This window comes from Bidens hawaiensis, unplaced genomic scaffold (genome assembly GCF_021521415.1).
Source record: "Bidens hawaiensis isolate Kalapana, Puna unplaced genomic scaffold, B.hawaiensis_p1.1 tig00001575_1, whole genome shotgun sequence".
NCBI lineage: Eukaryota > Viridiplantae > Streptophyta > Magnoliopsida > Asterales > Asteraceae > Bidens > Bidens hawaiensis.
In genome coordinates, this window is record NW_027491088.1 from 399811 (window position 1) to 470769 (window position 70959).

Here is a 70959-nt window from a genome sequence, read left to right on the forward strand (position 1 = left end):
AAAAAAACATCACCACCGAAATGGGTAGAAAGGCAAAGTGGATTTACTATTGGTAGAATTCATGTCGTTCCTGCATCATTTAACGAGGCCTACTACTTAAGAATACTTTTAAACAAGGTTGAAGGACCGAAATGTTTTGAAGATATTCGAACAGTAGATGGTTTTGTTTGTGATTCTTTTAGAGATGCATGTTATAGAAGAGAGCTTTTAGATGATGATAAGGAGTACATAGAAGCAATTGAGGAAGCAAGCCATCCCGCAAACGGATATTATCTAAGAAATTTGTTTGCAACAATGCTTATAACATCCTCCTTATCAAGACCTGATTACGTCTGGGATAATACATGGCATTTCTTAGTCGACGGGATTCTTTATCATCAACAAAAGAAACTCAAGAAACCAGGTTAGTTTTGTTATATGTGTGAACTTTCGTTTTTGTAGTTTACTTTAATGTAGATTTATTATTTATTTTTCAGGTTTGTCTCTTAGTGACGAGCAACTGAAGAACTTGGCATTACTTGAAATTGAAGAGTTTTTGGTATCAAACAATTCATCTCTACGTAGGTTTTCACACATGCCGTTTCCAGATCAAGAATCTGTGTCTACGTCAATGAATCCTCTTATGATGGAAGAATTATCTTATGATAAGGATTCTTTATCAAATGATTTTAAGCTTTTGTACACATCTTTAACCGATGAACAAAAAAGCGTTTACAACGAAATATTCAACTCCTTTAAATGTAAAAAAGGTGGTGTTTTTTTCGTGTATGGTTACAGAGGTACAAGCAAGACATACTTATGGAAAACTTTATCTGCCTCAATTCGGTCTAAGGGAGAAATTGTTCTTAATGTTGCTTCAAGTGGAATAGCATCTTTATTATAAGAAGGCGGTAGAACGGCTCATTCAAGATTCCTTATTCCAATCAATCTGACCGAGGACTCCCAATGTCAGATAGGTATTATAAATTTCATTCATTAGTGATAATTTCACATTTAAATTAATGTGTTTTTTTATTATATTATTGAATATAATGTTTACGTATTCATCGTTTTCAGGTTAAGGGAAATACTGATGTTTCCGACTTATTGAAGAAAACATCATTAATAATTTGGGATGAAGCTCCCATGATTCATAAACATGCATTTGAAGCGTTGGACAGAACCCTAAAAGATTTTATGTACGTTGATTTGGCCAACAATTCTGAGTCATTGTTTGGAGGTAAGGTAGTTGTTCTTGGTGGTGATTTCAGACAGATTTTACCTGTTGTACAGAATAGAACAAGAAACGATTGTGTGAACGCTACAATTAGTTCTTCTTACATATGGTCAAAGTGTAAGGTTTTGAAACTAACTAAGAACATGAGGTTAACTGTTGGTTCTCAAATGTCAAATACTTTAGAGATTAAACAATTCGCTGATTGGTTGTTGGATATTGGTCAAGGTAATCTTGGTGGTCCTAATAACGGTGAAGCAACTATATCAATTCCAGATGATCTTCTAATAAAAGATTCCCTTGATCCTATGTCTGATTTAATAGACTTTGTTTATCCTTCTATGTTAGAAAGGTTTAATCATCTTACTTACTTTCAAAAACGGGCGTTGCTTGCTCCCTTAAATGATGTGGTTCAAGAGATTAATGATCGTATTTTAGCGTATTTTCCGGGTCAAGAAATGGAGTACTTAAGTTCAGATAGCATCGACGAGGTTGAAAGTGTATCTGAGGATTTTGATCCCACGTTGTACTCTCCTGATTTTCTTAATGGTATAAAGATGTCTGGAATGCCAAACCATCGTTTGTTACTTAAGGTTGGAGTTCCTGTTATGTTACTACGAAATATTAATCAGAAAAAAGGGTTGTGCAATGGAACTCGACTACAAGTTGTTAGTTTGGGTAAACGCGTCATTGAAGCTAAGGTTGTTTCTGGTACTAATATTGGATTTCGTACTTTAATTAGCAGAATAAGTCTTACACCGTCTGATAAGAAGCTTCCATTCAAGTTAAAGAGGAGACAGTTTCCTATATCGGTTTGTTTTGCAATGACTATAAATAAAAGTCAATGACAATCTTTAACGCGTGTCGGATTATATTTAAAAGACCCGGTTTTTACACATGGCCAGCTTTATGTTGCTTTGTCTAGAGTGAAGACTAGTGAAGGTATTAAGATTGTTTTATTAGATAATGAATCCAAATTGATTAGTGAAACCAAAAATGTTGTGTATAAGGAAATATTTGGAAACCTTGTATGAATTTTTTTACAATACTTTTTTCTTTAAGTTTGTATGTTTTTAATTATGTTTAAGGTTTTTTAATAAAATGATTGTATAATTTTATTTTGTCTAACTATAATTAGTTGTTTGTATGTTGAATTTCCGTTCATTAGTTTAGTTTAGTTTTTTATGTTTCTTGTAGTATATCTTTTATGTTTTTGAAAATTAATTTTATAGACTTTTAATTTTAGCCAAATATTATATCTATATCTGAAATATATTTTATTTACATTTATATCTTATCAATTTAATATATTAAAAAATAGAATAATAGGTTAAATGTTCATAAATAGTTTAATATAGGGTTAATCATGAGTTTTATTGAATCAATAAACCGTCATTTTTAATAATAATAAAAAAAACTCTTTGGAAGATGAACACAATCATCATAACTTCTACAAAATCAATCTCTTCCATCATCTTCAACAATGACAACAATTATTTCCTGAAAATTTTCATCCGAATCAAATAACTATCAGTTTATACTTAGCGATCTTTCTACAATCCTTAAGCCTTCTATCGAATCGGTTATGTCGTTTAATATTCTGTTTAAGTACCAAATAATAGGATTCGGAAATCGCAAACAAGTTATAACCGAGGAAGAGAGAGCACTGTTGAATGTTATAAATGAAGATATTATACAACATGAACAACAACTACTTCCTTTGGTCAATGTCAGGGAGTGGTTTTTTTATCCGTTGCAAAATAATGTTGTTATTAAATATGTCAATGGTCAACAAAAGAGTGTTAATCCTAAGTCCATATTGCAATCCAATGATCTTGACCTTTTAAGAGATTTGAATTTCTTGAAGCTTTCGAACGGTTTTAAAGCAAAAGCGCATTTAGATTTGGAGCATGAGGTGGCTGAGAAGGTTAAATGGCTGTTGGATTGTCAAAATTATGAATCCGATTTTGATGGTATTCAAAGCTATTTTGGTTCTGATTCTGAAGTTTAAGGTAAATCATATGAAATATGTTAGTTATATTTTTGATAAATATAAATATTGACTAAATTGTTGACTTTGTTTTCTTCCTTTATGTTAGTAGTTTACTTCATATACACAGGCTTCTAAAAAAGTAGGATACACATTTATAATTGTTTGTTTTTGTTTTGTCAGGTTGTTATGACACTTTGCTTTTTTTGGTAGATTGTGCTTGAAGGTCATTGTTGGTAAATTTTTAGTCAATATGTTTATATCTTCTTTTAGAATATATCTTTGATGTTTATATTTCGTTTTTGTTAGTATTAAGATTGTATTAACCGGATTAGAAATTTAATTTTTTGGTATTAGTGGTTTCATACTTTAAATATGCTTTGATTTGTGATTAATAATTTGATTCATTTCTTTTGTTTATGGTTATAAAGTTATGTTGTGTTTTTTTATTTTTGATATGCTTGTTTGTAAAAGGTTATGATTGGAAAACAATTTCTAATTGTTACATTTACTCATCTTCTTTTTACTTTAACATAAGTAGCTAAATATATAACTATCACACATTCATTATGATATACATTAAATTTTTGGTTTAATATTTAATTGTGTTCCATGTTTTGCTTATATTTTTCAGATGGTTAAGGCGGATGCTTTTCTTTTAGGACAGAAATTTTCAACCTCATCCCGGTGAAGTCATTTTACTATCTAATGGTTTAATGTTTTTTGATAAGACAATGAAGCATTTCTATCTATTAGTTTATTATGTAGACAATGTTATTTCCGGGTTTTTTTTTGTTCGGATGTTTTTGGATGTTTATATATGGTTATATATTATGATATTGTATGGTAGTTTATATACATTTTGTTACATAATGTCAACCCATGTGTAACACGGGTACTAACCTAGTATACTAATATATAAAACTAAAACAAAATGTTGTACGGGTTCGACCGAACCCTTTCCCCTAAAGCTACCCACGCCCCTTGTTCACAAGATGAGTTCTTTGAACGATCCATCCTCATTGGCCCTTTACATCAAAAGGTGCATAATAACTTAGGATTGTAAATAGCAAAACCCATTTCATATGTCATATACATATAATCATTTTTTCAGGTTAAATCATGGACTAAATAGTAAATACCAAAAAAAAATCCCACAACTCTTTGAAAATAGATCTATCAAATCATAAAGTGTTCCATTATAACTTTATAAAAACAATAAAAGAGAAAATAAAAAGTGGCGTGAATCATGTTAGTATTGATAGCAATATATTACATAAGACTAACAAAATTGTAATTTCTAATTTCAAATTAATCATACCATTACTTTATCCTATCCAAGTATATTTAATGATATTTATATATTATGACTATCGTCTAATGTTTATTTACAAAATTGAAGCTCCATATTGGTCAATACTAACCAATATGCTCAACACCAAACCAACAAAATATGCTCCATATTAACCAATATGAAGCATATTAAGGGTGTGTAAATAGATAAAGGGTGTACCAATAGACATATGCTCCATATTAACCAATATGGAGCATATTAAGGGTTGGTAAATAGATAAAGGATGTACTAATTGACATAGCTTTAAAAAAAATAGATGTATGAGTACACTGTACACAACATTATTCTTATAGAAAACTAACTTTATGAGCTCGGAAATTGATAATTTAAAGACAGAATTACAAATTTTGTCCTTTAAAATAAGACGAATTACGGTTCGTATCCTTTTCTAAGTTTCCTTGCAGGCGGTGTACTTTAAACTTTTTTTTCCTACAAGTTTTGTCCTTTACGCTAACTGGGTTAGAAAAAGTCAGTTAAATGCCCTCACGTGAGACGCATGTGAGGGCATTTTTGTCTTTTCGTCTACCTGCAACTTCTTCTTCTTCTTCTTCTTCTTCTTCTTTTTCTTCTTCTTCTTCTTGCAGACCACCATCACCATCACCATTCTTGCAGACCTCAAACACCATCACCACCGCCACCACAGGTCCGCCACCAACCACCGCTCCATCTCCGACGCCGACTCCCATCTCCGACGTCGACTCCCACTCCGGTCGAATCCCTTCTTTCCAAAACCCTAAACCCCTCTCACACCCAGAAACCCACAAAACGACGGTCAATTCCCCTCGTTCTGACGCCCAGAAACCCAGAAACCCACAAATCCCCTCTCACAAATCAAATCAATAAAATCAATATTCTAATATATTGAAGCATCACACCACACCCAGATCGTGTTCATCTTCTTCATTTCTTCATATGTGAACCACCCGCCGGAGCACGACACAGCTGACCCTTCATCCAGTGGCCCCACCTCTCCACTTTCGACGAGTCTCCGGCGAAGTCCGCCGCCGGGTCATTCGGATCCGGACCTTCCCGGAGCGGCGACAGGGCTTCCAATGGCCTTAAGCTGCCGGATCTTGACATAACGGGTTCGGGTTGACCCGCATGGTGGCTGCTGCCTTTTCTTCTCCGGAGCAGGCCCGAGTTGGGTGAGCCGCTTTGACTCCGACCGGGTTTGGGAGCCCGGTTTCTTGACCTGCCTGGAGATAAAGAAGACGGGAGGTGTAGTGAGAGGGAGGGAGAGAGTAGAGAGAGAGGAAGAAGACGGGAAGAGAGAGAGTATATATTTAATATCTATTATTTATTTTTGTTATAATATATTAATTTATTTTTTAATTATAAATAACTACCAGTAGACGAAAAGACAAAAATGCCTATCACATGTCTGGCACATGTCATACTTAACTGAGTTTTTCTAACCCAGTTAGCGTAAAGGACATAACGTGTAGAAAAAAAAAGTTTAAAGTACACCGCCGGCAAGGAAACTTAGAAAAGGACACGAACCGTAATTTGGCTTTTTTTAAAGGACAAAATTTGTAATTCTGTCTAATTTAAAACAGAAAACAAATAAAGTGGTAGTGTTGGGATTTGATGATAGAAAAGGGGCAGTCTATCCAATATTTTTATTATAAAAAATAAAAAAATAAAAAAATAAAAAAAATAACGTGAGTGTTGGGCAGGACATACCCACGTGGCAGTCATGTCACAAAAGGGCCCACGGCCCATGGCCACTACATTCGATGGGCTTTGGTTTGTTTCTCTCTCATCTATCTATCAATCTTGTTAATTAATTTTTATTTATTTATGTATTCCGGCCACTTGTGTCAGAGTCCGGCAACTTCTATATATACTTATACCAACCCACCCCCACTCCCCCTACTTATCCTTAGTAAGCAAAAAGAGTTAAAAGATATCACTTTGACGTACCAAAAGGTCTTTTTACATCAAATTAGAGAAGCAATCCCATTTTGGGTTGGGTTTTTATAGGACCTTCACTTTGGCATGTGTTTGTACAATCCTACTACTACCTAACAATAACATCCCTTAATATTATTATTATTAACATCACCATGAGTTCCCAGTTACCAAACACCCTACAACAACAACAACAACAACAACAACAATGTTTTTTCAACCAAAATGTTATTAGTGATCATTTGTTCTCAACCCATGTAGTGAAACCCGACCCCGGTATGGACGCGTATTGGGCCGGGCTAGACTCGGGTGCATTTGGTGATCAATTGGGTAATTTTGGTTACATGAATATTCCAAACACGGGTAATTTTGGGAATTCAAATTCTGCTTCGGTTTCGGTTTCGCCTAAGAAGAGAAAGGGTCAAAGTCCACAGGTTTATTTTTTTATTTTATTTTATGCTGTTTTAATGTTAAGTTTCCTAAAAAGGACATAACTATAAGTTTTATTAATGTTTATTAATATTCATGATTGATGTGTGACACTTTCAGGTTGTTACTGATAAGGAAAAGAAAGTAAAAGGGTGTTGTGATGGAGATTCTAAAATCACACATCAAAATAGTAGCAGCAAAGAAGCTTCTAACAACACTTCTTCTAAGGACAAGTCTAAGGTCTCCGAGGTTCAAAAACCGGATTATATTCATGTTCGGGCACGTCGCGGTCAAGCCACTGATAGTCATAGCTTAGCTGAAAGAGTACGTGACACAAATAACTACGGTTAAAATTTAATTATTTGTTTTGCTAAATGATTAATGATTGTGATATTAAACAGGTGAGGAGGGAGAAAATTAGTGAGAGAATGAAGTACCTGCAGGATTTGGTACCTGGCTGTAATAAGATTACAGGGAAAGCTGGAATGCTTGATGAAATAATTAACTATGTTCAATCTCTCCAAAAACAAGTAGAGGTAATTAATACTTCAAGTAATATGTTAATATATTAATATATATTTTTATTGGAAAAAATTACCAAACTAGTCATTTTAAGTTTTTAACCATTCACTTTGACAAAATGTCTATTTTTTTATTAAGAAAACGACTTCAAATGAAAATATGTGCGCCGTGTTGAATATACCGCGCAAAGTGATCCAATTTGCTACGTCAAATGGCACATGCCGCATCGTTTTTAATTGGTAATTTTAAAAAGTCACGGTTATTTTGCTAATTATGTTCGTCAAAATGGTTATTTTGGTGATTTCCGCTTTTTTATGAGTTACCACTTACCACCATGTATAGAACTAATAATTAATATACTGAACATTTGTAAAATTTGGACTCTTCTACAGTTTCTGTCCATGAAGCTTGCTACAATTAATCCAGAACAAGATTTCAACTTCGATAATGTACTCGCGAAAGAGGTGAGAAGATCGATAATTATAGCTGAACAACGAGTTTTATAGGAAATTTTAAGTCATTAGTAATATTAATAATAACGGAATTTATGGTGTTACTGTCATCAGATATTTCAATCCTCAAGTGACTTTCCAGCACTCGGATGTTCGTCGGCTAATTCCGCATATTATCAGTTAAATTCATTGGATCAAATGGTTTCATATTGCGGACTAGACATGGGAATTAACTCAGCAGAAATGGCAATAAGAAGAAGCATTAGTGCTCCAATTTCAGTCCCGGAAACATATATCGATTCATCTAGTTTCAATGTAATTAATTTCTTCCCATTCTTTCAATTTGACTGTAAAAATTAAGTCAAATACATGTACTTTTGCATATGTCAATCAACTGTAACTTTATTTATTTTTTTGTTACAGCAACTTCAGTCAACTGTTAATTGGGATGCTGATTTACAGAATCTGTACAAAATGGGATATGAACAAGAAACATTGATACCATTTCAACCACATCAATTTACAGGTAAAGTGAACTGAACTAAAAATCTTAAAAGTCATGAAAAAATGATACCAATACTAGTCTACTGCTAACAAGATAGTGACCATAGAGAGAGACCCACAAAAGTTGTAATGATTTTATAAAAGAATAAATGGGTCCAAGCTCAATAGCCAATAAAGTTGCACAGTAGGTATCTTTCTTTATCCCTGTCTTCCACCAAGAATGATCAAAACATTTGGTACTTTAAATAACCATAATAAGTTACCCATTTTCATTATTAAAAAAAAAAAAAAAAAAAAAAAAAACACTAACACTATATATTGAGGGTTTTCTTCTGTTGTAATTACGAGATTCGGTTAAAATGTAGTTTGTTACTTTTACATGATAAAGCTATATATAACCTAAAGGAGTATCACTTTTGTATGTTTTTCAGGTTCAAATGAAGGAATCAATATGAAGACAGAGACATGATTATAGGAAGGAAGTTGATTTATGTATCAAGTTAAAATGTTACCGATCCTTATTCTTTATGAATTGTGCAAGTATATATATCGTATATGCAAGTACGGATACTGGCATTGTAGGAGCAATAACTAGAATATAGAATGTATATTACAAAACAAGATTTCCACCTTATGTTGCAGAATATATTATGATATAGATAAGGTTTTTCCATATTGAATACATCAAGATCAAAGTCCAAAGATGGAAACATAGGCAGGGACCAAGAAAATGACACACAATATGAATTAACTTCAACCATGATAATAACTGTGGTCCAATATCACAATTGGCCTACAAATATCAACTTGCAAAAACATAGAAGCAAATCAGCAATTGACCAGTCTCATTATGATAAAAAAAAGCAGCCTATATAATTGAATAAAGGTAGACTTGGTTAGTGAAATTATAAGATAAAACACATTCAATGAATTCAAAATGGGCTTCAAGTGCATTTGCCTAAGACCATGTATAGTCAAAACGCCTCACCCTTGGGCATTTTACGCCATGTGGCATCCATGTCATCAACGGAGAGTTTTGCAAAAAGTGGCGTAGTAGACAAAACGCCATAACTCTCATAAAATAATCACATATATTCCCCTCTTTCTCCCCTCCCTACACACAATTTTATCAAAATTCATCAAAATGTGTGCCATTTAAGCGTTTTGTAGAAAACGCTTTAAGAAAACGCCGGCCAAAAACGGCAGGAGGGGCAGTGTACACCCAGCGTTTTCATCCAAAACGTTGTCATACCGCCATGACTACGGATGGCCTAAGTGGTTATTTTCAACTTATTTAATAACCGGGAATCTAGGATCATAACCCTTAACCGGTCACCTATAAGCTAAAACAACTCATCCAGATGCCACAATTTCAGCCCATGTCCTCATGAATGAAATTCTTCGGGCTGTGTTGCATCTCCAACTTGCCAAGTGAACCGAATCGGCTAAGGGGGTGTTTGGGTGAGCTTATAATTTAGCTTATTTTGTTATTTGTTTTTTGAAAAGCAAAAGCAACTTTTAAAAAGCTCTAATTTGAAGCTTTTGGAGTTGTTTTACTAAACACCTTTTGCATTTCAACAAACAAATAGCAAATAAGCAAGTTTTAGAAGCTCCCAAACACCCCCTAAAGCACAGATGTTGTGAATGGTTTTATTCTGTTAATTACAATTATTACTAGTTAATTATTACGGTTTAGTAGTCTTTAGCCCATGGGGTTTCTTGTTTCTTTCTTATATATTGAGAGTTTCCCCTTCACTGTAATCACAACTTACAAGTATATTATTAGTTTCAGTTTCTTTTACATATTCAAAGACTAAGATGAAAATTTTCATAATATAGTTTTTGTAACATAACTACTAGCCCATTTGACCACTAACGAAAACGATTCGTCTACTATAGTTTTTGCAACTAGCGGACATCTATTATTTAAATATAATAATGAACAAAACAGTGATAGGAGGTAAACTTACCCCACCTAGCCCATTTGACCACTAACGAAAACGATTCGTCTCATCCTGAGCTTGTTTGCCCCACTACTTAATCCGCACATCCTACCTCTACTCTCATCCATAGGGCCAGAGACTACAGGGCACCTAAATGCCTCTAGCCAACAACATGTTGTTAGGTTCGGAGTCACACACAAACACGAATACAATAGTAAAACCGAAAGAATAAACGAAAGAGACACAAGGATTTAAGTGGTTCGGTCACGGTGAATGACCTACGTCCACTGTCGATAACTAGGGTTTTCTTATTATTGAGTAATACCAACTTACAAGTACAGGAGAGAATATATAGACTAGACAATTAGGGTTTAACCCTTTAACTAAACTGGGCCTGATTAGAGCTTTTGGGCTTGGCCAAAACTCAAACAGCTTAATCTCCTAATTCTGTCTATTCGTCTAACCGGACCCGACCCATGATGGATCGGAGACCACAACATAACAATCTCACACTTGGGCTTCGAGACATCTTCTCTAAACCACCACTTGGATGCGTCAAACATTTCAACCTGCTCCCATTTGGAGACGTAAAATGTCTTCACCTGCATTGCCTTGTACATGTAAAATAAAACCCATCTGGTTTTGCACATCCTAGTTACCCTTCGCCTTCTCAACATTATTCCTGAAGGCCTGCTGAAGCTCTGCACAGCTTCAGCTTATCCAGCATCACCGGCTTGGTGAACATATCTGCTGGATTCTTAGCACCTGAGATATTTTTCAAACTGAAAACACCATCACTGATCAAATCTCTGACAAAGTGATATCTCCTCCCGATGTGCTTAGTCTTCGAATGATAGACTGATTCTTCGCAAGTTTCACTGCACTCTCATTGTCATAATATAATAAGAACTCTGCCTGTTTCTTTCCCAACTCTTCAAGAAAAGTTCTCAACCATACTAATTCTTTACTTGCTTCGGCTGCTGCCATATATTCTGCCTCAGTGGTTGATAAAGCAACACTTTTCTGAAGTCTGGACATCCAACATACTGCTGTTCCCCCAACTGTGAAAACATAACCAGTAGTGCTTTTAAACGTCTTCTTACATCCACCCAGATCAGCATCTGAATAACCCCTGAGAATTGTATCATTCCCCTTAAAACATAACCCCAAACTGGAAGTACCCTTTAAGTATCTGAGTAACCATTTCACCGCTTCCCAATGTTCCTTTCCCGGATCCGACATAAAACGACTAACTACCCCGACAGCATGAGCAATGTCTGGCCGTGTACAAACCATGACGTACATGAGACTGCCAACAACAGATGCATACGGAACTTTAGCCATCTCTGTTCTTTCTTCCTCTGTTCTGGGAGACTGTTCTTTGGTAAGTTTGAAATGACTTCCCAGAGGTGTGTTTCTCGGTTTAGTCTTCTCATCATTCATCCTGAATCTTTCTAACACTTTCCCTATGTATTTCTCTTGGGATAGTGTTATGAAGCCATCTTTCTTTCTGGATATACTCATCCCCAAAATCTGTTTGACTGGACCAAGATCTTTCATCTCAAATTCATCAGACAACTGTTTCTTCAACTTGCGAATATCCTTCATATCAGATCCTGCAATTAACATATCATCTACATAAAGAAGTAGAATGATATATGAGCCTTTAAACTTCTTTAAGTAGCAGCAATGGTCGGCCTCGCATTTCTTGTACCCAGTTCTCACCATAAAATCATCAAACTTTAGGTACCATTGCCTAGGTGCCTGCTTCAGACCATACAAGCTTTTCTTCAATTTGCAGACCCATTTTTCTTTCCCGGCAACCTGAAATCCCTCAGGTTGTGCCATATAGATCTCCTCGTCAAGATCACCATGTAAAAATGCTGTCTTAACATCTAATTGCTCTAGATGTAAATTTTCTGCAGCAACAATACTTAAGATCAATCTGATGGTGGTCATCTTCACAACTGAAGAGAATATTTCATTATAATCAATTCCCTTCTTTTGCTGGAAACCCTTGACCACTAAACGAGCTTTGTATCGTTTAGACCCATCATGTTCTTCCTTGACTCTATAGACCCATTTATTCTGTAGAACTCTTTTATCTGGTGGAAACTAGGTTAAAACCCATGTCTGGTTTTTACTCAAAGAGTTCATCTCCTCCTTCATAGCATGCTCCCACTAGAGCGAATCTTTCAACTTAAGTGCTTCATAATAACTCTCTGGCTCACCATTTTCAGTTAAAAGGAGATAATTAACTGAAGGTTTGTAACGTACCGGCTGTTTAGAAACTCTGGTGGACCTCCTAACCCAGTGCTGAGGCGGGTCAGGTTCTTGTGGAGACTGTTCATCCTCAGACTCTGAACTCCCACCAATATCATCATCTTCAAATTCAGGAACTGTGGTTTCTTCAGTTTCTGTCTCGGGTTCGGTAGCTGACTCAACTGTCTTTTTCTGAGCATCAATTTCATATTCAACCTGCTCTTTCTGAATCCTTGATTTTGAAGTGTTTCTATCTTTGTATAACTCAGCCTCATTAAAAGTTGCATGCTTGCTTCTGACTACTTTTCTGCTTTCTAAATCCCAAAGCCTGTAGCCCATTTCGTTTGACCCATATCCAATGAAAACATATTTTTTAGCTTTAGCATCAAGCTTGTCATTTTTCACTAGATCATAAGCGTTACACCCAAAGACTTTCAAATGCTTATAATCTGCAGCTTTACCTTTCCACTCTTCTTCTGGTGTCTTGAAACCCAGCGGTACTGACAATCCCCGGTTAATTAAATAAGCTGCAGTGTTAACTGCATCTGCCCAGAACGTCTTTGGAAGCCCGGCATTAAGTCTCATACTTCTTGCCCTTTCATTTAACGTCCTGTTCATTCGTTCTGCCACTCCATTTTGTTGAGGAGTGCCAGGGACTGTAAAGATCATCCGAATACCGTACTCTTCACAATAATCACGGAATTCTTTGCTAACGTATTCACCACCGTTATCCGACTTCAAGCATTTCACCTTCAAATCAGTTTCCAATTCAACAGCAGTTTTCCATTTCTTAAAAGTATCAAAAACATCAGATTTATTTTTAAGAAAGTAAACCCATACCTTGCGTGTCGAATCATCAATGAAGGTGACATAATAGTGCGATCCTCCCAAAGAATAGACTGAAGTTGGTCCATAGACATCAGAGTGAATAAGCTCCAATTTCTGAGCTTTCGGTTGTTTTCCGGTCTTCACAAAAGATACTTTCTTCTTTTTACCGAAAACACATGGTTCACAAAATTCAGATTCAACCTTCTTCAGTTCTAGAATTTTTCCTCTAGCAACGAGCATTTTCATCCCTTCTTCACTCATGTGGCCGAGTCGTTGGTGCCACAAACTAGACTGACTCGGTCCACTGGTCACTGCATTTACCCCATCAGCTGGAATTTCAACCATGTATAAAGTGCCATTCTTTTTACCTCTGGCGATCACAAGATTCCCTTTCACAACTTTCCATTGACCCCCACCAAACATAACATCATATCCTTGGTCATCTAACTGCCCAACAGAAATTAGCTTTCTTCTAAGGCTAGGAACGACCCGAACATCCTTTAGAGTCCATGAGGTGCCCAATGAAGTTTTTAGTTCAATATCCCCCATCCCCGTGATATCAACAGCATGATTATTAGCCAAACGAACTTTACCAAAATTACCTGTTCGGAGATTCTTCATCTTCTTCGTGCTATAAGTGGCATGAAAAGATGCACCAGAATCCATAATCCATGAATCTGTTGATTCTTCAACACAGCAGATAAGAGTCTCTTCTGAACCTTCTGAATCATCTGAACCGGTGGCCAGATTAACTTCCTTCTTAGATTCTTTCTTTTCTTTTGAAATTGAGGGGTTAGGGCATTGGTTTATTAAATGCCCCATTTCTTTGCAATTCCAACACTCAATGTCTTTTCTGGGCTTTGACTGACTTCTTCTTCTAGACTTTGACCTACCCCTGCCATTACCTTTCTCTCTTCTCCTACCTCTCCCTTCGGTGCTCAATATAGAACTAGATGTCTCACCAGAATTCCTTCTTCTTATGTCCTCCCCTAAAATCAAATCCCGGACTCCTTCAAAAGTAAGCTTAGTATTCCCAGAAGAACTACTAACTGCAGTAACAGTCCCTGACCAACTTTCGGGTAACGAGGATAACAAGAGTAACGCTTGAACTTCATCATCAAACTTGATATCAACAGAAGACAAACGAGAAATAATAGTGTTGAAGTCATTAACATGAGAGGTAACAGATGCCCCTTCCTTCATTCTGGTGTTAACTAGCTGTCTAATCAGAAATACCTTGTTTGATGCAGAAGGCTTTTCATACATATTTGACAAGGCTTTCATAAGACCATACGTGGTAGTTTCATTTACAATATTGAATGCCACATTCTTAGCTAGTGAGAGTCTAATAACAGCTATGGCTTTTCTGTCAAGTACCTTCCACTCATCATCTTTCATACTTTCCGGTTTCCTCTCTTCTAGTGCTTCCATTAAGTCTTTCTGACATAGCAAATCCTCAATTTGCATTTTCCACCATCCAAAATCCTGACCATCAAACTTCTCAATCTTGATATTTCCGTCCTCAGCCATTATCCAAACTGAGTTTTGATTACAGCAAACAACCAAACTACCCAAGGAATAAAAGGACTGGAAACTGATCAGAAAAAACGAACCAGCAGCTGCGGAACCCTAATCAGCGGCGGCGGAACTGTAGCAGCGCGGCGGTACTGTAGCGGCGGCGCGGTACTGTAGCGGCGGCGGTACTGTAGCAGCGGCGGCGGTACTGTAGCAGCGGCGGTGGAACTGTAGCAGCGGAGCAGCGGCGGCGGAACTGTGTGTATAATCGAGAACCAGGCTCTGATACCAATTGTTAGGTTCGGAGTCACACACAAACACGAATACAATAGTAAAACCGAAAGAATAAACGAAAGAGACACAAGGATTTAAGTGGTTCGGTCACGGTGAATGACCTACGTCCACTGTCGATAACTAGGGTTTTCTTATTATTGAGTAATACCAACTTACAAGTACAGGAGAGAATATATAGACTAGACAATTAGGGTTTAACCCTTTAACTAAACTAGGCCTGATTAGAGCTTTTGGGCTTGGCCAAAACTCAAACAGCTTAATCTCCTAATTCTGTCTATTCGTCTAACCGGACCCGACCCATGATGGATCGGAGACCACAACATAACACATGTCAAAACTAAGAGACAGAAACCAGCCAATAAACCACATATGGGTAGGTCTTTTGGGACCGAAAGAGACGTACCGTGCAATAAATAACAAGAAATCTCATTCTCATAGGGGCCACAAGTGTAACCACTCATTCTCCACTCTTACCAATCAACAACTTTCCAAATTAGTTATCCCATAATTATCAGATCATTCTTATGTCAAACCGAGTTACCCTATGTAAAAAACGCAGTTAGCAGCCGTGAGTATAACATTAAAGATGAATATCCTTCTTGTTTATTGTTAATTCCATTACTTTTAAATCAATATAAAGACAAAGGGGACCATGAAAACTGCCTATGAGTTTCGCTACATATTTTGGTTTTAAGGCGTCTAAGAGCCGCAGCTTTCTTTCATTTTCAAGCCATATGTAACAATGACGGGTGAATCCGGCCTCATCTACAACAAGATCTTGTTGATTTTGTTTGCCTCACCCCGATGGCGATATAAAATGCTACCTTTTTTGCATTAGGCCCACTTCAAACAGGCACTGATTTATTCTTTCTTAAAGCCCTTCAGTTTTCCACTTACAGCAAAATACATAAGAAGATTCTCTTGCCAAAATGTGGATATCAGTCAACCTCTTCAGAAAAAAAGATATTTTAGGACCATTTGTCACAAACTATGTCACATTCTCTAGTGCAGACAACCTAATCAGTTATCACTTCCTAATGTTACCCAGTAATAATATAATACAGACATAGAGCAATAACTTATATACAGATTCTTAAATAATAATAATAATAATAATAATAATAATAATAATAATAATAATAATAGCATACATAATACATATAATTAATAATTTAAATACTACACATATAATGTACAAATGGAGTAAAACAATCAATTTCAGCAAGCAATCACCGTCTACTTCTAATCCATACAGACATATATTGCAGAGAAGCAACTCTCTTCATGACTCTTCCCCAGATTCTACTGTTCTCGTATAATACATAAATTTAGAACACATTTATCTATGATTAATTTATAACAGAAAAAAAATAAACAAATAAATAAAGAAGATGCAGATTTCATACCTATTCCAGGAACAATTATGACAGGCGCTGCTTTGCAGTTGTGGAAGCAATACTCACTCACACTTCCTTGCAATACACTAAATACATGAAGCAAAAAAGAAAAAGATATAAGTAGAGTAAGAGAGGGAAAAAGAATGTGTTACGGGTCAACCCGATCCAACATTGACCCGAACCCCTTACAAAACCACCCATTTAGCCACCTCTAAAAATACCTTTTCATTAGGCTTCGGCCTCTTGTACCCATGACAACTGCTATAGGCTTCACTTTTTCTGCTTCCTTGCAGATTGACTTGCCCGCATCTCCTTCCACTATCCGTGTCACTATTTTTACCTGTTTTCAAGTAAAAGTATAAAATATTTATTAACAAAGTCAGAAAATTGCCAACTTAGAATCAAGTACTTTGACGGTGGAACTAATTACTTGGTTAGAGAAATTAAATAACGTACTAACTCAGTTCATATACAACTCAAATAGATACATAGTCTTCATGTAGCAAATTGTCTTATTCCAAAAATCTAAGTAAATTATACATTAGTTAACAACTTCTATTTCTTAGTTACCACTAAACCTTATATCAGGACATGAGACTCTAATGAGTACAAAACACTCTTTGTTAACAAAATAAATAATTAGAACCTGGAAATCAAGAACATATAACGTGACATGGGAGAAATTCCTTATATAGCTACAACAAATTTGTAAACCAAAGTCATCAAGAACATATAACCAGAGGCATGGCATATGTAGAATGGTCATTAGAACTTAGAAGTAGGGATGTCAAAGATGTTCTGGGCAAAATTTGTTAACCAACAACCGGAGATAGAAGCAACGGTGGTGATGATGGCGGTGAGTAGTAGTGAGGTGGAAACGGCAGTGCGCATGTTGGTGGTGATGGTGGAGTGACGACAGCAATGGTCATGTGTGTTTTAACCCATTTGGACCCTTTTTAAAGTTTTATAAAATCACCCGTTTGACAGTTTGCCCCCATCACACCCTCTTCAGACCCTACCAATAGCTTATGCTATGAGTGAAACTATACAGGGTATGTTTGTTTGTTACCCGTTTTAACAGTTGACTAATTTGAGGTGACCCAAATGCTATGAAGAATGGGTCATGATTGCCACCTATAGTGAAAAGTCTTAATCAGAAGCCTTGTGTTCAAAAGAATCTACAGTGAAACAATGTTGCTCTTTAAACCACTAAACCATAGTATATGGTGATTGAGGAAGCAAGCAAAGTGCTGATTTCATTGAAAAGTTTCCTACCGGAGTTGGGCAAACAAAGTAACCGTTTTCTATTATGACAAGTTGACAACTAAAGTGCCACATACTTCAGAACTCCAAGGTTTGCAACATGATGGTTTTCAAGTCCCGAATCGATAAACACCACCAAAGGAAAACACGAACAAGAATTTACTGGATAATTTTCCAATACTATTATAAAAAAATTAAAACTCAAAAACCTTGATTACAACTCTCCTATGAATAGCCCTAGCTTACCAAACATATATTTATAGACTCATCCAAACCTGTTGCACAAAGAAAACTAAAAAAACACTAATTACCCCATAAACTCCGAATCCCACTTATTAGAGTTACACCAACTTGAGAAGCATTAAGTATTCAAGTAACTATACGGCCAACAGCAGCCTCAATGGTCACTAGGCCTTGGCAATACAGCTAGATGAAATCCTAGTGATTATAAATTCTTAATTTGTTATAACATATATCAAGTACTTCTGGTTCACCACAAAAAATCAAATTAAATAGAGAAAAAGCAGAATCATCTTGAGCATAAATAAATAAATAACTGACCTTAGAAAGCTTCAAAGCCTCAGCAGAAAGTTTATCCATGAGCGTCTGTGATGCATCGCAAACAATATTGTTTTTTAAACCTAATTACAACGGAACACGTATAAAAGATATTATTATTATTAATATTATTATCTGAAAAATTATAATAATAATAATAAGAAGGATCAATTGGTGCAGTATATTATTCAGCTTGAAGGGAAGTTACTGGAAACAGAGTGCAGAAGATGAACGGTGTCACCGGGACGGCAGAAGTGGGTGAGGGCCCAGTCGAAGGCGTGTTTGGATTTGGGGCCGTGATCGACGGCGATCAGGATTTCACGGCCGTCCGTGGAGTCCTTCTGAGTCCAGCTGTATTCCTCTTCTTCGTTCAAAGTTTGCATTCGGAAACTCATTCTGTTGGTTTGGTTGGATCTGAAGAGAAAGCGTGTTGGGTGGGTTTAGTTATATTATATGACAACACAACACCCACATTGACTAACAGTAACTAGTTTATTCATTAAGTTTGACCCATGGTGACACCCCTAATCTTTATTTAAGATTGATAGTTTGATATAGAATATTAGTTTTTATTCCCGTATTACGGGGGTTGTTTTATATTATTTGTTTCTAATATTATTTATTTTTTGAATTTTTGTTTTTTTATTGTATGAAAGTTAATAATATACTTATGGATTGATGATAAATTGTTTCACAAATAAATGAGATGTAATAAACCAGTTTAAAAGCTATATGGGTTTGATGAGACCCAAGACCCGTTTATTTTTTTACTATAAAATTGGTTTTTTAATTATAAATAATATATATCTTTTATTAAATAAATAATATATTAATTTTTAGTATATCCCTACTTTATAAGATTTTTATATCAAATATTTGGTAAGATTAGTTTTTAATTTAATGAGATGTTATAACCCGTTTAAGAAATATATGGGTTTGATTAAACCCATACCCGTGAATTCGGATCAAATGCATGAGAAGCCGCCATTTAAAAATCCAGGAAATCTGGTGACTCTAAAAAAAGGGGGAGCGACCACATCGCGACACGTAGGATTTTTATGTTTTCGTTTATATATATTACTAGTTTTTATCCACCGTATTATGGAGGTTGTTTTATATTACTTGTTCTAATATTTATTTATTTTTAGAATTTATATTTTTTTTATTGTATGAAAGTTAATAATATACTTATGGTTTGATGATAAATTGTTTCACAAATAAATGAGATGTTATAACCCGGTTTAAAAGATATATGGTTTTGATGAGACCCTAGACCTGTTTATTTTTTTTTTGCTATAAAATTGGTTTTTTAATTAGAAATAATATTTATGAAAGTTAATAATATACTTATGGTTTGATGAGACACAAGACCCGTTTATTTTTTTTTATAATCAAATTGGTTTTTCAATTTAAATAATATATATCTTTTTTAAAATAAATAAGATATTAATTTTTATTATATCCTATTTTATATGATTTTTACATCAATAATTTGTTAAGAATAATTTTTAATTTAATGAGATGTTATAACCCGTTTAAGGAAAATCTGGGTTTTGTAAGACCCATACCCATGAATTCGGGTCAAATGCATGAGAAGCCTCCATTTAAAAATCAAGCAAATCTGGTAACTCCAAAAAAAGGGGGAGCGACCACATCGCGACACGTAGGATTTTTATGTCTTCGCTTATATATCTTATAGATAGATAATTTAAGGATCATGGATTCTCTAACACTAGACCACGTCGAGTCAATTTCGTTCTTATCTGTTTGTAGTTGTCTAAAAGGAAGGTTAATGTCAAGGGAACGTTTTTGACTTTTGTGTCATTTATCTTTGACATACAAAGACTACATCTTTTTAGAATTGAGTTTATAGATAACTCTTTAAAAAAGGTGTTCGGTAATAACAAAAGTTATTTTTATTTTAACAAGATTAAAAAGTTGTTTTCTAAAACACATAAATCAAGGTTTTTAAAATCCAGCATCGTCGGATTTTTTGTATGTTTAGAAAGCAATTGAGAATATTTGAGGGTCAAGATTTCAAGTATATGTAGTTATATTTTAAAAAAATTAAAACGTTAATTATATTAAAATCAAAAATAAATTCACGTTAGCACTCCACATGAACATCAATATATATATATATTTAATTGAAATAAAAACAAACACAATAAAAAGAAAAACAAGTTAAAACATATAACTTAAAAGTCGAATTACTTATTTGGAACACTTATTAAACGTAATAAACTAATTAAAACATTTTTAAAACTTAGTTATTATTATATAAAAGATAATATCTTTTTTTAATGACCAACAAAAATTATATTAATGTAATATATAAAATTATATAAATCATTCGGTGTCTTTGGAAGACCCGGAATGACGTGCTTTTTAATGGGAATCGGCTCATTTAGGTATTATGGTGGGAAATATAAAAGCTTTGGGCTTTTTATGGGTGTAGAATAGATCAAAAATAGCGTGGGAGAATTGGAGGTCTTTTAACTTGTAAGGAGGTGTTTTTGTGGTGTTTTTTCTTCATTTGGGAGGTAGACTGTAGCTAGCCCAGTTAGTTTCCTGCTATAAAGTTTGTTAGTTTAATAAAAAAATTTTGTTGGTCGCTAAGAAAAAAAAACAAGAAAACAATTTAGGGGGTGTTTGGCCTAGCTTTTTTAACAAAGCTTATAGCTTTTTAGCTTTTTTTTTTACAAAATAAGCTTAGTTTAGTGTTTGGTTTAGCTTTTTAAGCTTTTGCTTATGAGCTTATATAAGCTCATTTAGAGAAGCTTATGTGAAGATGGTTTTTTAGCTTATTTGAAGAAACTTATTTGTTTAAGGTTGTATGTTACTCATTTGCACTCAAATGGTGATGGATTAGTAATTATTGAAGCAACAAATTAAAGAATGGTAAATTTAACAACTTATTAAGACAAATTATCAACTTGTAGAATATAAGCTAATCCAAACACTTAAAAATAGCTTATCAAATCATAAAAAATAAGCTATAAGCTAGTTTAAAGTATAAGTATAAGCCAAAATAAAAAAGCTAGGCCAAACACCCCCTTAGCTTTATGTTAGTTTTTAATAGTATTTAGACGTACCGAGATATTTTTATCCGGATTACTTTATCAATCTCTAACACTGTGTTCCCGAGTTTCATTTAAGGAGGGAAAAGAAAGGGTGGAGAATTGACAGAGAAAAGAAAAAGAGGGGGAGGAAAATAATCACTTCATTTCATGATCCCAAGTTTAATGAAAAATAGAAGAAAAATAAAGAAAATGTAGGAGTTAATAGGTAGTTAATGTTATACGTAAACATTTTCTCACCTAATCTCTCCAATTTAAAAGAATGTGTATTAACTTAAGTTTTCTAGCCTTTTTGTCTCCCCCTCTCTGAAAAATAAACATGATTCATTTCCATTTTCAGCTCATTTCCTTCCACTCCCCTCGTTAAATGACACTCGGAACACAGCTTAAGCAACTATAATTACACACCACCTCAGCTCGCCGCCGAAGACGTCCGTCAGAAATGGCAGACTCACCAAAGCCAAATAACACAAAATCCAGCATATTAATAATCGGCGTAACCGGCAGGTTAGGTTTCGAACTCGCCAAAGCTAGTCTCGAAGCATCTCATCCTACATTTTGCCTCGTCAGATCCTCCACCTTCTCCGACGCCGCCAAGTCCCGGAAGCTTCAAATTCTGACCGATTCCGGTGCAATTGTTGTCCACCATCACCGTCAGTCATTGCTGTTTGGTGTTTGAATGTGAAATTGTGATAATAATTTGATTTGTAGGGTTCGTTGCATGATGAAGGGAGTCTTGTTGAGGCGTTGAAGCAGGTGAAGGTTGTGATATGCGCTGTGAATTCGAGACAAATACTTGATCAGAAGCCTCTAGTTTCGGCTATTAAGAAAGCTGGATGCATTCAGGTCTTATTATATTTTCAGTTATATTGTTTATGTTGTGCATTCATGTGTTCAGTATGCTTTAACCATTTTTCTGAGGCTATGCGTAGAGGGGCTACAAAATAGGGCGTTTTGTGATATGTAGTGCCCAGTCAGCAAAGCAAAGAGTGAGATTTTGTTTTAGGGGTGTTAAAACCAAAACACAAACCGGCGACAAATAATACCCCCCCCCCCCCAACATCACCGGGGTGGGAGGGGGGAGTGTTCATCAGTTTTGTAGCCCCCGTCGCCCACAAAAGTCGGCCCAGTACGCATGCCCTAAAAAGGGCAAATAATAATAAAATAACAACCTACTTTCTGATTTCTTACATTGTTTAAGTTTGGAGAATAAAAGTTTTCATTTTTCAAAGATGTATTAAGGATATACTTAAATCAACTAATTTATATCCATATTCACTATAGTGACTTGTGTAAAATGCATCAACCTGAACCCAAATAAACTTACAATTGTGTAACATGAACACGACATGTAAACATGCTTACATGTTGTAATCAAGATGTAAACGGGTCATATACGGGTTGGTGATTTGACCTTATAGAGGTTTTTTTTTATTCTAATTTTAAGCAGGTTGACAGATCAACCATATTAAGTTATTGTTTTTATTCCATATTTAATCAGGTTGACAAGTCGACTTTCTTCAATTAAAAAGGTCAACCTAAACGTGACCTTTTTATTAAACATGCTAGACATGATAACCCAAAACATTGTTACTTTGTTTCGTGTTTGAATTATGTTGGGAACTGTCACACCTAATGATAGCCACTTGTTACTAACAGTTTATATTATTGTTGTAGAGATTTATTCCTTCAGAATTTGGATTAGATCCGGATAAAACTCATATATCCGAAATGGATCAAGGGTTTTATTCAAGGAAATCTGAAATTAGACGACTTGTAGATGCCGATGGCATTCCTCACACATACGTTTCTTGCAACTTTTTCATGAGTTATTTGATTCCTTCTTTAGTTCAACCGGGCCTCAAGTCCCCTCCAAGGGATAAAGTCACCATATTTGGAGATGGAAATGTCAAAGGTATGTCTTTTGGTCTCATTTTTTCTTGCAAATTAGAGGTGGCAATTCCAGTAAATTAACTTATAAACGGTAGCTAAAAAGGAAACTCGTCAAATGAGTTGAAGGGGTCAAATCAAATCGCAAGTCACTCAAAATTGTTTCTTTTGCCACATGCATGTTAACTTGCTTACAGTTTTTTGGTCAGATAAAATGTATAAGTTACTGGGGTAACTATACACAATAGTAACCAAGTTTCCCAAATGTTCCACTAAAGTCACTTTTTGTTCCTCTAAAGTTACTCAATTTTCATTTGATGTTGCAATATTGTGAAATTATTTTATAAATGTTTACATTTTTCAAATTGAGGCAATGAAACACATATGAATCTTGTAGTTTAGCCTTGTAGTTTGTCACTTGTAGAGTATTTTTAGTGAATGTAGAAACAACACCTAGTTGAAAAGTTGTGGTTTATCATTGTTATATTTCATGAATTAAGCATATAAAAGAATCACCAAAAGGTATTTTCATAAAGGAAAGAGACGTTGCTGCATTCACAATTAGTACAGTGGATGACCCGCACACTCTTAATAAGGTTTTATATTTAAGACCACCAGGAAACGTATACTCCATGAACGAATTAGTTGAGATATGGGAACAGAAGATCGGGAAGAAGCTTGAGAAGATTTATGTTTCTGAAGAGGAACTTCTTACGAGGATTAAAGGTAATGTGATTCAAAAGAAGTTTATGTATGTTTTATGGGATTTTAAAGATTGTATGTAACAGAAAGTGTGGTGTTTTTGGAAACGCCATATCCGGGGAATATGGAAATGGTTTTCATATATGCGGCGTTTGTGAAAGGGTTTCAGACATGTTTTGAAGTGGAGGCAGCTGGTGGTGTTGAAGGGTCAGTGTTGTATCCAGAGTTGAGATATACTACTATAACCACCTATTTAGACACCCTATTATGATTATGATTATGTTAATTTTAAGTGTCAGGTGGATTCTTAATATTAAAACAATGGGTCATGAGCTTGAATAATGAATACCATAGTTGTAAAACCCATCATTTGTTTGTTTATTCATGAATATTGTTATCATTAGTGCTAATGTTGGCACGCAATTATAAATGCAAATTTTCTATGAGGATAAAAGATAAGAATATGAAATGAGAATCTTATTTATAAGAGCATTTACAATAGCATGTTTTTGAAGAGTTTTTTTTTTCTCTGTCATTGATTTTTATTTATTGTGGGAGCCATTTTTAGTGCTTATTTTTCAAAGATGTTCTTGAACAAAAACTAAAAAAAAAGACCGATGTGTGCATATGGTGGGGGGTGTTTTTAGGATTTCTTATTAGGTGAGTTTTGGATGGTTTTAAAGTATGGTATTTTGATGATGTGACAGTCGACTAGAATTTTTTTTTTTGAAATTTTTGTGGCTCCTTATTGTTGATGTTCTAAGTGATTGTTCACGATCTATCGTTCTAATCTCCTAGGCTTAATGCTATACAAAAACGACAAAACATTGATAAATCCATACACATGCTTTAAAACGTCTTTGTCATGATCTCCAAACATTTTGTATCAGTGAAAGATACATATAAAATATTAGAAATAAAATATAATATTTTGACATTCATATTCAAATTAACACGACAGAGGCAAATTTGAAGTGACATGCACCGGTTGACCACGGTCTCGTGTGACTTCGCATTTTGCAGCAATATTTATCACTTCACAAATTCTTGTTGTAACGAATTTTTAAAAATACGTCATCCCAATAGAAAAAATGTTGTGTTCATAGGGAAAGTTGTAGTTTGGAAAGAGACATGATGATCCCTACCCTCTTTTTGCAAAGAAATGTAAAATACTTTTATTAATATTCATTCGAATCACTATTCGTCAGAAACTTAGTTGATTGTTTTAACTTACACCAGAATTATCAAGTATATACAAAGAGAAATTATGCATCATAAGTTGAAAAGATCAATATCATGTTATTATAATGTATCATCACAAATATAAAGAAACTAACTTCCATTTGTTAGATTTTAAATTGTTAAAAAAAAAGAAACGAAAACCTATCTCGATATCCATCAAACAAAATTATCTCACAACCAAAATTTCAAATAAAAAATCATCTCCATGACTCAAAACCAAAACCATACCTTCATCTTGCTGCAGCTTCACTTTCTTCCTGTTTTACCCTTTTGCAGGCGGTTCTTTTAGCGACGCTTTCTTCCCATTTTATACCGTAACCGGGCTGGATCACTTTCTTCCCATCTTACCCTTAGCCGAACCGAATCCTTTCCCTTTTCCTCCCTTCATGTTCCCTTTTTCCTTATCCTTCTTTATCCCGTGTTTTCTTGCATCCTTTTTCATTCTCCTATCAACCAATACTTTCCCCTTAACTGGCTTCACCTGCACCCCTTTCTTTGCAACTACCAACTCTTTCTTCGGTCTTTGTGGTGTCGCCTTCTTATAAAGCGTATAAATCATCTTCATCTTAGACCGATCATTTATATCCTCTTGATCAGCAATACTATTTGCCTTCTTTCTAACCTTCTCCATTTTCCTCATTGCAACCCGCTTCTTCCTGGCCTTCGCTTGGGCCGCCTTCTTAGCAGGCCGGGCATTTATCTCTTTAAACAGAGCCTTCATTGCATTAACCTCTTCTTTCGTTATGGGCTTATCAGTTGCATATGTTTCTTCTCTTCTTCTATAAACCATTTTGGTAACACTTCATCATCATGAAACATGCACTTATTGTAGGCATCATCCAGCATTTGTTCCCTTGGTTTTTTTCCTAACATTTTCTTAGCACAAGCCAGGATTTCAGCTTTTGTTTCCACAGCATTATCATCTGACGATGATGAATCATCACTTGAGTCGGTTTCTGGGGCAGAGACCACCTCAAAATCTTCAGCAGCAGCAGGCTGAGCGGATTGAGGTTTTTTAGGTTTGTGCTTTGAAGTCGGATTTTTCGGGATCATGATTAGGTTATCGGGTTTTTTATCCACTTGTATTTTGTCTTTATCGTCTTCACTTTCATCCATTTTTGAAGTTTCGTGTTCATCATTGTCATCAAATACGTCTTGACTAAACCATAGTGAAGTAATTTGTGCCTCAGTTCGCTCTTCATCATCAAGCGGTATCATTAAGGGATTGGATTCTTTATCATGATTATCATAGTCAGAATCTTCATCTGGATGGATATCATCATCAGCAACATCATAGCCCTATATGACAGAAGTAGATTATAAATTTATCATAAAACAATAAAACATCCTAAATTGTTTTAACATAATAACTATGTTAAAACCGTAACAAACCTCAAGAAGTTCACCATATTCAGATTGTTTTTGTTTCATTCGCTTTCTCTGCTTTGTACTACCTTCTTTCTTGGCTACATATTGTTCATAAGCTTCTTCCATTAACTGTTCCATTTTCTCATCATACCTGAAACCAATATGTTTAATATAAATTATTAATACATTTTTATCTATAAAATATATAGAAAAAAACACACTCGCCTCCAACGTTCTTCCTCAGAGTCCATGTCACTATCATCATCTTCAGATTCCATTTGACCTCCGTCATTATCACTGTCCGTTACTTCATCATTTGCACCATCATCTTCAGTGTTGTCAACAACTTCCAGATCTTTCTTGCCCTGAATTATTATTAACAAAGCAAACTTTATAAAACTGCATATGAAAAAGAAAGGTTATGAATGTCAATTTGACCTTGATAGATGATAGAGAGAATAATTCAATATCCATATATCCATCATCCATTACATCACTCTGCATCCCAGTTGCTTTCCTTGCTTTATCCTAAAATTTCCAATTAACAAGAAACAAGAAACCTTAATAAATAATCTTTACATTTTAAAGACCTAGAATCAAGATTTGGAGTAATCCAATTATATCAAACCTTAGCTCGTCTTTTTGCAAGTATCTTTTTTGCCTGTTTTTTCTTCCTAAGCATAGCATTTGTCAATTCCTCCATTTCTTTTAATCCATCTTCTTCTTCATCATTATTATCATCAACCTTACTCTCCGGTTCAACATCTTCAGATTTAAAAGTTACCTTCTCTGGAGACGATGCCTTTCTGAGATTAATCCGCCACCTAATACAACAAACGAAAAAATTAACTTTCAAGATCATGAGGCGTGTTTTTTTGTGTGAGCGTATATAATAATAAAGAAAAAGAAAACGGGGCGTTTCTTACTTCAACAGATGCTTAAAATCTTGCTTCCCTAAAACACGCAAGTCATCACATAATGCTTACCTCCTCAGTAGTCAACTCGTGATCTTTGATACGCTGACATGTGTCATCTTTAAAGTTTATAGATGTAACAGTGCCAAGAACATCAAGAGGCGCACTTGACCAAATAAAGTCAGTAGCCGAACATGTTTTCCTCAAAGTTGTGTCGCCATCTTCATACCCGCCGCGATGCCTCTTCTGCATTGTCCCTCTAAGTACATCAATCACCTGAATTGCCCAATTCACACAATTCAGAGATCACATACAAAACTAGTTCTATAACAAAGTCCCTCTATATATGATAATACACAAACTGTAGAAACAATATAAATTAAATTACCTTTGGAGGTTCTTTGCCTTCTTGGAACAGGTGTTTAACATCAAAAAGACGAGGATCAATCTTAGCAGGGGCTTTATACTTCAAACAAACAATAAAAATCTCAGCAGAAGTCGACCGACTAGCAGCCGGTTTATCCACCTCAACTTTCTCAAACAACTGCCAACAAATCCAAAGTTAACCCCTTAACCAATTCTATCGCAATATATGTGGTAGTATATACTACATATATGTATATGTAATATATATTGCATATATATATGTTACGTATACTACTACACATATATAATAAACTACATATATATGTAGGGGAAAGTTAACGTACAAATGAAATTAACATGCTAAACGTGATAATCAAGTAGAGTAATTATGTAATTACGTCATAGAGTAATTCTATAATTACTCTATGTTACTCTATGACGTAATTACATAATTACTCTACTTGATTCTCACGTTTAGCACGTTAATTTCATTTGTATTTGATCCAAACCCTCTATATGTAACATATACTACCGCATATGCTGGATAGATGTAGTATATATATTTCATTATATTGCATATATAAAGTACGGAATCCTCTAGTTCTGTCACTAAGAATGTGTTCTCTCGTGATCCAGTCCTAACGTAAATAATAATGATCATAAATAAGTAAATTAGAGCATATGCTTATACTTTAGTAACAAATACGCCTTTCGGCGCCAACAACTCTGACGCAAGCTTAACCGAATCTATAACCAAGGCGTTCTGGCTCGTAGCCTCCTGCGCCCAGGCGCCACCGAGATTGGGAGAACCGTCATGAAGCACCACATCAAAAGCCTTAACTCCATATTCAGACATTAATCTCTTGACAGTGGATTTACATTTAGGCGTTGTAATATCTTCCTGAATGGCAATGGCGCCGTGTATTGGGCGGATAGGGTGAAGGTCAACGCCGATGACGAGGCTTCCGGCTGGTACGTGTTTAACGGCGGCTTGCATCCAGCCGCCGGGAGCGGCGCAGAGGTCGAGGACGGCGTGGGAGGAGACGAGGAAGGAGAATTTGGAGTTGAGCTGGATGAGCTTCCATGCGGCGCGAGAGCGGTAGCCGACGTCTTTGGCTAAGTTGTAGTATTCGTCTAAACGATGCGTTCCTTTGGCTTTTCTACCCATTGTTTGTTACTGCTGTGATTAGGGTTTATGGGAGGTTTGTGTTTATGCTTTTATAGTTTGGGGTTGCTTATTTTAGGGACTTGTTGAAATGGAATAAGGTGTTTTGGTTTGCTTTTAGTGTCATAAGTTAATAAGTTATATTTTTTTTTAACTTATTAACTTATAACCCAATTTCTTATTGACTCCTTTTATATTTCATAGAAACATCCAAACGATTTACAATGAAGTGGCAGGTAAGACGGCAACAAGCTGCGCCGCAACCCCTTTTGGATAGCAAACCCAATCCGACTAAAAACAAGCTGTAACTTATTGAAAAATTATAATGAAAACACCTCTAGAAACGACGGCTTTATGCGCGGGACTCTCGGTTCTTTCTATGTTACCCCAAAATTACAAGCACACGCCTCGCACTCTTTTGTTTATTTTTTTTCTTTGATTTCTTTGTTTAAAGATCAAGTGGGACCATTACACATCATAAGGCTCAGGGCCGGCTCCGAGAAGATGGAAATTTTTTTGAGCTTTTAAGTTTTGTTGGGTTTAAACAATTTAATTTTAAATGGGATTACTTGATTATGATTTGAGTTGTGTAAAAAAACTTTTCTATAAAAATAAACTTAAGAATGTCTCAGATAAGACTAGAACACACAACGTTTTGGTTAGATGTTATCTCTCTTTTAACACTAGACAAGTTAGTGGTTAGTAAATGTGATTATACATATCTTTTTTCATAAACATACATATAATTTTTATTTTTTTTAAATTCGGGCCTGTGGCCGTCGACCACCTTGCCATACACTAAGGCCGACCCTGATAAGGCTATATGGTATGGTTCATTTCTCTCTTCCGCCCCATCGGCTTTCATCCATCATTCAACCTTATCCCTTAACCCGTGTTATGATTCATTCCCTTATTCTCCGTCATTCTACACCATTTTGTTATTTAGTAATATAAATAACTGAAAAACAAAAAAAAAGTAATTTTTGATTCACTCTCTTCCCAAATGAGGAGCGTGAGCATGGTCAGTGAGATCATTTTAGTAGTGAAATGATGATAAGGGGGTGGTGTTTAAAGGGTCTCACGCGAAAAGTGATCGCTTCTACTTGTGTGAAAAGTGGGGATCCCCGCATCGGACCAGTGGGGATCAACCGTTGATCCATACCCATCAGTCACCTTAGTAAAACCATTACACTTAACCTAAACTATGTTTTTTCTTTACAATTTTGTATAGTTACAATCTTAAAAGTTGGAAGCTCGATTAGCTGGTCAAAACATACAAAAGATGGATTCGGATTGCCCGATGGTCAACGGTGTTAACCGTTTCATTAAAGATGAACCATGGTCCCATCTCTAATGGTGCACCCAGACTCCTTCAAAGCCATGTCAAAGAAACTACCACCATCAATCCTAGAGTCCATACAAGGAGGAGCAAACTCCATAAGTATATCCCTTAATGTTATCATTCCTTTCACCCGTCCGCCCTCATCTACAACAAAACTAAAGTTGCTTTTCTTTTCCGCTAACTTCTTCATCACTTGCTTCAACGTATCGGTTCCCATGTTTGTAACCGGCGAGTCCATTCTCGGTTCAAACTTATTGTTCAGTACAAGAGTGCCAGCTGATATAAGAGCCCCAAGCTCATGGTTCACCTCATCGTTGGTTGTACCCGTATCTCTGTGTATGAACCGGTCAACACTTGTATCCCTGTATATTAAAACACCAAAATGTTGTTATAACTTATAAATGGCCATAAATATGTGATAAGAATTAATGCATACTCTCGTTCGTTAAATATGTGATCATCATCCAAAAGATGATGGATGTCACTGAGTCTGATACATCCGATGAGCTTATCCATTTGTCGGTCCACTACTGCAATTGCACAAACTTTGCTATTCCATAATACATCAACTGCTTCTGCAATGCTTTGATCATTGTAGACCGAAACAATTTGGTCGTCGTGTTCAAACCTAACAAGTAGCTTTCAAGATTAGCTTTTTGATATTTTTAAAGTAAGTTAAGAATTTGCATGCGGGATTTAGAACCTGAAATCTGACAATGGTTTATCTGCAATGCTGTCAAACCACTCGAGCCCACTCGATTGTAGGAGTATATGATTTACTGAATGCTACATAAACAATTATGTTAACCTTAATATTATGAGAGAATTGGTATAGATGGACACATACGGTCTGTGAAAATGACTACTCACCTCAGTAACATAGCCAACAACCTTTGAGCTAAAAGACTCGGTCACGGGGACCACACTCAGCCGGTGTTTAGACAGCAACAAAAGAACATGAAAGAGGCTTTGGTCCGGTTTTACAGGGAATACAGGATTCCATAAAAATAATGCGGCTAGTTCGCTTATCTGGATCACGTTAACAGTATCAAATAAACATTGATTATAATTTAATAAGAAAAGTTGCGAATTCAAGTTGAAAGCAAAAATGGATTATTTTTGCAGTTGAGAGAGTTCACCTTAGCCTCGGAAACAGCTGGTATTTTACCAAGCAAAGAGAAGAATCCATGCGGCTTAATCTTCTTCAAACCTTTATCATGATCAATCTTGGTTCCTCTTTGATGTTTTTGAAATTCCTAGAATTGAATTCATTCATCTGTGAACACGTCTCAGATAAAAATCCATAACCATGATAGATGTTTAACGGGTCATAAGATAACTTAATTGGGAAGAGCAAAACAAATACCGTTAACAGACCATCCAAACACCAGTGACATGTACGGGCCAGATGACACGGAGAAAATGGTCATATGATGTTTTTGACTGACAAAGTCATACGCCGTATGGTGTGCAGAGTTTATTTGACATCATACAGGCCGTATAAATTGACTGCTGTACACTATTTTGTGTGTGTGGGTGGGGGTTCTATAGTAGACTTTATCTATTAAATAGTTAATTGCAAAATGGTTCAAACTATTAACAATAATTATCATCATACTTGTATTTTAAATTTTGAAACTTCCAACTGAAAACTAATAGGTCAATTGGGTGATTTCAGTAGGGTTCGGGTCAGGTTGAGTGGTTGACCTGCGAAGGATCCCCTGTCCATGTCTCTTTTAAGTTTTGTGGATATCTGTGTTGATATGATTTATGGTGTTATTACAGAAATAATCTATTAGAACACTTTAGAAGGTTTATGCATTTGAAATTTGAATATACTTTGGTTGACTTTCAAACCGTTTGACCCATGTGATCCGCTTCCATTTTAGCAAAGTATTTTAGTTTTACATATTTGACTAACAGCATGTAAAATCTCTCTGAGAGCTTAAAAAATTTTTTTCCTTTTTTTTTGCAGGCATTAGAATTTGCGCTCATTGATGGATAATAGAAATCGAACGGAATACTAGACTTGATTGGTTCTGCTATCATCGCATGCAGTAATTATAGATGATTTGGCAATCACCACTTGGATGACGTGGCATGCGACCTGCCTGTGGTACCAATGTTGCAAGCTAGTTTCAGTCAAATAGTTATCACTTAAATGATGATTCTATTTAGTGGATCTTTGTTCTCATTTTAGATTTTAATGTTAAAGGTGTTGTTCCTTGACTTAATTTACTGACTGTTATTGATACCTATGATCATACAAAAGACAGCCTTGGAGTAATGTGGTTTGTGATTATACATATGGCTCTTATTATTTCAGATTATTTTCTCCATCAAAGGTTCGGGATGTAGTACCGGCTCGGAATGGTCCAGGACCATCCAGGACTGAGATCGGTTGGAACCATGTTAGGGCTATCAGACACAAAAGTAGCCTGCTTACTGCAAAGAAGCACCACCAAGATATTGGAAATTTGCTTTAACTTGACCACTCTTAAGATTTGAATTTGAAACAAAAACCAGTCTGTCTAAATATTATACGTTATTAATATGCACGACATGCCAAATGGTAACTTGCAAGTAGAAAGATATTTAACATGAACTTATAGTCAGACAAGTTGCGACTGATATACACAAGCTCCAGGTGGTTCAGTACTTCCTGCTAACTGCTAAGAACCTGACAGTTAACTCCCCTAAGCAGTATAACTGTTATGATTTAGACTGTTTAGAAACATGACACTTTGTACGCTACAGTAGTATATAAGAGACAGTATACCAAAGTTATATCCTAAAAACCACAATTACCAGTATACAAACTGAAGAATATGGTTCGCTCATTTATTTGATTATTCCAACACTAGATATTATTGAAACAATGGATGTTAATACAGCAGGTTCTTCACCGCAAATGTAACCAGGCTTGGACTAGAATTTGGAGGGGTGCGCCAGGCCTTGGTGGTAGTGTAAGACAAAGGCGACGCGTGAAGACCCAAGCAGCAAGCTACTTTGGCGGATCTTCCCCCATAAAAATAAGATTAATATCAAGTGAGCCGATGGCTCACATATCAGATATTAAACTGATAAGAACAGATACTACACTTGATCTTAGCCAAAAGGCCGAGAAAGGTATGCTTCTTCCAGTCCAGGGCTTTTGTTTTTGTACTGAACTTTCCCTTGTAAGTTAGTTCACTCAGCCTGGGATACTGGAACCCATTCTTCTTTCAATAAAGCTAACAACGCTAGCTGCCTTGTTTCTTGTAAACATCAATCTATCAATTTGATCTTTCTTATGAATAGTCTATTATGTATCTACTAACATATAATTATAATTATAGCAAATTTATTGAAGAGATTATAGATAAAACGATGCCTTCATTAACAACCATTAAACTTATATAGCCGTGTAAAGAGGGTCAAACAGTCGTTTATTTGCAGCACGCCAGAATTAGCTTTGTCATGTATCTGCACCTCTTGACACGAAGTAAAAACCTCACAACAACGTTTATGCAAAAAACCAAAAAAGGACACTAAACTACTCTCGTGTGGGGCTTAAAGCTTGGATTTAAATTTTGATTCCTACACTCTAATATTCTTGTTTCCATTAATTTGCTTGTCCCTTGTAACAAGTAACTTATATATTTTTTTAAGATGCCATGAAAATTTAATAAGGCAGGTTCATGCTCTTATAAACACAACATGCATAATTGGATTAGTCTAAACTTGAACTTTTACAGCATTTATGGCTTGGGTATCCTTTAAATTGCTTATATATCTATTATATAAGCAGATTTGGTTTCTTTAAAAGATTCTCTTTGAGTTTTGTAACTCTGGTTAGATCTTTTGCAACCAGTAACTTGTTAATTATGTTAGAATCAGTCGCTCTTAAACATCTATATTTAGTTTCTTCCATCATTGATCAGAGCTATGAACTTCTACGTTATTCATTAGATAAAAATCAAATCAAACGAATTATTTGAGACGCTAAAACACCCAAACAAAAACTTCCTCTGATTCAATGATTCTTCTACCAATGGTTTAGTGGAGAAAAATGCCAACACGTAAGAGTAGAGATTCTAGACAGATGCCAAGCACTTAAAGAAATTAAGGCTAGAGGGATATTTCAAGAGCATCAAGCTGATATTCAATTTTCTAAATATAAGAATAAGATGGTGTGTTAATCTGTTATTGCTTTATGCAAACAAAACATTGGAAATGATAAATCATAGACAAAAGATATAAGACTATACTTATGAATAAAACTCAGAAGCAAAAAAAACGATGGTTAAACTAGCTAAGAGCACAATTAAATGAGCTTTACAACAGAGCCATAAACAAGTCAAGCCAGCATTCGTTTGAGCTCATGCTCAAAATTAAACTAGGCATCTAAGTATATGACAAAGTTAAACAAGCCATCCAAGACAGCCATTTATCTCAACCTATGTATCAAGTAAAGTTTAACTACATATTGGAGGGGTGCACCAGGCCTTGGTGGTAGTGTAAGACAAAGGCGACACGTGAAGACCCAAGCAGCAAGCTACTTTGGCGGGACTTCCCCCATAAAAAATAAGATTAATATCGAGTGAGCCGATGGCTCACATATCAGATATTAAACTGATAAGAACAGATACTACACTTGATCTTAGCCAAAAGGCCGAGAAAGGTATGCTTAATCCAATTGAGGGCGTTTGCTTTTATGCAAAACTCGGCTCTTATATGTTATCTCCCTTAGCCGATGTGGGATATATGCAAAAACTCTTCCATAATACTAACAAACTCATCATTCTCTCAAAATTTGTTCCTTTCATAACTTTTATTAAGATTGATCTCTTTGTTTCTTGAGTCTCATTCATAATAGACCCAAATCCAACTCCCACCTATAGCATTTTAAATATTTAAATACTATTACTATTGGTAGGAAATGGTTTCTCAGTTGCTTGCACCTTACATTTTTTTTATCTCTGTTTAGATATCTAAAACACAATAGAATTCATGTATAAATATGTGAATAGAGTCCCTGATCCCTATCATATCTGTTTTACCTTAAAATTTAAAAGTGAGCCATTTACAGTCCAAGTGTAGCAAGAATAGGAGCCCCTCCGCCTATAATGCCAGCTGTCATGACTCCATGTGGACTTTTGGATCTTTCTACTGTATTATAAAGGGAATCGTATTATTTTTGTTGGTCAGCTAATCAACTCGCAGGTTGCTCAGCGAGTTATATCACAGCTTGTTACATTGGCCACAGTAGACGAGAACTCAGATATTCTGGTGTGATTTCATTTTTTAATCACTCATATACTTATTCTTGGGAATTTTAATCCATAAAATGATTATTGAAAAATATGAACTGCTTTTTTTCTTATGTAGATGTATGTAAACTGTCCAGGAAGGAGCAGTTACTCCAAGTTGGCAATTTGTGGTTGCATGTCTTGGGTAAGATTGAATACTTTGTTTTCATTTTCTGTTGGGGAACCTAGTTAAAAGAAAATGAAGCATTTAGTATATATACTGATGTTCTAAATTTTGGTTTTAACGATGATAAAACCTAAAGTTGGTACGGTGTGATTTGGAGCTCTGCAAGTGAAGGGACACTTTTTCTTGCTGGTGTAGAGAAAGGGATGTGGGGTATGGTCAAAATTCTATATTTCACAGAATTTTCAGTTCAAAGTCGAAACCGGATGGTTTTTGATGCTAGAATCAATTCTTATTTTGGTGAACTTTTTACAGGGTCATACTTGAAGACTGTGTGATACATAAATATTGGTGAACTTTTTACCAATATTTCTCACAGGTTCACAGGTTCAAAAAAGCAGTTCATATGCTAGAAATATTGGTGAACTTTTTACCAATATTTCTCACAGGTTCTTCACTTTTCAGGCTTGGGCTGGCTAGGAACAAAGTAGTTTTTCATACTTGATCTTCTTGAAGTCTCTATTACACAATCTAATTGCTGAATTCAGATCGTAGCAAAACCATCTACTAATTGGCACAATAATGTTAAACTAGGTATTGGAGGGGTGCGCCAGGCCTTGGTGGTAGTGTAAGACCAAGGCGACGCATGAAGACCCAAGCAGCAAGCTACTTTGACAGATCTTCCCCCATAAAAAATAAGATTAATATCGAGTGAACCGATGGCTCACATATCAGATATTAAACTGATAAGAACAGATACTACACTTGATCTTAGCCAAAAGGCCGAGAAAGGTATGCTTCTTTCATTCCAAGGCCTTTATTTTTATACTAAACTCCCCCTTGTATGTTTGTTCAATCAGCCGATGTGGGATGCATAAAGCCTCTCTCTTTCTTTAATAAAACTAACAAACTCTTCATTCTCTCAATTTGATTTCCCCCCATAACTTTTATTAAGTCTACTCTCTCCCTTTTCTCTCTCTGTAGAAAACATATTCATTGAAACATAATCCTCTCACTAAAACACAAAAAGGTACCTTTTATTTCCTTGAAAATCATATACTTTTACTACCAGCTTGAACAAAAAAAGATAAAAGAAGAGTCTTTTGTTCTCAACTTCCATGTTTGATGTCGTCTACCTTTAGTGGTCTGTAAATGATATGTGGTGTTTGTTATTTCATAGAATATCACATACAGTTAAACCGACTATTCTTTCAGAATAACACATGAAAAAAATTGTAACTTAATGGTGGTTTCAGCAATCTGGGAGTGTTTGGTGGTACCAATTTTCATTTTCATGAACTAATGAATTCTGAAGTGGGTTGAATCTCTTTGTTGGCTAGCCAATCAACTCGCAGGTTGCTCGGCAAGTTATATAACTTGTATACTTATTTCTTATTCGTTTTAGAGGTATCATTGAGTTGCATTTGTTCTCTTTGGTTCCATAAATTTAAAATTCAAATTTTAAAACTTTAACCGAAAATTCATGGATCAAAATGGGTAATTTCAGTAGGGGTCGGGTCAGGTTGACCCGCAAAGGATTGTTCGTTCATGTCTCTATTAAGTCTTGTTCATAGTAATTGCGTTAATTTCGAGTACGATGTTATTACAGAAGTAATCTAACTTTAACTATTAGAAATTGTTAGACCAGCACCTAAGTGGCTAAGTGCATAATGATTCAAAGTAATAACCACCAATTTGCCATATATGTGAAACTTTAAAAAAATGAATAACTGATGCATGGAAATGTATATCATATAACTGGCAAATCAAACACAATGCATATACCTATCAAAAACACAAAAATCCAAAACCAAACAGAGGAGTTAAAATTACCTGGAGAGACCAAAGAACCATATTAGAAAAACTGATGAATCCAATATACGGATGGGAGAACGATGCAGTAAAACTGGTGGTCGGATCCGGTTCTGAACTATCATCAATAAGAGCTCCACTCACATTCTTTTCATACAGCACCTTAATCCCATCCTTCATACACGTATGTGTCTTCACCACCAAAACTGCCATACATCCAATTCATCACGCCAATCATTACGCCACATATATTAAGTATATAAGGTCATCTGTAGTGTGGCGTAACCCACTGCCAACTAGGACCCAAAACGCCTCAACACCGCTACAATACAAGCCTTTATTTTGAACCTAGCTAAAGTAGCTCAATACAAGCCTTTATTTTGAAGATGAAAGTTTGGGCTTAAAACATTTTGAGCTTAGGAATAAGTTGTAACACACATTTGTATATATTAGCATATCATATAGTAATATTAAATATATTCATATAATTAATAATACATATAATAATTTCGGTTCGGTTTATCGGTTAAAAGGTAAACCGAATGGCGATGTGGAAATAGTACCTGTGGAGGGGGAGTTGTGGATTCCAGGGATGGAGGAGATCGGAATGTGGTCGAGGAAGAGTTGGAGAGCGGTGGCGGAATCAACCGGCCGTGTGGTGGGATCGGCGTCGGAATTGGGTTTGGGTTTGGGTTTGGACAAGGTTGAGAGGATTGCGTCTTTCTTCTCAATGATTCCGCCTTTGGAATCGTTCACTATTTCTTCAACCTTTCGAAGATCCATTTTGTGTTCTTCTTTTCTTCTAGTTTTTTTGGTGTTCGTTATGGAATGGTGTTCGTGGGGAAGAAGAAGAAGGTCCACGTCTACTTTTGTTTTGCCACGTGGCTTTCCATGGATGTGTTTTGAGTTGTGACTAGAGGTGGCGGGTGGGTTGGGTTGGGTTGGGTTGAAACGAGTCATGGGTCAATACGAGTATGGGTTATAATGAGTTTGGGTTAAAACGGGTCAATTAAAAAAATGTTGTTTTGGTTTGGGTTGAAATAGGTTAGGGTCGAACCGGGTTTTGAGTTTTTTGTTTTTTTTTTTTTTTTGTGAACGTAAATAACGGCGAAAACATTTAAGTTTTTTTAGATTTTTCGTTTTTTATTTATATTTTAAGTTATGATTTTTTTATTATTTTTTTTGAATTTTTTAAGGGGTTTTCTATTAAGATCAAAAACCCTAAAAAATATTCAAAAATAATAATAAAAAAATTATAACTCAAAATATAAATCATAAACAAAAAAAAACACTAAAATGTTTCCTACGTTGTCCTCGATCCATAAAAATAACACCTAGAATCGAATCGAAACCGAAAGAATCGACGAAAATGAAACAAATAAAAAAAACCAAAACCGGACCACATCAATCGAAATCGAAAAAATCAATCAAAACGAAACTATAAGAATTCAAACCGAACAAAAAAACTGAAAAAACGAACAAAAACGAGTCCGGAATCGACCAAAAAAGAAACAAAAGAAACCAAAACCCAACACGTTACGGGTGAAAACTCGTGTTGGCTTGAAACCTGAACCGAACCCGTTCCAATCTGAAACCCGTTTCGTGCCGAAACCTGTCTTGTACGAAAACCCGTTTTGATCCGAAACATATCACATTTCCTTAAGACACTAACCCACATTGACCCATTTTTTTGAACTTGTCGACCCATTTTGACTCGAAAATAAAAGGATGGAATTTCAATAACTCACTTTGACCCATTTAGTTAAAACATTTTACCCAAACAACTCATTTAACTTTTAAAATAACTCAATTTGACTCATTTGAAAGGGTTTAGGTCAAGATTGTCACCCCTGGTTGTGACGTTATCAATTCTTTTAAAAGTATTTTTTTTATCTATACTTAATAATACTTGTGGTTCAAACGATTTACAATGAAGTGCATATAAGCGGACAACAAGCTGCATCGCAACCCCTTTAATAATAATAATAATAACCTACTTTTAAATCCATATAACCCGTCTAGTGTTCGATTTAAAAGAACACATGTTACACCACCAGATAATCAGATATCGGTGTAGGCAAATGCCATATTATTTTTAAAAATATTTTATTTTAATTATATTAATATATAACCCGATAAAAACTCGCATGTGTATATCATGAATAACTTTGTTTTAAAATTTACGATTTAAACCAAGCCATCTAATATAACTTTTTACTTATTTTGTTTGTTTAAAATAAATAAAACTAATGTAAAGATTAATATATTTGCTAAAAATGAGTGACTAGATGCCAATGCGACAAACAAACATGTACAAAGTTTAATAGTAGTCAACTAGTCATAAAAGTATATGATTTTTTAAGAGTCATGCTATACACACGTCACTTTATTTGATGTTAAGATGCGTTTAAAAAGTGAAACACAATAGCTAAATGATCGATGTGCTAGAATTGTCAAAACTAAACGCTCATTTTACCGACACTTCCAAAACTAAAGTGCATTTTATAAGATTCGTCAAAACTAAATGCATGTTTAAGCAAAATCATTATAACTAAATATCGTTTTAAAAGTTAAATAAACTAATTATGTGAGTGGGCCTTACATGTTGCATGGACTATAAACTAAAAAGTGGAGAATGTTGTTGGGTTCATAAGTCTTGTTTGAGCCTAATTTATTAGTTGAAGTCAAAAGAGGAGATGGTTACGAGACTACCGGCCCTAATCCCAACTCGGTATATGTCACTTAATAAATAACACTTAGTTTGCCACATGTGGATGTAAAAGCCCATCTGTTCAGACTAGGGGTGGCAATCTTGACCCATGGGTTAAATGAGTTGTGTCAAAACGTATAATATGGGTCAGAATGGGTTAAACTAAAAAAGGAAAATGATTGAAACGGGTCAAAACGGGTTGACATTTCTCGGGTTTTTCTTTTTTTTAATGGAACGAGAAAAACGGGAAATTTTTTTTGGTATTTTTACTTTTTACGTTTTTGATTTATATATCTAGTTATAATTTTTTAATTAATTTTTTTGAATTTTTTAGTGAGGGGTTTTGAAATGGGTTTTGAAATCTCAACCCATTTTGACTCATTTCAAAACCTCTCGCCAAAAAATTCAAAAAAAATAATTAAAAAATTATAACTCGATATATAAATCAAAAACGTAAAAAGTAAAAATACCAAAAAGTTTTTCCCGTTTTTCTCGTTCCATAAAAAAAAACCGAGAAATGTCAACCCGTTTCAATCATTTTCTTTTTTCTTTTTTTAGTTTGACCCATTCTGACCCATATTATACATTTTGATACAACCCATGGGTCAAGATTGCCACCCCTAGTTCAGACCAAACCACCTTATATTCTCGTGTTCAGTTTGTGTGTGCGGATCTTAAAAGATGTATATTGTAATTAACACACAATAAAAGTTAGCTAAGATACGGAGGGCTTCTGTTTATATCCTTTTGTGCTGGCTGTTGATAGAGACCTGGTCAAACCAATCCAACAAAAACTCATATATTTAATGTGTGGTATTTAAAAAAATAAATAGAGGCATTCATTGTTGGCGGATGAAATCATGCACGTTTAAATCACCTTCCTCTTCTTCCATCCAAAAGGTCCTGCCACTTTTTTTATTTTTGTCAATGGTAAATTCATTCCTCCTTCATTTTCTTACCTTTACATGTTTGTAATAATGCCAATGCTAATTCTTCTTGTTTTCTATCATCAATAAATCATTCTTGCAATTTTAATCAATATTTTTATTCTTTGTTTGTTGATTTGTGGATGTTTTTTTTTGGCAGCAGCGCTCCTATGTAAACCCTCAGGTATGAATTTTTCGGTTTCCTTAGGGTCGTTTTTATTTTTCAAATTTATTTTGTAAAATTTTTTAACATGTATTAGCCAGAAGGTGTAGGCATTTGGCAATGACCATAAACTCGGTACCGGAATCAAAATTACAAGATGCAAAGATGAGTGACCATATGCACGGACCTCTTGACCGCCCTAATCGATCAAGTACGTTTTATTGAAACTAGAAGATGTTCAAATGCAAGGTTGATTAATAACAACATGATTAACATTTGTTTTAATAACAAAAAGGTGTGGAAAAACTCGACGTTGAACACCATGATGACGAAAAGAAGAGTAAACACAACTCTTTTAAAAAGAAGGCAATTAGTGCATCTAAAAGGTTCAAAACCTCACTCAAAAAGAAGGGAAGGAGGAACAGCAGGGTGATGTCCTCGGTTGTCGTTGAAGATATCCATGATGCTGAGGATTTGAAGGCAGTCGATGCTTTACGTCAAACGTTAATCTCAGAAGATTTATTGCCACCAAAGCATGATGATTACCATACCATGTTAAGGTAATTATCATTTCTTTCATAAATCCTTTTGAGTGTTTTAGTGATAACCAATTTCTAAGTGGTATTATAAATTTATAATACACTACGGGTGAGCTTAAAACATTCATCCTTCAACTGTAATTGCAGATTTTTGAAGGCCAGAAAATTCGATATTGAGAAGGCCAAGCAAATGTGGGCTGATATGCTCCAGTGGAGAAAAGAGTTTGGTGCAGATACCATCATGGAGGTACTTTTCAGAACATATGCAACCGAAATATAATCCATTTTTTCATCTAAATGAAATTATGCGCATTTTTTTAAGGATTTTGAGTTTAACGAAAAGGAACGCGTGATTGAATACTATCCACATGGACATCACGGGGTCGATAAAAATGGAAGACCTGTTTATATCGAGCTAATTGGTCAAGTTGACGCTACCAAGCTTTTGCAAGCGACGACCCTTGACCGTTATGTCAAATACCATGTAATGGAGTTTGAAAGAATCTTTAGTGATAAGTTTCCCACATGCTCAATCGCTGCTAAAAGACATATTGATCAAAGTACCACCATTCTTGATGTACAAGGAGTCGTAAGTTATACGAGTTTCACAACTTACAACATCTAGTTCAACTGTTGAAGTTAATTTCAGTTTTTATTTATTTCTATAAGATAATTTAGTCAAAGTAGTTGACTGGTAATGAATCAGGGACTAAAAAGCATGAACAAAGCTTCTAGGGAACTTATACAAAGTCTGCAGAGTATTGACGGTAGCAATTATCCTGAGGTATATATAATTGTGAGTTAATGAAATACAAGTTTATAAATATACCTGTTTATTTATTTTCATTTCTTCTTGTAGACACTGAGTAGCATGTACATAATCAATGCTGGCTCTGGCTTTAGGATCTTGTGGAACACAGTGAAATCATTTATTGACCCGAGGACTACTGCTAAGATTAATGTAAGTCGAACAGTTTGTACTAGAGGTGGAAATTTTGACCCGTTTGATAATGAATGGGCCAATGTCGGTCGTGTTTTACTTCTACAATTCTACATTTCCATGACAAATAAATGGCATTGTGTTGACCAGGTTTTGGGCAATAAATACCAAAGCAAGCTCCTGGAAGTCATCGATGCCAGGTACTTTTTCGAAACAGTTGCCAGGTCATCAATGACATGTCACTTCAATTGTTACATTTCCTTATATATGCTGGCAGTGAACTTCCAGAATTCTTGGGTGGTACTTGCACCTGTGCAGATAAAGGCGGTTGCATGCGATCCGATAGAGGTCCATGGCAAGATCCAGATATCATGAAGGTCATCTTAATATTAATAATATTTGTTTCTATTACTTTTTAATCATGTATTATCTTTAAATATTCTTAAACTCAATTTGCGTGGCAGATGGTACGTAATGGTGAACATGTATGTACAAAGCATTCAATCAAAGAAGAGAATTCTAACAAGGTATCCTCTTGGATTTAGAGAAAAAAAAGTTAATAAGTTAAATATACATAAATATAATACTACAGTAATAATATAAATTGTTGAATAAAATGATTTAGGAGGTTGTACGCATTGAAGAACACAGCAAGCTTGCACATCTGCCTCCTGTTAATGAAGAAGTAAGCTACTCGATATTCTTTAATTTGAAACAAATTCCAATTCTGCCTTATGTTTTTTATTAGAATTTTGGTATATAATGATTTGCAGGATCATAAAAACAAAAAAAATCCAAACGGAAACGAGCCCGTGGTTGACAAAGCAGTTGATGCAACTTCTTGTAAACAAAACCAGAAGCTTTCTCTTTCCAAAGGTACAAAATTTAATGTAAAAGGACATATTATCAATTATTGTTAATTTGGTTAAATAAACACTAACAGTTTAATTTTCATAGATACGAATAGTAATGGCTGGAAGAAAGCTTCCGCAAGTAAGCTAACCAACCAGGTTGTTACATTTATGATGACATTGATGATGGGACTTACGACATTGGTTCGTATGACACGTAACATGCCTAAAACAATTACAAACGCCACTTCATACTCTAATGAATTTATAGAGGATTTGCTGGCTAATAAAAAGAAGCAAGCGTCTACTGTATCAACCGCTGAGTACCTAACATTGATGAAACGTTTGGCCGAATTGGAGGAACAGATTATTGTTTTGGATAATAAACCAGCCGAGCTGCCACCCGAGAAAGAAGAGGTTCTTAGTAATGCTTTGAAACGTGTTGATGCGTTGGAAACAGAACTTGCTGCTGTCAAGAAGGTACCTTTAACATTCTCGTTTTTGTCTAACATAATAAGATATTGTTGTTAAATAATATGATTTAGTTCATTCTAACCATTTATATACACGTTAGGCGACTCTTTGACATGTTTCAACTATTTGTGTAAATAATTGATGTGATTATAATGCAGTCTCTTGATGAGTCTCTTACTCAGCAACAGCTGGCGGCATATCTGGAGAAGCAGAAGAGGAGGAGGAAGAGGAAAAAGAAATTCTTTGTTTTTTGAACTGTATATACACATACACACACACACCAAATATCATGACATATGATACCAAGATAAAAAAAAAAAAATTTGTTATGTGACTGTATAATAAATACTACTCTCACTCACCTGCTGTAGCAACTCCTTATGCATTTGTGTTTGTCCACTTTAATTAATGAAGTATGGCCTTAAACCTATACAAATGTTCTTTGTGTTTATTTAGTGGTAATTATAGTAAAACTTAAGATTTTAGTTTAGTTAATCTTTTTTAGTAGTTTGATTGTGTTTGAATGTTGTGTTTTTGACCTAAGAATTATTTGATTGTAATCTGGTCCATGGTGAGACCAAAGGGGTTTTAATTAAGTTTTCTATACTTCCGAAATTCGAGTGTTAGGTTAAAGTTGACCTCATGTTAACCAACTTTAGCTTGCCAATGACATATGTAGGATTTGCCTAGCAGCCTAAGGTGCTACAAACAATTCCTTTGTCCTCCGATGAGTCTTCCCCCAAAAACTCAAAACGACAAAGTGTGATTCTACCATACTCATTGATTAATGACGCGTGGCCTTAAACCTTTATCTTCAAATGTGCCTTGTGTTTATGTAGTAATAATTACCGTTGCCTTTTGTCCAACATTTAGTATTAATCTCGATCATTCATTAGAATTATGTGTAAACTCGGAATAGATAAGCAAACCCAAATATGTTACAAACGCACGCGTGATATTAAGGTTAAATAAACATAGAAATGTCACTTTTGGAAAAATATTCGTATACAGTATATTAAATAAAACATGAGAAAAAAAAATTGCATGCACATCCTTAATTCAACACTCTTCACCAGCATGATGCTTTCTTCTTCTGCAAACACATATACCAATACATAAATAAATAAATAAATAAATAAAACTATGTTTTTAGTTTCATTAAAAAAAATTAAAAAGGTGTTCAGATCTATTTTCAACTCACCCTGAACTTTTTCTCCTCTTGACTGTCAATGTAAGCTAGTAATTCCTCTTGCCTCATCAAAGCTTCATGCAGGGCCTGCACATAGAGGGAAGAGTTTTTAATAAACTAGTATATCGAATCGATAAAAATAATAAAATCTAATTAGAAGGGCAAAATGGTCGAGTTTTCCCTTGTTAATTAAAAGTTTACCTTTTTGGTAGCAATAAGCTCTGCTTCTAAAGCATCAACACGACAAACAGCAGCATTTAGCAACTCCTCTTTCTCATAAGGCATCTCTGATGGTTTTGCTTTCAGTGTATCAACTTTCTCTTCAAGATCACCTAATCTTTTCAAAAGAGAATTGAAAATTTCGGATTCTTTAAACAAAGGAGTCGGTGATGGAGGCCGAAACTCCTCCTTATTTGACGCATCGAAACTGAACTCCGTGTTTTCAACAACCTCGGGTGCTGAGTTAGCAATCGCCTTCTTAGTTACACGACTCATTGCTGTATTGAACATGGTCAAAATAGTCATGAAGAAAGCCACAATCATCATCCATATATGGGTATGAAGTTTTTCTGGTCCCTTTTGAGCTTCCGGTACAATAAGTGTTCCTATACATATGTTTGAAATGCCAAATTCAACCAACATAATAACAAATTTCAATCGATTATCTTTACATGTTGTTTTAAAATCTACTAGTCGTTCAAACTAATATATTGTTTACAAACAAAGTCGCTCAAAGTGTACTTAGTGCATAAAACACCTAAACTATGGCTGTAAACAAACCAAACCACACCAAACAAGACCTTGTTCGTGTTCATGAATTTACAGGACAAACAAACGGTTCACGAACACATACTGAACAAAATTTCTTGTTCGTGTTCATTCACTAAAGAATTGAATTTGTTCGTGTTCGTTTGTTGGTTTGTTTAATTCCATAAACAATCACAAACAATATAAATGAACGAACGCAAACGAACAGAAACATAAATGAACACAGTCAACAAACACTAATAAACATATATACATTTGAGAAAAAAAAACATTCTTAATCCCAAACATAATACATAACCAGTCAAAATATAAACAAAGTTAAGTACTTTGAAATAAATATCCAACCAAACGTAACACGTTATCCAACGTTCACAAACACAATTGACCTCTGTTCATGTAACTTCAGTTAATACGAAATTCCTTGTTCATGTTCGTTCATTTATTAAACGAACGACCAAACGATTCGCTGAACGTTCGGTTAGTTTACAACCTACCCAAATCTTACTCAACAAATTAAATTAATATTAAACTATCTTACATGTTACCAAATTAGAGACTAGTTATTTCTACTTTTATCATATTAAGAAAAAAAACATACAAACGAACAAATGTGGGTCCTAACCGCCCATTTTGCCACATGTACTCACCTTTGGGATCATAAGGCTTAGGTGAAGGTTGTTTCTTCCAACCAGAATCAACAGCTTTATCAACCATGGGAACATATTCATCATATCCAGAAAACTGACCACCATAGCTTGTACCTCCAATCATCTTCGCCTATATATTATATAACTGCTATATAAATAATACCAACAAAACTGAGAAATTATTCATTAAAGATGAAAAGGTAAATACTCACTTCTTCACGAACAGGAGTTAACCGAAGATGTGAATAACTCCTCGTTGCTTTAGGGGATGCAATATCATCAGCTTCAGAGCCAGACTCAGCAGATGTATCACTGCTTCTTAGCTGCTCAATAATTACAAAATAAATTATCCAGCAGTTGTTGACTTGTTGTGATCAACAAGTTGACCAAACCCAAATAAAACTGTGATAGTTTTGTCTTTTCATACCGCAGGAAGCTGAGGCTTAGCATATGCAACAATCTTTCCCTCGCTATTTAAAACTTTAACCACCTGTCTCGCGCGTCTTGCTTCACTATTGAGAGCCAACTGCAGTACAGTTAATTCAGTTAAATAAAAGACAAAAACTAGTTATTAGATAATATTAAAATGCTCTGAGGTCAACGATAACCTTCAAGATTTCAGGATTATTCCATGGTCCTTTATCAGATAGAAGACAACTGCCTTTATCTGCACACGTACATGTGCCACCTAAGAATTCTGGCAACTCACTGCACGAAACACCATTTTTTCATTTTCTAGTATTTAGACAATATTTTGTTTTGTTATGAATAATATGAAGAAGAATTACCTGGCATCAATTGTCTCAAGCAGTTTATTCTTGTTACCCAGAACCTGTGAGTTCAAAACAAAAGTAAATAACACAGTAAACTGATGATTCTTATTAACACATCATGAAAAAAATATAATACACCATGCGTACATGAATCTTTGAAACCGTTTTGGGATCTAGAAATGACTTCACGGTACTCCAAAGCAGTCTAAAACCAGGACCAGCATTGATTATATACATTTGATGAAGTGTCTGAACAAATAAAATTAAGTTATAAACAGCAGGTATAAACAAAATATGACAAGCTTTCATTTGCAAACCGATTAATCTTACTTCAGGATAATTATCTCCATCGATTTTTTGTAACCGTGTAACGAGTTCACGAGCACTTTTACCAAAGTTCTTCAGCCCCTGAAACATTAATAATGGAAATAAGATATTGATACAGGCAATACAAATATTATTTTAACACATTACATACCACACCCTGAACATCCAAAATGGTTGTGCTCGAGTCTATGTGCCTTTTTGCAGCAATTGAACAGGCGGGAAACTTAAAAGCAAAGCTTTTTTCAAACTCACGAACGTGATATTTTATGTATCTCTCCATGGTTGTAACTTGCATGAGTTTGTTAGGATCAACTTTTCCCAATCTTTCGATGTAAACAGGTCTTCCCTCTTTATCAACTCCATGATTGCCTTGTGGATAATACTTCAAAACTTCATTTAATTCCGGAAAATCAAAGTCCTGATAACATTCAACAAAAGAAATATTAGTTTTGATGCTCTATACAAACACATTAGAATAATGCATGCAAAGTTGTATGTTAATTAATCACCTCGATAATTGTGTCAGCGCCAAATTCCTTTCTCCATTGAATCATATCAGCCCACATTTGCTTTGCCTTTTCAATATCAAATTTCCTTGCTTTCAGAAACCTAGAGCAAAATAACATCAAGTCATCAACCATATACTTGTAATCTTGTATAGATTGGCAAATCATGCTTTTAGGTCGTATATCAATCGATACACCTTGCATTGAAAATATCAAAACTATAACAGAAATCCAGAAGCTAAAGTACCTCAACATCATATGATAATCATCAAGTTTCTCTGGTAACAACTCCTCCAAAATGAGAGCTTGTCTGAACGCATCAACAGCTTGTAACTCCTTTACATCTCTAATATCCTCAATTGAAACCGAGCTGACTCGACCGTCACCTTTTCTTCTATTACTCTTTTTCTTGAGAGAATGTTTGAATTTGGTAGATGCATTTAATGCTTTCTTTTTCAGTGAACCAATTCTTGTTCTCCTTTCATCTTCTGAGTTTTCAAAATCTGATTTTCTTTCTCTTCTCTCTGATCTCTCTCTTCTCTCTGACCTCTCATCGTTGCCTGATGACCCCTCAAAGCCTATGAACAACAAATAGTCAAATACATGAAAACTTTTGCTTTTAATGCCTCGCTAACATATACAAAAACAACATTTTAGGGTTAAACATAACATAATCAGAAATAAAAAGAACAGCTAATGGTATAAACTCTAAACAACAAACAAGATCTATAATTAAGTGTGTAAAGTATAATTATTGATCTCAGTTATGTGTTACACACTTACACTTTATACTTACCCAAATTCAAAAACAAAAACAACAGCTAATGGTATGAATTCTAAACAACAAACAAGATCTATAGTTAAGTGTGTAAAGTATATTTATAACAATTATGTATTACAATTTATACTTAACTTAATCAGAAACAAAAACAACAGCTAATGGTAGAAATTCTAAACAAATAACAAGATCTATAGTTAAGTGTGAAAAATATATAATTATTTATCACAATTATGTGTTGCACTTTATACTTAATCAGAAACAAAAACAACAGCTAATGGTATAAACTCCAAAAAACAAACAAGATCTATAGTTGAGTGTGTAAAGTACTGTGTTACACTTTATACTAATCAAAAACAAAAACAACAGATAATGGTATAAACTTTAAAACAAAGAACAAGATCTATAGTTGAGTGTGTAAAACATAATTATTGATCACAATTATGTGTCACACTTTATACTTAACATAATCAGAAACAAAAACAACAGCTAATGGTATAACTCTAAACAAAGAACAAGATCTATAGGTTTAAGTGTATAAACTATAATTATTATTTATCACAATTATGTGTCACACTTTATATCAAACCAATACTACAAGAAACTGAAACCCTACCTACAAAGATTAATAGACCACCACTTTCAACCACTAATAATGCATCATACCATCAAAATTCAATAAACAGTACAAACACCTAATTAATTACACATTAATTCAAATTGTATAACAAAACTGTAACCTAGCTATACTGAAACCCTAAAATCATAATAAATCACATCACAACAACAAATCAACTAACAAAATTAAACACTTACACGGCCTTGCAAATCGATCGAGCGGTCCAGACATCGAATCTCAGTAATCAGCAAAACCCTAAGAGCTCAATCGCACAATTAAGCCACAAAATCTGCATCAAATTGTAAACACGAGCTGAATTAATGAACCGAGAGTCGTAATTGAGCAGTAAACATAGAATAATTCAATTAAACACACCTTGAATTACGCGAAGAAGACCGAATATTCGGGCGGTGATGGTGATATTGATCTGAAGAAAAAAATAAAATTATTATTATTATTAGGGGAAAATATCGTGAAAATCGGAAGAGTCAAAAAGACGATGAGCGAGATGAAGGGTTATGGAAGTGGGGCCGGAATTGGTGAGTGGGGTAGGATGTGCCACGTGGCGGATTGAGTAATTTGGATAGATGGAGTCCGGACGAATATTAATATACCGTCTTTCTGTTTTGTTTGGCGCCTGCAAGAGCGGCATTACTCGGGTACAAGGCGGTGTGTGTGACATGGGATTCCAAAGTCAAATGTTTGACTTTTTTGTGGTTGTGTGTTCATTTGTTAGTTTGTTTTTTAAAGAAAAAACTTGGTGAAGAGACGTGGATCCAGTGGCGGACCCAGGATTTTTTGCCAATGGGGTCCCATATTTTCGCTGTTCAAATTTTTCGGGTCGGTCGTTGTTCAGGTCGGGTCGAGGCGAAGAACATAATAAAAAACAATATCATAATAAAACTTTCTTTTCAATCATCACTACCTGAACGGGTCAAAATGGGTCGGGTTAACACATAAACACTTTGTTTTCCCTTTCTTAAACATTTTTGAGATAGAACCTAGATCCACCCTTTCATAAGCATGTGTTGAAAACCATTAACTTAAACTAGTGAAAAATAAAACTGATATTTTAAAGTGTTTGAATGTTTCTAAAGAAAACCATGCATAAAGTTGAAAACAATTATATGTATTTTAGAGGTGTTTGAATGTTTCCAAAGTTATCATTGCAACATTAGCAATCAAATGATTGATTAACACTAAAAATTAACACAAAAAACCAAAAACTGAGCCTTGTAAGACTTGAACCCATGACCTTTCAAAGATAAAAAAAGGGACTTTCCACCAGACCACATCAACATTAATAGTATGGGTTCCAAGTATTAAATCTTATGGGGTCCTCAAAAAATTTAATATACCGCTTCTAATAAATTTTTAAAAAACATTGGTGTCTCGGGACCCCGATCCACACTATGTGGGTCCGCCCCTGCGTGGATCGACTCACTGGTAGACGATCTACTTTCCTCGGGTGTGATTATGCTATTTCACCGATGTTCTCTGGGATCTGGGTTCTTCCACCTACAAAATGAACAGCACCGTAAACTTACCCCTCAGAAAGGGACAGAGGGGTCCTCTTTGGGGTAACCCTCCGGTGTGAGAATAAGTGTTTGTAGGAGAAGATAATAATATGAGAGTAAGGAATTTGGAGTGTATTGCTTAATGTAACTGAATACTCTGTAATTGGATGTTATTGGATGTGTCTTCCTTGTGGAGTTGATGTGGTATTTATAGTGCTAGGGTTTCCACTGATTGGGCTCAGACCCAATTAGGGCCTTGTTGGCCTCCTCCAATTGCTTTGCGCCACGTGTCCTTGGGACACCTGGTGCTTTTTCATTGGTTATAATCACGTGGTAGCACATGGGTTTTGCTGAATTGTCCACCTTTCATTGGCAACTGTCAACATCAGCATATTCTTATTCCTTAAAAAGATACCTTCTGGAAGGTTGTCTGACGTGCACAATCAAGGTTGCCCTAATCCTGATTTGGATAAGGACGAGGTTGATTATGTGCACGTGTGATATGCGCTTATCCTGAGGATGCGCGAGGTCTTCTCTTTATTCTCACGCGCAGATGTTTCATGCGCAGATGTGATATGCACAAGCATGTGATATGCGCCACGCGCGGATGCGCCACGCGCATATGTGATATGCGTGAGCATATGTGGTGCGTGGGCATATGTGATGCGTGAGCATATGTGATGCCTGAGCATCTGTGATGCCTGAGCATGTGATGCCTGAGCATATGTGATATGCGTCATGCGCATATGTTTTGGCTTTGCGCCTTCATAATGTCTTGATTTCAAGCCTCTTGTCTATATCTTGTGAGTTGACCCGCCTCGCTCGGTGTTGAGACGGGTAGATACCTCTTCACTTGGTATTACTTTCCTCAAGTTGACATATGTGTTTTCTATTAGGTATAGATTTTATAAAGACGATAGTGAGATTTGATGTAGTCTCCTTTGATTTGAACGATGCAAGATGCATAGTCAATCTTAGCCACTTGCCTAGTATCATTATTAAAGTAAATATATTATTTGTGGTTTGCTGTATAATTTATAGCATAGTTAGAATACATGATTTGAACATATTTTTATTTGTAATTGTCTTTATTTTACTTCAATAAATAGTTGGACGGTAATACACAAAAGTTATGTGTAGGGCCGTCTCTGAAAATGCCTAAAAATTACGAGAATGGAACTAGGCCTCTAAAAAAAGTTATAAGCAATTAAAATAAGATGTTACGTCAGTTTTTTAAAATTATAGTCTAAAAAATATATTAGAGTAATAAAAGAAAGCTTAAAATGCAGTTTTAGTCTAACTTGGGACATAGGGTAACACAGGTAGACAAAATTTAACTGGCTACAAAAAAAAATAAAAAAAGAAAAGTTAAATAAATTATTCAACCATTAGAATGACAACAAAATAGTAAAATAGGACTGCATCACGGCTGCCTTTCTTTTCTTACTAGCCTTTTAGACTTTTATTAGCCTATATCTATATTTATTTTATAATACTTTATCTAGCTTCGGAGAACCAGGTAAGATCGTTGGAAAATCCATTTTTCTTTAAACCATTTATTCTTTCTTTTTTTATCTTTGACAGTTATATAGAAGGTAGTTTAGAGGGCCAAGTAAAATATACATAATTTAAAAAAAAAATTCACGGGCCCATGTAGGGACTGGGCTTGGGGTTGTCGCCCTGCCCTGGTTATGTGTACATGGTGTTCGTTATTTTATGTGGTATCATAGTTATTAAAATAGGATGCATGCAAGGATAAATATCTATTATTATAACAGCTTTATAACAGTCGCCTTTTATTAATTAGTAATTTTAAGGTACATTACAGTTAAGGTTGACATTCTTATTATCTTTTTCTCATATTTTACTTATTTTATTATTAATTATTTGGATATTATTATTCAAAAGTAAGATGTAAGGTCATCAATATTTTTAATAATAAACCCATGAAACATAATAACATTTAAATAAAATCAACGAAATGGTAGATCACCTAATACATAATTTTTTATTTTTATTTAAATCATATGGAAAGTATCTATAACTTTACTCGGTGGTTTCACTCATAATTTTAACGTCAAAATTGCTGGAATCATGATAAAAGGAAGCCTTTATGATTTATATAGAATCATGAACATTTTTTGTTAAGTGGCAATTAACAAGTTACAACTATCCACGTCGTTTTTCAAGCCCAAATACAATTTACAACTATCCACATCGTAACCCTAACTTTTTGTGTCATTAAAAGTCAGTATCTATTTGTTTTTCTAAAGCCAGGCCCATCTTAAAAAAATTATGGCCCATATGCTACCAAAAATCGGCCCAGTTTTGCCCTTTCGGTTTGGTAGGATGTAGAGGTTTACAAAACCGGTTTTAAACCCAAACCAAACCGGTTTGGTCAACGACTGGTCAAAACAGGTTTGACTCACCGGTTCGGTTTATAAACCGGTTTAGAAGCATGATAGGCCGACCTGGTCACACCGGTTCGGTTCGGTTTATAAACCGGTTTAACCGGTTTCAAACCGGTTTTAACCGGCTTCAAACCGGTTTTAACCGGCTTCAAACCGGTTTTCCTCAAACCGGTTCGGTTTTAAAACCGGTTTGATAGATTTGAAAGGGAACCGGTCCTGAAACTGACGGTTTGGGTCGGTTTGGAAACCGGATTGGGTGAAACCGGTTTTAAGCCCAACCAGTTCAGCTCGGTTTGTCTAAAACCGGTCCCAAACCGGTTTTTTTGTACACCTCTAGACTAGGATGTACTGGGTAATTGCCTAATTGGTATAACTATTATACCAAGTTGCATATAGGGTGTGTTAATTGATATATTATACCAAGTAGCTGTAAATATTATGGATGTATGCTAATTGATAGATTATACATGTTACTTTTACACTATTACGGGTTTAGGTGTAGCTTGTGCTAAGTATTATGGATTTGCTTGTAACATGTGCTAATTGATGTATTAAACCTACTAGTTTACACACTATATTGACTTTTGAGTTACGCTGTGAATCCGAGTCTCATTTTACGAGAGGGAGGGGAAGGAAATTAGAAGAGAAAAAAAATGAGACCAAAAGCTTTTTTTGTGTGTTCCCGGGTTTAATAAGAAAGAAAGAAAAATCAAGGAATTTACATATTTCATGTATTCCCGAGTTGAGAGGAAAAGAAAAGAAAGTTATAGTTTTACTATTATACCCTTTAAGTAAAATTAAAATAAAATTAGTTTTTAGGGTAATTTAGTAATAGATAAGATTTTATCTCCTAATCTTTCTAATTTGAGAGAATGAATATATGTTTAAATTTTCTAGTATTTTCCCTTCTTTCTCCTCTCATTCTCTTCTTAAAAAATCTCTAAAACATGATATTTTAAAATTTCTCCTCTTTTCATCTCCCTCTCCTCATTAAATAAGACTATGTAACACACCGTTAAAATCAAAGATTAGACCTTAGATTTTATGAAAAGGGTTACCGTTGTGTCAATGTATTGTTGTCTAAGCATTACAAAGTAAAACACTTGTTTTGATAAAACTTTAAGTGATTAAGTCAGATTTTAGAAAGGAGTGGAGGTGACTTAATTAAGTTAGCTTGTTTCAATAGTCTTATTTTATACGATAATAAGACTATGGGAACCTATGGTTTTGAAAATAGAAATTTAGGATGTCACTTTCTTTAATGTACCAAAAACAAACGAGTTAAGGTGCACGGTAGGTAAATATCACACCACTAATCGATTTATGATATAGATGTATGTATGCTTTATTTTGCATATACTTCATTTCCGACCTATAAGGTGAGTATAGATGAAAACCACACCATTGGAAACTAATGGAAAGGACCATTTAACTACCTACTTAAAAGTATTTACTTTATTTTTTAAAATATATACAAGACAATGGGATGTGGTGTGTGGTTCATGGGATGTGGAATATGTTACATGGACGTCACCTCATTTACATACCATTTTCAGACGAAGCCAGAAAAGTGGGGCGTGGTTCCACTTTCTACACGTGCCACACCATTTATATTTTAATGAATGTTTAATAAGTTTTTCTTATTAACAGACATTAAAAAATTTTATTAGCTTTAATTAATAAAAATGCATAATATGTTTTTTTTTCTAAAACACTACATATAATGTTTATTTAATACATACTTAAATATTTAAAAATACTAATAAACCTAGACAAAAAAAAAACAAAATAAAACAAAACCTGCTAGTCGTGCGACCGGGTGTCTTGAACGTCTTCTTTTAGAACCACTGCTGCACATTTTGAACTAGTATGTTGAAAAATATCCCAAGCTAACACAAGTTTTAAAATTTGGCTGTATTCCTTGAAGTATGCTATTCGTGACTAATTTAGTCATTTGGATGTCGCGGTCACTTTGTCTTTTGTTTATATTTGCGGTTGTTGAATTATTATTTATAATAACGAAACTCCTTGATGTATTTAAGAGTATATACATGTAAATCAAACAATTTATAATAAGTTTTAAATGTATAATATTTTATTTGAATCCATATACGTATAAACGTTGTTTAGTTTTTGAATCTACTATTATAATAAACAAAAACCATTGTTGTGCCACATGGTATCTAATTGTCTAAATTTTTGTCAAGTGGTATCATGATTGTTTAATTTTGGAAGTCATAATTATATAGTTAAAAAAATTAATAAATATATAACATTCAATATTAATGATTTATTTATAACTTTATAGAAGTAAATAAATAAATAAAAAGTCATAACTACCTAATTAAAAGAATTAACAAACATTTTAAACATTGCACACTAATGATTTATCTATAATTTTATAGTAGTAAATAAAGTAAAAGCAAATTAGAAATAAAAGAATGTATGTAGAACTTTTGAGACTCATTTTAGTGTGTGTAAATTTGCGTTGTGTGTGTTTGAGTTTATCCAATGACCGATTCAGAAGGTGTCACGATTCGTCTTTACTTTAAGAAATGCGAAAATGGTTTATATCATTTGATTATTTTTTACTATTAATTCTATATAATAAATTTTTTTATACGTATTGGCAACTTTTGCTAAAGTGTCATAATTCAGCACTAAAAGAGAATAGTAGATTGATGACAGTGCATACCAGTATTGTTTCTTTCATATCTAAATAATTATTTGCATTCTTTTTGTCATATGTTAACTGATAGTGAAATTCATTGTGGTTACTCATTGTCACAAACTTGCATCAACTAGAGTTTCGGGACAAACTAATATAGAAAATGAGTTGTTTTGATCCCTAAAATACATTGTTGTCATGGTGAGTTTTATTTCCTTGATGATATCCATTTATATTCATGAAGTAAAATTCATATCTTTTCGGAAGAGTATCCTGGTAGTGATGACAATTTTGTGTTGTTTGTTATAGACACAACACTCATTTTTTTTAAATCTTATAAGTTAAGGCCATACAGTATACTTGACTAATATAAATGATAGGAAAATGGTTGTAATTACGGGTGTTGCAAAATGATTTTATACAAAATCATTATAAAGAGTAAGATCATGAGTAGGGTGTTCGAAATAATAATTTATTTCTTTTAAGTTGGTTGTTTATTATTATGATTTGTTTGTGTTCTATATTCTATACAAAGAATTTCAAAATTGTTTGATATATGAGAGGAATGATAGTTTGGTTTTCAGTAAGATACTTATTTGTTGTGAATAAAATCTTTGCAACATGTTTTCTACTCTGATTTATGTAATGGGTCACAACAAGTTTCATTTAAAACATGCCCACTTTTTGTATTACTTGGAACATTTTGAGCAAGTTTAACTTGTATTCAACCCTTTAACTAAATGGGTCAAATTTTCTACTTGTGGTCTCTTATAATTGGCAAAAAGGATGAGTCGTGTCAGTCGGCGCAACACTTGGTCGGTACAAGTTAGAGTCAGACTTGGTTATTTTTAAGAAAATTATTACTTTTGGTTCCGAACATGTTTTCTTTACACTTTTTTTACATTTACACGTAAATATAAATTCATTATAACTGTTTAGTTTCTTGTATGTTGTTGAAATTAAGTAAAATGTGTTAATAATAGGGCATGTTTAAAATTGAAAAAAATGTGATAAAATGTCTACAACTTTATTAGTATTACAATTTCTTTGCTGATAAACCAAATATGTTGCTCTTGCTTCTAATTTTATAACCTAAGGCATGGATTAGAAAAAAAGACATGAAATTAGCCACACACGTTTATTTTTTGTTGGTTATGGATGGTTAATAATTTAATATCATTAAACCTCAATTTGAAAAATCCTTTGGTAATTTTTTTACCGATCAAAACTCTTGCAACCGTTAGTTCAGTAGCAATATATGTCGAAACTAACACAACAATACAATTGGAAATATTTTTTTATTTTTTACATTTTTCAGCGTTTGTGCTTTTTGTAATTGATTATTGCAACTTGAAGAGAATAAATCATATAATAAAATAATGAATGAGTTTTAATTTTTTAAACCCGTGTAACACACGGGTTTATACCATAGTATAAATTATATAAAGACCTGGTGAGGAAAAAAAATACTTCAAGACTAAGGCAAAGCAAGTGACAAGGCGAATGTACATCACGTGTTCACTTGCACTAGTTGCAGGGACAAATTGTCACAACTAGTGTGTATATATCATTGATTGTATAAATTATTAATGTGTAATAAGAATCAAAACTAATGTGTACATATAATATCATATCTAAAACATTGATGATCCAGTACTTTGAATTAATCATTTTATATATAATAGTTATTGTGTAAATATATATTTAATAAATTAAACAAAACTTATATAAATAAAAGACTGGTTTACGATTGATAGCCTGGTCATATGGAGCAAGTTCGGGTTCAAACTCGTTTATTAATAGAGCTCCAATATAAGCTCGACTGCTCAAGCTCAAGTTAGAGCTCAACTCAATCCTAGCTTTTAACGAACCAATCTTAAGTAGTTTACCATCATCTCAGCTGGTTTACGCCCCATCTACTTACTCATCTTTGCTCTTTTTTATAAGACCATCAAAAAAGGTTGCATTATATTAAATCAAAGACGTTACAAGCAAGATATTAGCAAGTAGCTGTTGGGTTTTATACAAGATTATCAAAGTTCAAGTTAACCATATTTAACATGAAAACGCAACGGAAGCTTAGATTTTAAAACTTGTTATGAACATACCATTATGTTAAAACTAAAACCCAAAGAACAAGGATCAATATTACAAGAACAATATGCTCACAAAATGTAAATTGTACCTTCTTCTACCTTTAGAAGAACAAGTGGATTGTTGAAGAGGATGGTGGATGAATGACAAGCCTCCAAAGAAGAAGACCTCAAGAGTGTGATACCCCAAGCTATTTGTGACAACACCAAGTTGTTTTGCTAGGATTTATGAACACTTAACAAGCTCACAAAGCTCTCCTTTTTCCTGCTGCTGCTGCTGCCGTGAGTTTATGGAGAGGGAGAGAGAGAGTTTGAAGCTTGTAAAACACTTGATAAAGATGCCAAGAGTAGGACCAAAATGCATGTAATTTGTATGGAGAGTTTTTAAAACAAGATCACCTAACATGCAAAGGAAGCATGCAATTTAATTGGACCAAAAACCCCCACCCACATGGGGTGGCCGGTTATACTTATTATTATTATTTTTTTTTTTTGTTTTGTTTTAACCATTTAAAACATCTCCATTCATTTTATAAAACTCATTTTTATAAAATGTTCATACATTTATATAATTATTTAACCAATTAAATAATTAATTTATATAAACAAATTATCCAGATAATTCATTTAAATCCTCAAGTGTGTTTGTTTAGAAAACCAATTTTCTAAACACGTAGTGTTCGGTATTCGTTTAAATGATCAAATCATTAAAAGAATACATTTGGTGTCGTCTAGCTTGTTATTGGGTATGACCCGACTTGGATCAAACACAGTTAGCCACATTAGTATAAGTATGTGTCTCGGGCATACGTAATTCCAACAATCTCCCACTTGCACGAGATACATAGAAAATTAATGTAAGTGGTGAATACCGCCTAACAACAGTTCACCACCCCTAATGTGTTTGACGAAGTGCCATTCAATAACATCATCCCTTCAAGTCCCTTACTTGATATGATTTAGGTGAATCTATCATTATATCCCTTTGTTACTAGATGTCATGTTGGATCTAAGAGACATAGGTGATCATTCTCTTTACAATTCAACTTAATCAGGCCTTAGACATCTAAACTCTCAACACATAAGAGGAACAAATTCCATCTTGACTGTATACGCCTCTCACTATCACTTTATACTCCACCTGAGCTCATCCTTATGTACCATCTTTTACGAATAGCGAAGGGGAGAGTCAAAGTGTAATACTTGGTGAAAATCAAGACCCAGTATACATCTCAGGTCTAAGGATAATATGAAATTCTCCTTTACTCAAAATTACTAATGATCAGGTCAATCGACTCCATGTAGTAATATTGAGAGCGGGTCAGTCCAATATTTGTATCCCACAAATATCTATGAACCTTGGCAGCATACCTATGTTCTGTATTCATTCCTTATGAATATCCACCAATCCTAGTTCATAATAGTCTTGCTTCATATTTGTTCCCACAAATGTGATCGACTACGGACTTTTAGAATAAGATAACTTATTCATGGATTAAACATGCAAAATTAGAATTTAACTCAAGATTCCATAATCATATAAAAGAGTTAAATTACAAAAGTCTTTTAAACTTTAATACAAAATAGATCAAATCCAATTACTAGAATATCGAAGTCCTAAGCCACTCGCATGACGCTCATGTTTCGGTCTTTCTAGGAGCTTCGTGAATGGATCCGCAAGATTTTGATCAGTTCCAACTTTGCGAATACATATCTTTCCCTTTTCAACTTCATCCCTTATGTAGTTGAATCTCCGCTCTATGTGCCTTGTCTTTTGGTGCGAACGAGGTTCCTTGATTTGTGCAATCGCACCCTCGTTGTCACAAAAGATTTCTAGGGGGTCTTGAATGGAAGAGACCACCCCTAGATCAGTAATGAATTTCTTCAACCATGCAGCTTCCTGAGCTGCCAATGAAGCGGCGATGTATTCTGATTCTGTAGTGGACAATGCTACCACTTCCTGTTTTGAGCTCTTCCAAGAGACAGCTCCTCCATTAAGAGTGAACACATACCCAGATTGTGATCGAGAATCATCTCGATCAGTTTGGAAGCTCGCATCCGTGTAACCTTTTATAGCGAGTTCCTCCTCACCAGATCCATATATCAGAAACATATCCTTAGTTCTCCTAAGGTATTTCAATATGTTCTTAACAGCCATCCAATGACTGTTTCCTGGATTTTGTTGGTATCTGCTTGTCATGCTCAAAGCGCATGACACATCCGGTCTAGTACATATCATCGCATACATGATGGATCCTATAGCAGAAGCATATGGGATTTGTTTCATTGTTTCTTGCTCATCCTTTGAGCTTGGACATTGAGCTGAACTCAATATAGTCCCTCTTTGAATAGGTACAAAACCTTTCTTGGAGTTTTCCATCTTGAACCTTTTCAAGATTTTATCAATGTATGTACTTTGGTTCAAACCTATCAAGCGCCTTGACCTATCCCTATAGATCTTTATTCCCAAAATATAGGCAGCTTCACCAAGATCCTTGATGGAAAATCTACTTCCAAGCCAAGCCTTAACGCTTTCCATGGTTGGAATGTCATTTCCAAATAGTAGAATGTCATCGACATACAATACTAAGAAGGTAATTATACTCCCACTAGCCTTTTATACACACAAGCCTCATCAGCGTTCTTGATGAATCCAAAATTTTTGATTTCTTCATCAAAACGATGATTCCAAGTTCTAGATGCTTGTTTCAATCCATAGATTGATTTCTTTAACTTGCATACTTTATTAGGATGTTTCGGATCGACAAAACCTTCAGGCTGAACCATATAGACATCTTCCTCAAGATATCCATTTAGGAAAGCGGTCTTGACATCCATTTGCCAAATTTCATAATCATAATATGCAGCTATGGCAAATAATATCCTAATAGACTTTAGCATTGCCACAGGCGAAAAAGTTTCATCATAATCAACCCCTTGAGTTTGAGTGAAACCTTTAGCTACAAGTCTTGCTTTATAAGTATCCAAGTTTCCATGCATATCAGTTTTTCTTTTGAAAACCCACTTACTTCCAACAGCTTTGGAGTTGAGTGGTAGTTCAACCAATTCCCAAACTTGGTTGTCATACATGGATTGCATCTCAACGTTCATGGCTTCAAGCCATTTGTCACAATCATTCTTGGACATTGCATCACGGTATGTGGTTGGTTCATCAGAATCTACCACGTAGCAACCTTCTACAAAAAATCCATATCTTTCAGGTGGATTGCTAACTCTACCAGATCTGCGAACGTTTTGTGTGTTTTGATCAACCACTTGATCACTTTCAACAACCTCTTGTTGAGTGCTAGTATCAACTAATTGTGTATCATCTTGTGATTCTTGATCCTCATCAAATTTCACTGTTCTACTATTAGTTCCTTCCTCAAGGAACTTAGTTTCCAAGAACTTACCCTTTCGAGCAATAATAACATTTTGCTCACTAGGGTCGTAAAAGTAATATCCTATATCATCTTTAGGATAACCTATAAAGATACATTTAGTGGATCGGACTTCTAATTTGTTTGGGGTGTATTGCTTTACATAAGTTTCACAACCCCAAACTCTTAAGAATGATAGCGATGGAGCCTTTCCATGCCATATTTCAAAAGGTGTCTTCTCCACTTTCTTGGTTGGAGCCATATTCAATATGCGAACAGCGGAAAGTAAAGCATAGCCCCAAAATGATAGAGGTAAAGTGCTTCTAGCCATCATCGATCGAACCATATCTAATAGGGTACGATTTCTCCTTTCAGACACACCATTATGTTGTGGTGTTCCAGGTGGAGTAAGTTGTGAAATAATTCCACAACTCTTAAGATGATCTTGAAAAACACCACTTAGGTATTCACCTCCTCTATCACTACGAAGTACTTTGATTGTGGTCTTGAGTTGTCTTTCTACTTCAGTTTTGAAGTCTTTGAACATTTCAAAAGCTTCATCTTTGTGTTTCAATAAGTACACATAACCATATCGACTATAATCGTCAATAAAGGTAATGAAGTATCTTTCACCATTCCTAGTCATTGGTCTAAAAGGACCACATACATCCGAATGTATGATACCCAATAATTCTTTTGACCTTTCAAAAGTTTTATTAAAGGGTTGCTTTGTCATTTTGCCTTGTAAACAAGATTCACATACATCAAATGAATCATACTCATTTGTTTCTAGAATACCATTCTTGCGAAGAGTTTGCATGCGATTCTTGCTTATATGTCCAAGGCGACAATGCCAAAGATAGGAATCACCCAAGTCCTTCTTGAGTTTCTTGGTGTTGACATTGTACATTGAACTACTATGTGACGCACCAATTTGATCTATTTCATATATACCATTTATGGGTATAGCTTTAAAATAAAATATGCCATTCATCAAAACATGAATATCATAATCAATAAACTTAAGATCAAAGCCACATTGTTTTAAAAGGGACACGGAAATAATGTTTCTCCTTAACTTAGGAGCATACAAAACATTCTTCAAAATTACTTCCAAACCACTTGGAAGCTTTAACAAGTAGTCTCCTTGGGCTTGGACTTCAACTCTTGCTCCATTGCCCATAAAGAGACTAATGTCCCCTTTGTTGAGTTGTTTACTTCTTTTGAACCCCTGCAACAAATTGCAAATGTGAGTTCCACATCCGGTATCAAGTACCCATGTATTTGAAGAAATAACATTCAGTTCAACATATATAGTAAAGATAATACCTGAGGTATGCCCCGCATCCCTCTTATCTTTTAATGCATTGAGATAGGTCGGACAATTCCTTTTCCAATGACCTATCTCTCCACACTCAAAGCATGGATCTTGCGTCGCAACCTTTTGCTTCTTTTCCTTCGGTTTGATGGGCGTGATGGCTTTCCTCTTTCCCTTTCCTTGGACGTGGCCCTTGCCCTTAGCAACACTTGCTTTGGGTTTGGAGTTATGTCCCCTTTTCCCTTCATCGATTGTTAGAACGGGTAAAACCTTTTTACCCATTCCCGCTTCGGCCGTTCTTAGCATTGCGTGAAGCTCACCAATGCTTTTGTCCCATCCATTCATGTTATAATTCATGACAAAGGTTTCAAACCTTTTGGTCAAAGAGTTGAGGATCAAATCCGTAGCCAACTCATTAGACACGGGACAATTCAACCTACGAAGCTTTTCGATGTAGCTTTTCATCTTTAGGACATAAGATGAGACGCTTTGGGTTTCCTCCATACGACATGCATGAAACGCTCGAACCGTTTCGAAACGTTCGGCTCTAGCTTGTTGAAGGAACATTTCCTTCAATTGAGTTATCATGTCGTATGCCCCATGATGCTCGAAATCCTTTTGGATTTCGGGAATCATAGTCCCTAACATGAGGCAAGAGGCTTGCACCGAATCTTTGGTGTACTTGACCCAATTGTTATAAGCCTCCTCATCTTCCACGTTAGGCTCGTCGGGAATGGGATCGTCTAAGACATATGATATCTCTTCTTGTTTGAGAACTATTCTCAAGTTGCGATACCAATCCATAAAGTTATTATGGTTTAGACGATCCTTTTCAAGGATGGTTCTTAAGGATAGGTTACGGGTGTTATGGGTAGAGGTGTTAGCATTGTTAGCGGCCATCTACAAAATTTAACAAAGTTTTATTTTAGTATTATAAACAATTTAATTATTAATACCCTTTTATTCCAAATTTTAAAATAATAATTAAATTCTAGAATCCAACGATAAATTAAATTTCGGTTAGGTGACCTTTATCCCGTTATTTGATTTAACAAGGTAGTCAATCTTGACAATTGCAACCCTTTGCAACTTCTAGAGGTATGGGACCATTCGAAATCCTTATTTCGTGTTGGCATGTTTATCCCATCAACACCATTAGATCCCATGCTTAGGTGACCTTTATCACATGGTTTCTAATTCAAGTCGTCCTACTTGTATAAACATGTAAGATTAACATACAAGTGGTTAGGTGACCTTTATCCCACAAATATGTTAATATTACCCTAAGTATATTAGTTTGCTCAAAATGGTTAGGTGACCTTTATCCCATTTAAAGTTCCCTAATACGTTAAGTGTCATACAAAAGGATGGTGTTAGACTTGTTTCCTTGGTAATTATGAAAAAGGGATTTTTAAGTTTTCCAATATTCTAGTTTGAAAAACATTATGCCATATCCTAACATGCATTTAGTAATATGGCGATTTTGAAAACCAATTTTCAAGGTTCAAGTTATAATAAAACCAATTTTATTATATGTGAGTAATCGCTTAGTTTTAATAAACCCATTTAATTAAACTAATTGACGCGATATTACCAAATATATATTAGAACCCGTTTCATGCTTGTTGTCGTTCCTATGTGACGGTTTGGATATCCTAATATCTATCAACCACACATTACATAAAGTAAAACAAACAACCAAGCATACATATGCAAAATATAGTCATAACCGAGAACCGCTAAGTTTGACCATACTTGTTAGCCGAAACAAGTATAGGTCATAAGTCACACCTAAGGGACAAAACATGACACAAGGATGGAATGTTGACTCCCACTTGACCTTGCATCCAAATGCTTCAAGTATCCTTTCCAAGTTGTTGTGTTCTTGTTGGGCTTGTTAATGGGCTCCAAACTTCCAAAAGTCTTCTTGGGCCCAAGAGTGAAATTTATGGGCCTAATGGGCTTGAATCCCATGATGGGCCGGTGAGGCCCAACAAGCCCAAAATTTCGGTCCAAGGCCCAAATCCACCAATTCTTGCATCTTCAATTTTTACAAAATGTATCCTAATACATATTTTTCTAAAAAAAGGAAAATGCAACTAATCTATTTATTACATACCAATTTATGAATAAATAAATTACACAAGCCTAAGATTATGAATTATTACAACCATATTGAATAATAAACATAATCAACATACACAAACAACAATCAACACATCCAAGGTCTAGGTTTCGGTTATGACACATCCAAACATACCAAATGTTCTAAGCATGCAACCTAAGCAACCAATGCCCAAAATCACCAAATAAAATCGGCCCCCCCCCCAAGAGGCTACGGCCCAAAATTTTTTTATTATTTTTTTTTATTTTCAACATCCAAATGTTAATAATGGTTTCCTAAGATCTTTCCATGCATGTCAAGATCTTACAAATCCATGAGGGGTAAAATCCACCAAAATTTCGGACCCCTTTTTCACCCATGAAAAACCCGAAATCTATGAACATGTAAGAAGCATAAGTCCTTGTAACCGGCTCTTGATGCCATTGTTGGGTTTTATACAAGATTATCAAAGTTCAAGTTAACCATATTTAACATGAAAACGCAACGGAAGCTTAGATTTTAAAACTTGTTATGAACATACCATTATGTTAAAACTAAAACCCAAAGAACAAGGATCAATATTACAAGAACAATATGCTCACAAAATGTAAATTGTACCTTCTTCTACCTTTAGAAGAACAAGTGGATTGTTGAAGAGGATGGTGGATGAATGACAAGCCTCCAAAGAAGAAGACCTCAAGAGTGTGATACCCCAAGCTATTTGTGACAACACCAAGTTGTTTTGCTAGGATTTATGAACACTTAACAAGCTCACAAAGCTCTCCTTTTTCCTGCTGCTGCTGCCGTGAGTTTATGGAGAGGGAGAGAGAGAGTTTGAAGCTTGTAAAACACTTGATAAAGATGCCAAGAGTAGGACCAAAATGCATGTAATTTGTATGGAGAGTTTTTAAAACAAGATCACCTAACATGCAAAGGAAGCATGCAATTTAATTGGACCAAAAACCCCCACCCACATGGGGTGGCCGGTTATACTTATTATTATTATTATTTTTTTTTTTTTGTTTTGTTTTAACCATTTAAAACATCTCCATTCATTTTATAAAACTCATTTTTATAAAATGTTCATACATTTATATAATTATTTAACCAATTAAATAATTAATTTATATAAACAAATTATCCAGATAATTCATTTAAATCCTCAAGTGTGTTTGTTTAGAAAACCAATTTTCTAAACACGTAGTGTTCGGTATTCGTTTAAATGATCAAATCATTAAAAGAATACATTTGGTGTCGTCTAGCTTGTTATTGGGTATGACCCGACTTGGATCAAACACAGTTAGCCACATTAGTATAAGTATGTGTCTCGGGCATACGTAATTCCAACAGTAGCAACATTACATTACACCCAAACACCTCAATATATACCATGGTGACATATGTATGTAACCCCGTTTGCATAATAATATTAAAACCCCTCCAACTCTCTCAAGTTACTCATATTCTTTGATCTATTTTTCACTCGTAGGAAGCACAATGCTTTTATTTCACTATGACACTATTGATATTGACGAGCTTTTATTCAAATACCAATGAATTCCTTGCTCTCCACAACCACCAAATCGTTGTAAGACATACAGCATGAAACATTTTTGCTTTCCATGAGGAAAACTTATGCAAGTACAACACATCTCTAGTTGAAACCACATAGACTGGAGGCACCTTGCACCACATAGAAACAATGCTCCATATCGATTGTGCAAATTGGCATGACACAAGCAAAGGCTCCGCCTACTCAACCTCCTCTTCACAAATAAAAAGTTAAAACCTAGTTACGCATCTTCTTAAGTAAACACGCATGCACCCACACAATCAAACACGTAAATAACCATTTCATGCCGAAGAACAAAAAGAATTTAACTTAAACATTTTCTAAAAAATAAAAAAAACTTATTTGTTCTTTTTGTAACGACGTAAATGTTTGGAAAATATAATTATACAAAGATATTTTGTTTACCAATATCTTAAGTCGATCTCAGTTTCAGCTTTTTTAAACATGTTTTTTAGTGAAGATTTCCTCCTTTTACTTTTATTTAGGGATTCTTGCCGTGGGACCGTCGAGGTAGGAAACCATCGTGGAGGAAAAAGATTCTAACCAATTAAAAATATATGTATATTCATGTATGTTTACACACTTCCTGTCAAAAAAATTTTTTTAAGAAATATTATTTGTTTAAATCAAAATTTTGTTTAGAGATTTATTACCACTTTTTTTTCGTATATATTGTTAGTTTACTTTAGACCATACTTTATTAGTATGGTAGACAACGGCAGATTTAGAAGTAAAGTAGAGGGTTGAGGCGAGTTAAACCAGGGTCGGCTGGCTATAAGGGAGGGCCGGGTGGTTGACGGACCCCGTCCCGGAAATTATTTTTTTTTTAAAGTTATATATATGTTTTTATGAAAAACAATATGTATATATAGGGTAAAGTTAAAATACAAAGGATAATAAAAATGAGAAGGGTGAGAAGGAATCAAGTCCATTGATCTTAGATTTGAATGACTGAGATTAATTTAATAAATAAAAATTGATGAAAAACGCATTAAGGTAATAACCCACATTTGTTGACTTTCTCTCTCCACATGCAAGACACATGTCAATTCCCCCATCATTTTAAAATGTCATAACTTTTTCATACGATATTATTTTTTTTTTAAAAATTCACCATAATAATAAGCGTTTTTTTATCTTTAATATGAGTATCATATTGTTATATAAAAATAAAAAAAAATGGGTTTTTTAATTGTGTTTTTTTGTTGTTCATTGTGTCATTGTGTAATATGTTGTTTCCATTGTGTTTTACATTTCAAGTCATTGTGTTATATATATTCACCATTGTGTGTTACGTTTTAGGCCATTGTGTTATACGTATTTGTCATTATGTCTTACGTTTTAGGTCATTGTTTTATACGTATTCACCATTGTGTTTTACGTTTCAAGTTATTGTGTAACATGTATTAGTGGCGAAAAAAGACATAATGGTGTGCGAAAAGACATAATGGCGAAAAAAGACACAATGGTGTGCGAAAAGACACAATGACGAAAAAAGACACAATGATAAGCGAAAAGACACAATGGTGTGCGAAAAGACACAGTGAAGAAAAAAGACACAGTGACGAAAAAAGACACAATGACGAAAAAAAGACACAGTGATAAGCGAAAAGACACAATGGTGTGTGAAAAGACACAATGACGAAAAAATACACAATTATAAGCGAAAAGACACAATGGTGTGCGAAAAAAACACAACGAAGAAAAAAGACACAATGACGAAAAAAAAACAGTGATAAGCGAAAAGACACAATGGTGTGTGAAAAGACACAATGACGAAAAAAGACACAATTATAAGCGAAAAGACACAATGGTGTGCGAAAAAAAACACAATAAAGAAAAAAGACACAATGACGAAAAAAAGACACAATGATAACCGAAAAGACACAATGGTGTGTGAAAAGACACAGTGACGAAAAAAGACACAATTATAAACGAAAAGACACAATGACGAAAAAAGACACAATGATAATCGAAAGACATAATGGTGTGCGAAATGACACAATGACGAAAAAGACACAATGATAAGCGAAAAACACAATGGTGTGCGAAAAGACACAATGGTGTGCGAAAAAAGACACAATTATAAGCGAAAAGACACAATGATAAGCGAAAAGACACAATGATGTGTGAAAAGACACAATGACGAAAAAATACACAATTATAAGCGAAAAGACACTATGGTGTGCGAAAAGACACAATGAAGAAAAAAGACACAATGATAAGCGAAAAAGACACAATGGTGTGCGAAAATACACAATGACGTGATTTTTGTTTTAAATTTATATAACAAAAATCATACTCATATTAAAGATAAAAAAACGATTGTTATTGTGATGATTTTTTTTTAAATATCATACGAAAAAGTTATAAACGTTCTAAAATGATGGAGGTATTAACATGTGCCTTGCACGTGGAGAGAAAAAATGTGTACAATTACCTTTATACCCTTTTTCCTTTGGTCCTCACTTGACACATGTCAATTGTTTATGGCTTCTCACACTTCTCATTTTTATTACCCTTTGTAGAATAACTTGACCCTTTATATATAATGTTTAAACATAATTACTCAATCACTAGTTTGGTCTAATGACAAAGAGGTGTGGCTTTCAACCAAAAGGTTATAGGTTCAAAATCTCACTTGAGACATTTTAACCTTGTTTTTATAAAAAAAAATAGTTTTTTATACAACCAAATTATAAGACCCAAAAAATTAAGCCTTATTTAAAAACTAAATTGTTTAACACAAGATACCCTTTTTATTAAGGCACAAAAAATTTCGTCTTCGACTCAAAATTTTTTAACCGTTCTCAGAGCTGGGCCTGAGTTAAACATGCTTTTGTCAACAAAGTTAACGGTTGTGTAGAAAACCACTCAACCTATTCTAGAACCGTCCTGATTGTGGATATAGACAGTTTTATATTTTATTTTAAATTAGATGTTTAAAACTCAAACTTTAAATGACGTTATTTGATGTCATTTCTATTTTGATAGGGTGGTAAAATGGTTATGTGTAAAGTATAGAATAGGAGATTAAGAGCTCAGTATTACAACATTTACTCGTTAACAAAATGACATTATTTGCTTTTTAAATGATCTGGCCAATAAACCAATAAAATTAATAATTATTAATTTATCATCAAAACATTCTGGTGACATCATATATATTTATTACAATTTAACTTTTAAAGTTTTATTAACTTTTTATTATAATCGACCAACTTTTTTTTTGTAATATTTTAATAATGAAATTTTGGTTTTACCCATTAAAATACTCTTTTACACGTGAAATGCTGAATAATAATAATAATAATAATAATAATAATAAAAAGTTAAGTTTTCAAAAGTTTATCAAGTTCTTCGTCACAAGTAGCACACTGCTTTTAAGTTTGTATATCATTTTTTTGGTGTAAAAACATTCATTAAGAACGTGAATGTAAATCTAATCTAACCCCTTAATATTTTTTTTTCTGCTACATTATTTAAAGCAGTTTTATAACCGGTTTTTATATTTCGACTATAGATATACATGTGTACGTGTGTGAAGATTTGGATTTGTTAATTGAAATGATCTTGAATTCATTAACCATATTAACCAAAGTATAAAATTGTATGTTCCAATGACCAAGTTATACAAACCATTTATAACCTAAACGGATCAATTACCAATATCTAAATACTAACACATCTATTATATGTTCGATTTATAATCAAAACATATTGACTCATATTTACCTTAAGTCATATTCGCTCTGCTTGCGGTGCACGCATATATTGTATATATGTGTGAACATTCGGTGGACAAAAGTGAAATTGCATTAATTTTGACGTTATTTTACTAATCTTGTAAAAATAACGTTAAAAGTTGCGGAAGGTTAATCAGGCATCATGTGGTGGCGTTGATAGCCGAAAGACAAGGGTACATGCACCAATTGGCGGTGTCCCGATGGTTGA

At 34.6% G+C, this 70959-nt stretch overlaps 6 protein-coding genes, 3 non-coding genes and 1 pseudogene across 10 annotated transcripts; 3 read left to right on the forward strand and 7 right to left on the reverse strand.

The window, feature by feature from the left end:
• Positions 1–6672: 6672 nt before the first annotated feature.
• On the forward strand, positions 6673–9305 carry LOC143585227 (transcription factor bHLH49-like). Its single transcript, XM_077067060.1, has 7 exons — positions 6673–6902; positions 7018–7221; positions 7299–7433; positions 7812–7883; positions 7986–8186; positions 8295–8397; positions 8807–9305. Exons 1-7 carry the CDS (start codon positions 6747–6749, stop codon positions 8842–8844), a joined length of 909 nt encoding a protein of 302 aa, XP_076923175.1. The 5' UTR covers positions 6673–6746; the 3' UTR covers positions 8845–9305.
• A 7023-nt stretch (positions 9306–16328) lies between these two features.
• Positions 16329–18867, reverse strand: LOC143585237 (universal stress protein PHOS32-like). Its single transcript, XM_077067068.1, has 5 exons — positions 18644–18867; positions 18439–18518; positions 16836–16954; positions 16624–16700; positions 16329–16522 (listed from the first exon to the last, which is right to left on the reverse strand). Exons 1-5 carry the CDS (start codon positions 18828–18830, stop codon positions 16500–16502), a joined length of 486 nt encoding a protein of 161 aa, XP_076923183.1. The 5' UTR covers positions 18831–18867; the 3' UTR covers positions 16329–16499.
• Positions 18868–21913: 3046 nt separating this feature from the next.
• On the forward strand, positions 21914–24482 carry LOC143585248 (putative pinoresinol-lariciresinol reductase 3). The gene is made up of 5 exons (XM_077067074.1): positions 21914–22155; positions 22227–22361; positions 23193–23430; positions 23928–24131; positions 24194–24482. The coding sequence occupies exons 1-5, from the start codon at positions 21958–21960 to the stop codon at positions 24376–24378; spliced, it is 960 nt and encodes a 319-aa protein (XP_076923189.1). The 5' UTR covers positions 21914–21957; the 3' UTR covers positions 24379–24482.
• Positions 24483–25677: 1195 nt separating this feature from the next.
• On the reverse strand, positions 25678–29165 carry LOC143585257 (adoMet-dependent rRNA methyltransferase spb1-like; annotated as a pseudogene). The gene is made up of 8 exons (XR_013144529.1): positions 28677–29165; positions 28020–28211; positions 27644–27907; positions 27346–27541; positions 27156–27245; positions 26943–27082; positions 26742–26868; positions 25678–26648 (listed from the first exon to the last, which is right to left on the reverse strand). The product of XR_013144529.1 is annotated as an adoMet-dependent rRNA methyltransferase spb1-like (transcript).
• Positions 29166–30457: 1292 nt separating this feature from the next.
• LOC143587096 (SNF1-related protein kinase regulatory subunit gamma-1-like) lies at positions 30458–38514 on the reverse strand. The gene is made up of 7 exons (XM_077068491.1): positions 38295–38514; positions 37753–37937; positions 31644–31760; positions 31375–31533; positions 31208–31290; positions 30941–31132; positions 30458–30866 (listed from the first exon to the last, which is right to left on the reverse strand). Exons 1-7 carry the CDS (start codon positions 38512–38514, stop codon positions 30488–30490), a joined length of 1335 nt encoding a protein of 444 aa, XP_076924606.1. The 3' UTR covers positions 30458–30487.
• On the reverse strand, positions 33443–33637 carry LOC143588431 (U2 spliceosomal RNA). The gene has a single exon (XR_013145111.1). It is a non-coding gene; the product is annotated as a U2 spliceosomal RNA (small nuclear RNA).
• On the reverse strand, positions 34976–35171 carry LOC143588379 (U2 spliceosomal RNA). The gene has a single exon (XR_013145098.1). It is a non-coding gene; the product is annotated as a U2 spliceosomal RNA (small nuclear RNA).
• LOC143588419 (U2 spliceosomal RNA) lies at positions 36520–36715 on the reverse strand. The gene has a single exon (XR_013145106.1). It is a non-coding gene; the product is annotated as a U2 spliceosomal RNA (small nuclear RNA).
• Positions 38515–41650: 3136 nt separating the features above from the next.
• On the forward strand, positions 41651–44415 carry LOC143584838 (phosphatidylinositol/phosphatidylcholine transfer protein SFH3-like). Its single transcript, XM_077066788.1, has 12 exons — positions 41651–41741; positions 41826–42090; positions 42217–42316; positions 42392–42658; positions 42776–42853; positions 42929–43030; positions 43160–43209; positions 43287–43386; positions 43474–43536; positions 43635–43694; positions 43783–43885; positions 43946–44415. Exons 1-12 carry the CDS (start codon positions 41651–41653, stop codon positions 44389–44391), a joined length of 1725 nt encoding a protein of 574 aa, XP_076922903.1. The 3' UTR covers positions 44392–44415.
• An 834-nt stretch (positions 44416–45249) lies between these two features.
• LOC143587107 (phosphatidylinositol/phosphatidylcholine transfer protein SFH8-like) lies at positions 45250–50441 on the reverse strand. Its single transcript, XM_077068497.1, has 15 exons — positions 50317–50441; positions 50139–50230; positions 48792–49122; positions 48548–48647; positions 48190–48456; positions 48042–48119; positions 47859–47960; positions 47727–47770; positions 47547–47646; positions 47366–47464; positions 47151–47261; positions 46939–47068; positions 45725–46128; positions 45536–45610; positions 45250–45427 (listed from the first exon to the last, which is right to left on the reverse strand). The coding sequence occupies exons 2-15, from the start codon at positions 50170–50172 to the stop codon at positions 45404–45406; spliced, it is 1899 nt and encodes a 632-aa protein (XP_076924612.1). The 5' UTR covers positions 50173–50230; positions 50317–50441; the 3' UTR covers positions 45250–45403.
• Between the last annotated feature and the right edge of the window lie 20518 nt (positions 50442–70959).

Excerpts from the sequence above, each read along its gene's own strand:
- LOC143585227 (XM_077067060.1), top strand. The coding sequence starts at position 6,747 with ATGGACGCGTATTGGGCCGGGCTAGACTCGGGTGCATTTGGTGATCAA. Across the intron at positions 7,884-7,985 it reads ATAATGTACTCGCGAAAGAG|ATATTTCAATCCTCAAGTGA; the intron begins GTGAGAAGATCG and ends TACTGTCATCAG. Across the intron at positions 8,398-8,806 it reads TCAACCACATCAATTTACAG|GTTCAAATGAAGGAATCAAT; the intron begins GTAAAGTGAACT and ends TATGTTTTTCAG.
- LOC143585237 (XM_077067068.1), bottom strand. The coding sequence starts at position 18,830 with ATGAGTTTCCGAATGCAAACTTTGAACGAAGAAGAGGAATACAGCTGG. Across the intron at positions 18,519-18,643 it reads TCTTCTGCACTCTGTTTCCA|GTTTAAAAAACAATATTGTT; the intron begins GTAACTTCCCTT and ends CGTTGTAATTAG. Across the intron at positions 16,523-16,623 it reads CATAATTGTTCCTGGAATAG|TAGAATCTGGGGAAGAGTCA; the intron begins GTATGAAATCTG and ends ATACGAGAACAG.
- LOC143585248 (XM_077067074.1), top strand. The coding sequence starts at position 21,958 with ATGGCAGACTCACCAAAGCCAAATAACACAAAATCCAGCATATTAATA. Across the intron at positions 22,362-23,192 it reads AGAAAGCTGGATGCATTCAG|AGATTTATTCCTTCAGAATT; the intron begins GTCTTATTATAT and ends TTATTGTTGTAG. Across the intron at positions 23,431-23,927 it reads TGGAGATGGAAATGTCAAAG|GTATTTTCATAAAGGAAAGA; the intron begins GTATGTCTTTTG and ends AATCACCAAAAG.
- LOC143587096 (XM_077068491.1), bottom strand. The coding sequence starts at position 38,514 with ATGGATCTTCGAAAGGTTGAAGAAATAGTGAACGATTCCAAAGGCGGA. Across the intron at positions 31,534-31,643 it reads CAGCTGTTTCCGAGGCTAAG|ATAAGCGAACTAGCCGCATT; the intron begins GTGAACTCTCTC and ends AACGTGATCCAG. Across the intron at positions 31,133-31,207 it reads AAACCATTGTCAGATTTCAG|GTTTGAACACGACGACCAAA; the intron begins GTTCTAAATCCC and ends GCTACTTGTTAG.
- LOC143584838 (XM_077066788.1), top strand. The coding sequence starts at position 41,651 with ATGACCATAAACTCGGTACCGGAATCAAAATTACAAGATGCAAAGATG. Across the intron at positions 42,091-42,216 it reads GATTACCATACCATGTTAAG|ATTTTTGAAGGCCAGAAAAT; the intron begins GTAATTATCATT and ends CTGTAATTGCAG. Across the intron at positions 43,537-43,634 it reads AAGAAGAGAATTCTAACAAG|GAGGTTGTACGCATTGAAGA; the intron begins GTATCCTCTTGG and ends AAAATGATTTAG.
- LOC143587107 (XM_077068497.1), bottom strand. The coding sequence starts at position 50,172 with ATGTCTGGACCGCTCGATCGATTTGCAAGGCCGT. Across the intron at positions 48,120-48,189 it reads TTTTGGATGTTCAGGGTGTG|GGGCTGAAGAACTTTGGTAA; the intron begins GTATGTAATGTG and ends TTAATGTTTCAG. Across the intron at positions 47,069-47,150 it reads TAACTCCTGTTCGTGAAGAA|GCGAAGATGATTGGAGGTAC; the intron begins GTGAGTATTTAC and ends TATAATATATAG.